At 37.6% G+C, this 72,089-nt stretch overlaps 1 protein-coding gene across 1 annotated transcript; it reads right to left on the reverse strand.

Annotated features, from left to right (window-relative positions):
- Window positions 1-4,911: 4,911 nt before the first annotated feature.
- Window positions 4,912-48,818, reverse strand: LOC139125972 (plasminogen-like). The gene is made up of 9 exons (XM_070692047.1): window positions 48,698-48,818; window positions 34,333-34,470; window positions 30,061-30,321; window positions 24,767-24,904; window positions 23,213-23,476; window positions 20,972-21,076; window positions 10,987-11,247; window positions 5,209-5,472; window positions 4,912-5,012 (listed from the first exon to the last, which is right to left on the reverse strand). Exons 1-9 carry the CDS (start codon window positions 48,816-48,818, stop codon window positions 4,912-4,914), a joined length of 1,653 nt encoding a protein of 550 aa, XP_070548148.1.
- Between the last annotated feature and the right edge of the window lie 23,271 nt (window positions 48,819-72,089).

Here is a 72,089-nt window from a genome sequence, read left to right on the forward strand (position 1 = left end):
GAGAATCAAAATCAACTTCATGGATGTCCGTAAAAAAAATTCCAATTACGATAAGCTAAATTCCCGGTTAGTTTATTATATATCAACATCTTTGCTTTCATCGCCTGTTACGTTTATCTGATCAACAATATTTAGATCAATTATACACATATATTTGGCTTTTCAATAACGCAAAGAGTTGATTTGTTGTGTTTGTTGTTGTGTTGTTAACGCATCGTCGCTCTCTAAATTAATGTCATTTTCCTTTCCAAAAGTACATGTATTTGTTTACTGTAATTATTCAATGTTGAATGTAAACACTTTGCACCGGGAAAATAAGCCAACAAATGAACAAAACAACAACAACAACTTACTACTACTACTACTACTACTACTACTACTACTACTACTACTACTCTCTTTACCAATAGTTAAGGAGAAATCAAACGAAAAATAGCAGTTAACCTCGAGATTGCTTTGCTTCAATTTCTTCAATATTAAATAACTTTTCTAATAATTGAAGTCCAGTTCAGTTTTTACGACGAAGTACAAAAAATATCAAAACAATAAGTATATTCAGACCACATGCCAGTGAAATAATGATGGTTATGACAGTAGCCAGCGACAGATCGTGTCCTCCATCTGAAAGAAAAGAAATTGCCAAAAAGAGAAATATGTAATAATTTGAAGAACAATACAACCAATTATATGATTTATCTTAATGTAACTGGCCATTGCAACAACCTGTGAAAGTTCTGGGGAAATCGATTCTTTATATTGCCAAATTAAAATAGGTTTTACGATCTAAATTATATTTGGGAACGAAATGATAGCGTTTCAGCTTTCTCTTTCCAATACAAGCAAAATTGTTTAATATAAGATGGAGACGCTTGCGTGTGACTTTTAATAATTATATATTATCACATAAACTGGCCCGAATTCCCACCTGTGTGACGTAGAACAGGACGGATAAGAAATCCGAATTACCCCTGTTGTGCGTCATCAACCGGAACTTTTTTCTTGCATGGTACCGTTCATACATGCGGGTAGCGACGTGAACATAGACCGATTTGCCGTGATCGATGTCATGCTCTTATGACATTTTTACAAAAAGGTGACCGATAAATCCACACATGGAAACATAGAAGGCATGTCCAGCGAAATTTCGAGTCGCTAGAACTATAGCTGTTCCCGAGAATCGAATGGGGATACCGCCGATCCAGTCGAGTCGCCTGGTAAGGCTCAATGTGGACGTCGTACCAGGCGATCCCGGTTGGCGATAAACCTGAAATCTTCACCTCAACGGAAGTTCAACTGAATAAATGAGTACAGTATAATCTTCGGGAAAGCGACATGCAGGCACAAGCATAAAGTCATTCGACTAACAACGATAAATTTCCTTCATCATACAAAAAATTCCGTAAATTCTTGCTCGGAATCAAACCTGTAGCGCGGCGTAAGGCTGTAGCGCTATAGCGAAGACATCAACTGTTGATGCATTGCAGCGCTGTGGAATCCGATGTACTTCGAAAGTTGACTCAGACAACACTCAAAACAGAGTTTCTGTCTAGTAAAAATTAGGATGTATCTACGGGTAAGATATATGTCACTGCAAACATCAAAGTCCTTAAGACGAAAACATTGACGACCGAGATTGGGATAAACGAGTTGACACCGGCATGGCAGAGACCGGTGACGTGACGACAGCGTTGTGGGCATAAACATGCAATGAGGTACACTCTGTGTGTCATCGAACGGAATATTTCGCGCTCGCCACGGTCGTAAACTTGTGTGATATTTTGAAAAACCACGGAATCTCTGAGAATGAGAAATACTTTTTCGATCGTGTCGGTGCATTTACTTCATACATCTATTTGTAAATATTCTGAATAACTCTGAATACTAGGGCTATCCGTCGCTAGCACGATGAAAGTTATGTCCATCGTACCGATGGCCGACTTGCCTTGGCATCGGTACAGCGCGAGACAATGACGGACAGGTTCACGTGACCGAATCCGTATGTCTGGTTGGTGGAGATACCATTTCATGTGGCAAATTTCAGCTTTATGGGATTTATGAATGAAAGTATCTCCTGGGTGACGGGCCACTTCACTCTTTAAATGAAAGTAATCCGCGTAAGTAAAACACAAATCGCGACGAAATTCATGCAATTTGTTACGATAATTTTGATCCATCTACGTCAAAAGAAAAATAAGAAGACTGTTCATGTGATAAATTTATAATCTCATGGTATTTTTCGAAGTTGTGCGGCTCCGCGAAAAACATTCGTATACGATGACGTCAAACAGAGAAAAATATCATGGGATTATATATAAGTACAAAACTGCTGCTGAAGCGGGAAATTATGATATTCGACTATGTCTACTTATTAAAACCTGCAAACGGTATTCTTCTTTGCTTGCTAGCCTAAGTGATGATCTAGAGGCAAGCCTCAGTTATGAGAGAGAGAGAGAGAGAGAGAGAGAGAGAGAGAGAGAGAGAGAGAGAGTCTAACAATGACACAATGACTACCATAGATGTATTTATCCTGGTGTTTAACTCTTACACCTCCTAGCCTGTTAACGGTGTTGATAATGTTTTCGTGAGTACGAAGGGTGGAGTCATCTGTAATTGGATAATTAGTCGTAGCCTTGTCTTTCGATGACACTTCAACATTTGTGTTAGCCTTGTCATTCGTTGAAACCTCAAATTTTGTAGTGGCCTTGTTAGTGGCCTTGTCATTAGTTGGCACATCAACATTTCTGACAGTTTCGTCATTTACTGATACTTCATCATTTGTGGTAGCCTTATAATTTGTTGACTCTTCAACTTTCGTAGTAGTCTTTTCATTTCCTGACACATCGACTTTGTTAGTAGCTTTGTCATTTGTTGACACATAAATTGCTGTTGTTGTCTTGTCCTTTGTTGACACTTCAAAATTTGCACTTGTCTGGCCAGTTGAAACACTTGGCAATGTCGATGATCGCTCAATTTTTTGTCCGAGGGTTGTTTGCCTTCTTGGCTGATAATCATTTGGAGGATACGCAGTGCTTACGAACGGTATGGCTGGCGTGTGGATTTTATCTTAAAACAAAGCGCATTATATATATATATATATATATATATATATATATATATATATATATATATATATATATATATATATATATATATATTTATGTGTGTGTGTGTGTGTTTGTGTGTGTGTCTGTGTGTGTCTGTGTCTGTGTGTGTCTGTGTCTGTGTATCGGCTGAATTTCACCAAAACAGACATATTTATTGCAATACAAGCATAACATTAGAAATAGAATATTGAAGCTAAGATTTTGAGAAGCAAATATTTAAAATGCAGGATTACATTAACAAAAATTAAGATGTCAGGATTTTCAAGAGCGATATCAAAACATGTCTTTTTAACAAGCTTTTAAAATCATTTAAAATATCGCAACGACGGATCTTTATAGCCGTTTCACCTTTCTTGTTAGTCCTAAATAGTATGGGGTCGAGTTAACAATATTCGGCAGAATATAGAGCACGTTACGGGATGTGGAGACTGGTCATTTCAATGGGACTGGGAAGACTTGAGGCATGCGAGCATTGAAATGAATTGTGGTGCTTAAAAGGACTATGATGATTTGAGTAGGAGAAATGTTCATGTCTTAGTTTTTTGTAAACCATTTTTATTTACATCTCTCAATTGAGCGAACACAGAGATGGCGGCCATGTTGATTTCAAAATCATGGTAAGTCTCTAGTAATTTGTTTCAGTAGTTCTAAAATTTGCGGGTGATCCCCGATTATTATGTTTGATTTTGAAAGACAGTGATATAATTATTTTAAAACTAGTTGAGTAAGCACGATTGGAACTAATTTGGGATACTTGGATAGTGAAGTGATGTCGGTTCAATATGCAAATATAAGCTCATTTACTTTTTTTTTTAAGTTATGCACTTATTTTTATGAGTAATTTCTAATATTGCAACATTCAGCTGTAGAGCACATAACACTTTTGAGAAATTTGAAAAATATGTATGAAGATCCAATAATCCCAAATTAATTCCGATCGTGTTAGTAAGAAACATTTTCAATGTCTGAAAAAAGTTAACTCAGGGATGACGGCCATTTTGAATTTCAAATATCGGTAAATGTCAGTTAATTTGATTCTGTGGTATTAGCTCGGTGACCCTCGTTTCTACTCTTTGTACAGTAAGGATATGCTTGAAGTTGAGCAAACTTCCGATTGATATTACATGAATTACACGAATTAAGAAAGGGGAAGGAGCGAATAAAGTAGTTTTTCTACCTTGACCTTAGATATATATTTACGAAAACGGTCAATGCGATGAATATGGTACATGGGAGTAGGATAAACCTGACCAACGTGACGCTTCATATTCATTACAAATACGCCGATGCTAACTCACAATGTATGAAACCCGATCGGGGTCAGTTAATATGCTAAGCCGGTCGCACGGCGTGAATTACGTTGAAAACGATAATACCAAATTAAACTACTAGAACAGGATAAGTATACCAATTCTGCTGACATGCAAACAATTTCTTGAAACAAACTCAGATAAATTATCCTTGTCTGTGGTGGGAGAAGCGACTATTTTCCCATACTTATCAGCGATATCAAGACTCTAACATCGCTATTAGGCGATACAAAAATAAATCACATTGTGTGTGTGCCGCACCCTTGGTCTTTGAAAATGCCAATTTTTCAACCAAATTTATTAACGATTGCGGGAAATTTATTAGTTGATTCAAGATGTCACACCATAATGTATCTCAGGGGCTTATCCGCTACAAATTATGTGCTCCTATATTAACTTAAAAACTTGCTACTGTTGTTTAGTGGAAATCTGACCCTGATTCTTTTCATATCGATGCATACCACATAAACTTTCGCCATGTGCATGTCTACCTTCTCTCAGTCTCTTGGCACGATATACGCCAAAAATAGAGATGGATATGGCAACTGGTATTGTGGTTGCACCAGTTTGTTGGCCGGCACAACTATTGCTCTCGATACTATTGCAAATGTTGGATACATGTAATTATTGCAAATACAAGACCGGGCAACTTACAGTGAAGGACAGGTTGCAACAATATCTTAAGCCACATAATTTCACTATAAAAAAACAAATCGCCACAAAACTGTTGATATTTATAATTGAAAGAATTTATTTAGTGCTTTCTGAGAACAAAAACATTTTGACTTGCTCACCACAATTTTCGCCTGGTTGACCAATATCACACAATTCCCAACGAACAGAAGAATTTGTGGTGTAGCACCAAGCACCTCCCTCTCCGTCAGGATTCCGACAGTAGTTGTGCTCTCCGAGGCCCGCGTTTGGATAATTCTCTTGGGTATTTACGTGCTGATGCGGACTCTGTTCTGTCCATTTTTGACATGTATTCTCATTAACAGTCATCGAAACAGTGCCACGATAATCGTTCCCGTCAACAGCATGATAGCATTCATTTGTTGCTAAAACACAAATATTAACAATAATAATTTATAAATGATATTTAATTAATCTGATCACTGTCTATAGATAGTTCAACATTAAAACTGAAAATCCTGTCGGATATTTATATTAGGCTTGATGACAATGCGACATATTTTGGTTATATTTATTTTTATTTGATTTGGCTTCATTTAATGACGGTAGCCTGGCAAACTATAGAGAGAGTTTATATCCCCAGGGCCCTCGACATTACAACAAATAAATACAAAACCACCAAAACAATTTTCAAAAGTGAAAATACAAATAACCAAATATAACAACTGTCACTTTTAACAGGAAAAACAAGAAAAAGTTAAAATTCTGTTAAAATAATTGCTTTTAAAAGAGACAAGTGTCTCAGAAAATTTGACTTCTGTTTTCACCTTATTCCATTCCACAGCTCCCTGTGCTGACCTAGTAACTTATTTTGGGAGCTAGCTATGATCACACGGCTATGACACTGCTTGACATATTGGAGCATTTCAGTCATTTACAATGGGGCTATACTTTTCAAGGATTTAAAAAACTAAACACATGTTTTTGTATAAAATTCTGTCAGGTAAAGGCATAATATGTAATGATCTAAAAAGTCCATTGGCAGGATAATTATATTTAGTGCCCATCATAACACGCACAGCACGTTTCTGTAAATTGAATAACTTGTTTCTATTAGCACTAGTTCTTAATGCGCTACAACAATAGTCCAAATCGGGAAGTATATATGCAATTATATGTTCGTCTATGGTATAAAACCGTATTGTACGTCTAGGTAGAGCTGTACGTGAATTGACCTTTTTATAAAATAAATCAGTATTTGACTTCCAGTTCAAGTGTAGATCTACAACTATTCCCAGAAGTCAATCTTCATTTACAGAATCTAAAATATTCTGACCAAGTTTACAATGAAGAAAATTTCTTGGTAGACATGACAATTTCTGATGTGTGGTCTTCAGCATGGTCTTTGTTTTACTTGTATTTATAACCATTGTATTTTGCATTAATGGAGCCAGTGCGACTAGGGGAAAAAAACTTATGGAAATTATTATTTGTGAGATGTTTTCGATTGGAAAAATTGACAATTCATAGTCGTTGTCAATGGAAATATATCAATGATCGATTAGAACGATATGTTTTGAAATCTGACACTGAGTAATATGTAAGTATAACATATCTCCTGTTATATGCGTCACGATGTACAGGTAGAGATTAAGGCATGATGCCTCACCTGTAAACACTTCCCAATTTTTTATGAAAAAAAGTTGTTACTCTTGGAACTTGACTTAAATACTATGTACTGCATTGTTTGTCCTGAATAGATATACAGTGATGCAGAAAAAACCAACGAACCTCATCAAAATATAGAAATATCTCTCGAACACGATGCAATACCGACAACCAAACGTCCTGCAATAACCCTAAGGGACAGTTAAGTTTCTTCGGCCTGAGTTAGGGAGGGAGCAATATAATTTTTTTGTGGGAAACAAAAGTGGCTGACTCAATTGTTCCAACCTTCGTAATTAGGGTGACGCTTCTATTCTATTCTACCTTTCCAAAACTGGGTGATCCCAAGAGACAAATACAAAATGTGATATATATATATATTATATATATATATATATATATATATATATATATATATATATATATATATATATATATATATATATATATATATATGTGAAATATGTATACAAAAAAAACCCACAAAAAACACACACAGATACACATATATATGTATATATATACATATACATCTATATACATACATACATAATATATATATATATATATATATATATATATATATATATATATATATATATATATATTATATATATATATATATATAATATATATATATATATATATATATATATATGTATGCTCTGTAAAATAATATGTATGTATGTATGTATGTATGTATGTATGTATGTATGTATGTATGTATTCTACATAAAAATGAGTACTCTATATGCATATGTATATGTATGCATACAATTGAGAGTACCTGACACTAACATATGGTTTATATTACAGAACAAAATGTAACAAAGAAGTTGTATTGTCATAAAAAATAGCTTCTCTCCCTCAATGAGAACCAAGTTAAAGACTCTGTTTTCCCGTGATAATTTAGGTATAAAACAGTATTGCCCAGTTCTTTTAAAACCGTGTTCAAACTCTCGGCTTAAACTTTACATTAACATACACAAATATATCTCAGTTATCATCATCTTCTTCTTCAGGGCCTGAGTGTCGATTGGATTCATTTCAGTGTACTACAGTGAATGAGGTTGAGAAGATTATCAGCTCATCGCCCTCGTCTACTTGCTGTCTTGATCCTGTCCCCACCGGGATCTTGAAGGATTAAGTTGTTATTCCAGTTCTGTTACCTCTCATCACCGAAATTTGTAATAATTCACTTAATATGGGGTTGGTACCCACTTCTTTTAAACAAGCTGTTGTTAAACCCTTGCTGAAAAAAACCGCATCAGATCGTAACATCTTAAAAAAATTCCGTCCTGTGTCAAACTTGCCATTTCTATCGAAAGTTTTGAAACGTATTGTTTCCATTAGACTAAAGACGCATATTTCTAGTAATTATTTTGATGAACCTTTACAATCTGCTTATAAACCTGGTCATAGCACTGAGACTGCTCTCTTAAAAGTAACCAGTGACATTTTACTTGCTCTCGACTCAAAGCATGATGTATCTGTCATTTTTCTAGACCTTTCAGCTGCTTTTGACACTGTCAATCACACTGTTTGCTTTAATCGCTTACAGCATCGCCTTGGTATCACTGGTACTGCTTTAAGTTGGTTTAAGTCATATCTTTCAAATCGTAGACAATGTGTAATTTTAGACTCTGCTAAGTCACCTTATTACTCCGTTGATACTGGTGTACCTCAAGGTTCTGCCCTTGGACCTATACTTTTCAATATTTACACATCTCCTCTCGGTGATGTGATTTCTAAACACGGCTGTAAATACCACTTTTATGCAGATGACTCAAGCATGTACATGGTTTTTCAGAGAGCACACTATGATGTTACAATCACAAATCTTGAAGCATGTACTGCATGAAAACCCAATAATACGTACTGTATTAGCATGGATTATTGGCTGTATTTTAGCTGAAGAGTGCATATACAGATGAATACAGTCAATAATCCATTGTTTGTATTCAGCAAGCCTGTATTAATGTGGATTCACATGAATTCACGTGTATTATTCTACAATACAGTCAATTATTAGTGTGAATTTATCTGTATTATTGCGTTTTCATGCAGTGATATATGTATCTCTGATGTCAGAAACTGGATGCTTTCAAACTTCCTGTGTCTAAATGATGACGAAACTGAATTTTAATTTTTGCTTCATGTAATGATCCCACTGATAGTGGAGCAAGGAAAATTCGTATAGGTGATGCATTAATTCCAGCTAAGTGTAATGCAAAGTCCCTGGGTGTTCTTCTTGATTCATGTCTTTCTATGAAAATCCACATCGGCTCGATCTGTCAGTCCACTATGTTTCACATTCGTCGCATTGCCCTCATCTGTAAATATTTGTCTAGGGCAACTTCTGAACAGTTAGTTCATGCTCTAATAACCTCCCGTATCGACATGTGTAATTCTTTGCTGTACGGCATACCTAGATACTCAATTAGTCGTATCCAACACATACAAAACAATGCTGCCAGGATTGTTACCCTTTCAAATCGTCATGCTCACACTACTCCACTTTTACAGGAATTGCACTGGTTGCCAGTTTATCAAAGGATTACTTTTAAAATCTTGATAATCACTTTCAGATATATTCATGGTTCTGCCCCTAAATATCTCACAGAAATGTTAAGTCTTTACACCCCATGGCGTAATCTACGTTCGGCAGAGCATTTCAAGTTGTGTTCGATCAGAGTGAGAACAAAGAAATATGGTGACAGAGCTTTCAGTGCCGCTGCTCCCAAACTGTGGAACGCTCTTCCACTGAACATCCGTGTATGTTCAACTTTAATAATTTTAAGCGTTTGCTAAAAACCTACCTTTTTAGACTTACATTTTTAAATTAGATTTTTAGGTTGTCTTTGATTTTAATTATTTTTTTTTAATATCTGAAATTTCAATCTTGTAGACATTTTCAAAATTGCTTTGTTAATTTACCTTTTTAAAGTGTATTTTAAGCGTCTCTGATCACTGTTTTATGTGGATTTAGACGCTATATAAATAAACTATTATTATTATTATTATTGTTATTATTATTATTATTTATTAGTATTTCACTTACAATGCATTTTTTCCGTTGACATGAGTCATCTGTTCAAAGTTGTCCTTCAACTAGCTTCTAAGCTCTTTAATATCAATTTTGGTTTTCCCTGTTTCCTTGTGAGACTGATCACTCCCAGTAGTATTAACAAAGTACAATCACATGATCGCCCAAGGAATGGAAAGAAGCACAGAAAAAGTGGCATTTTTGCTTGTTAAAACTAAATCTCCTGAGATTGAAGCTCTGGAGGGCAATGTGTCACTAAAATTGAAGCCAAATCTTATATTACCACTTACTTTTACCACTTAAATCATAACACGCAATTGATGATGACACAAACTGCCTTTTGTCCATTACAACTTCGGCAATGTTAACTCTCAAAAACAAATGTAATAATTTAGTAATAATATCAAATCAAACTATTCGAACAAGATTCGCGTACTAATTGTGCTCACATGCAAAGAATGTGTTGGGACACAGGCAAATTCTCCTTCTCAGTGGTGGAAACAACGCCTTTTTCCTATATTTATCGGCGATTCCGGAATTCAAATATCGATATTAGACGAAACAAGACTAACCAGTGTTTTGTCTCGGCACGCCAGGTCTTCGAAATCGACGATATTTGCCCCCCAAATTATCAGCAATTTCGGGAATCTAATATCAATACTTGACGAATCACGATACAAGACAAGAAAGGCCTGAATTGTATCTCACCACACGGGTGTTTGAAAGCGACGATAAATACCTGATATTTTTCGGCCATTTTGGGACTGAATATTAATACTAGACTACACTAGAATGGATTAACTTGCGTTTCTGAAATCGCCAGACTTCCTTAAGCCGACTCTCACTTCGTTACAAGACGATATTCAATTTTCAAACCGTGTGTAAATATCTTCTTTGTATGGGAAATTTCACAACCACGAAGATGCACAAAAACGTCTTTGCTTTGTCTGTCTTCATAAGGCGAGTGTATCTTGTTAAATTCCTACTCTGATCTCTTGGAGATCTGACCTGGCTGGCATAACAATGGCTCACGTTACTATTCCGAAAGTTGAATACTTGAGAGTCATGCCTAGTCTTGATCGGGCAACTTGGAATATCCTTAGCCACATTATTTTGATATAAAAACTAACACAAATCGCTAGTAGACTGTCATGCAAAGAGACTGACGAAAAAGATGTTGCACTTAACTGTTTTTTTTTAATTTTAAATAACGTTTCTACTTGCTTACCACAATTTTCACCTGGTCGTCCAATATGGCACCTTTCCCAAGGAACAAAAGAATCTGTCGTAAAACACCATGTACTGCTGTCTCTGTCAGGGTTACGACAGTAGTTATGTTCTCCAAGGCCATCGTTTGGATAATTCTCTGGGGTGTGAGAATGCAAATGCGGGCTCTGTTCTGTCCATTTTTGACATGTATTCCCAGTAACAGTCATCGAAACAGTGCCACGATAATCGTACCCGTCAACAGCATGATAGCATTCATTAGCTGGTAAAGCAAAAACATTAACAACCTTAATTTTCAAATTAAATTATAATAAGTTTGAGGACTGCTAGAAGCATAGTTCAGCAGTATAATTAAAAATCTTGTTGAGGTATTATAGTGTCATGACTATGCCATATATTTTTGAAACATCTCCGACTGGCGGTAATTTATGAAACTTTGAATTTTTGAGATGTTTTTTGACTGGAAATCTTAAAAATTCAAAATATTTGTCGCTGTAATATATCGAATATCGATGAGAACACTTTTTTGAAATTAGACATGTTGGGAAATATGCAAGCATAGCATATTTCCTGTTATATGTACAAATAAATGGGACCGAATCAAATATATTTGATAATAAGTACCCGAATGTTACACGTTACAGAATATATATATATATATATATATATATATATATATATATATATATATATATATAAATATATTTATATGTATATATATGGTATGTATTGCCGTTAGAGCACTCTGGTGAGTCCATATTTTTCAATTCTCAACAATGTGTAACCGTACTCTCTGTGCCCAAGTTCAGAGGTTGCCATAAAGCCATTATGGTGATTACCGGGAGGGCACATTGTATACATTTTGTGTATTTCGCTCACTGCTTTTATAGTAGTTAGAGCACTCTGAGATTGTTTGGCAGCCTCTTGCGTAATATAAGGGGCGTTCACTGTTGGCACTATGCTTCGCTCATGGTATGTATTGCCGTTAGAGCACTCTGGTGAGTCCATATTTTACATTTTGTGTGTGTGTATGTATATATATATATATATATATATATATATATATATATATATATATATATATATATATATATATATATATATATATATCACTTTGAGACTTCCTAGGAATGGTTGTTGAACATGTTTGATTTTCGTGTGTCAATTATAAATAACACTTCTAATAAAGGTATACTGTCACCTGTAATCTAAATATTTCATATATGGTCAAAGGGGCCTTCCTACAAAATGCCCATGTTGGGGCGCTTTTTAAGAAGCGGCCACCCGCTTAAAATCTGTGATTGGTCAGATTTTTTGCTTCCATGGTAACTGCAGCAATATTTGAACAGGTGACAATATACCTTTAAACAATGATTACATTTCTTAGACTCATTCGATTATATGGTTGTTCTTGATAGAGTCGAACATGAGATCTTGAATGGTTCGTCCTTAGATTTCAAATCATTATGCCATATTCGTTCTTTAATTCCGGTCTTTCAACGTATGCCTTTCTAAGTCACATTGAAGTAACTGCTTGATTGAATGATTTGTCCTTAGATATAAAGTTCAAGTTTCGTTTGATAATTCCGTTCTATTAGCGCATGCCTTGCAACAGAAAGATTGGCAATCGACTTTGAGTCGACTTTGATGTTGACTTTGATTTTTGGAATGACATCTACAATGGTAGATGGACAAAGCACAGTCAGACTTGGCATATGTTGCGACTTACAGCCTAATAAATGATGAAAAAACCTATGAATGAATGAATGAATAAATTGGATTTTGTTGTTTTGTTTTTGATGTTCTCGTTATTGAGAAACCTAAGTCATGCAATAAATCTGACTGCAAATAATAAAATAATAAAAATAATAAAAGTTTCAATGTTATTCATGACAAGTCATTAAGTAATTCCCGTTAAATCTTACATATAGTCGGCTCAAACAACGCAACTGATTTTTAATGGGGTGTTAAATTCTGATGAATGGAAATTAATGTATTAGAAAAAGACACAGAGAACGAATAATTGGGCGGCTACTTTACCTTTGACAGCTGTAGAACAAAGTAACAAAAACAAAGGCCTCAGATAGAACGCCCTAGTCGATCCCGTGAAGCCCGTCATCTTAGTTCTAATGGTCTTGATGGCGTCGAATCCTTTATATCCCTTTTCAGGATTTCGTTACCTCCCATACTGACGGCAATTACTGAAGGAAAATATCCGGTTGGAATAAGTCGGTAAATGACAAAGTGGAACGGAGGGCGTTCAGAGGAGAGAGATGTGGTTAGTATGCTTGGAGAAGAACATACGCGTCACAAGTCATCCCCAGACTCAAATAGTCATAGTAAAAGTACACAGAATATGTCAATGTAAAACTGAGCACTTAACATACTCCTTTGCGCGTTAAATTAAGAAGCGAGTGATATCACGATGGAATGGCACTCCTATGCAAATTTTGCACTTGCAGAGATAATCTGCATGCTATTTGTTTTTAAGATGTGGTATGTTTTCGAGTGTCAAGAAAGAAAGTTTGCAAAAATCATGATATCCACTCGTGCTTTTTTACGTCACGGGATCGAAGCACAACTGTTTTCGCTAAATGGTACGCTTAGGCAAGAACATTTCTCATATTTCTTTCCTTTTATACAAACTTGTATAAAAGGAAACCGAAATACGTTTCTTCGGGCTAGGAAGTGACTCTAGAATATGAAGCCAAGCACTTGGGTTCGGACTGGTTTATTGACAGCAACATATTCGATTTTGTTTTTAGGTCGTATGTTTTCAACAAGAGAAATCTTAAGTTGCGTATGTCTCACTTTCTTTGTTTACAAAGAGCTGTTGAATATACAGTAAATTGGTCGTTCTGGATCCTGCAGAGATTAAGTTTGATGGCAAAATTTTTAATTGGTAAATCCAAGAAAACCTAGCTATTTTTCGATAAAAAACAAGGAAGCTCAGCTCTTGCGATCTTTAAGTTGTTAGACAACACAGCCAAGAGGTGTGAGTGTTTTTTACTGCAATATTAGAATGAATCAATTTGAGAAGTTGACCTGATCAAGAAGCTAGCAAAAATTTGCTGTTTGAACACATTTGAAAATACCTTAATGATATTTCACCATTTAACAATTTATTATCCTTTTTAAAACGAAATGTTGCTATCACCGCCGCAGTATGCACATGGTTCTATTTGACGCATATCTGGAATATGTTTAAACCATATTCGGCACCCTGTCTTTTGAATGCCGAACGAAATCCACAAAGAACCCGGAGGAAGCACTTACGAAGGGTATTTGATGTCCTCAGCTTTACAAATTCAGCATGTGATTCGCTGCTGTTTTAAATTCCTCAGTAAAAGCCATTTAGTGTATGTCATGTTGATGATCTTGGGTTCATAATTTTTTCCTCTTTGCGATTGCGTCATTAGATTGGAGATCGAATCACTGTTTAAATGGATCACGCATTACTTTTCATGTCTCTGAAAACTAGTAAGGAATTGATGTCCCGCAAAAAAGAACTGTTTTAGAAGTATAGAAAATAAAGACAATCATTAATTTTTGGTGACGGCATGGTCTATGGCCATGCAGCATTTTCATATTGTATAACATGTGCATTGTCTTTTACATAAAACTGGACAATGATTCCGATAGGTTTGTCATGGGTTACAAACGGTATTTGATCGCATTTTAGACACGATTGGAGTAGGCAGACCAGGTAGTACACATGACACACCCAGTATGAACATATCTTTGTCAAAACTTATACGATTAAAAACGAGAATCGAAATCAAAATATTAAAGATATTACCCGTCTGTCGTTATATTTGTGTCGCTAGTCGACACATACTTCATGGCAATACCTGTCGCATTGAAAACATTCACCTAAATTGTGACATGAATAGTTGTAAGTTTTAGTTTATCTGGCAGCTCAATGCTATTCTTGACATGACATTAGTGAAGTATCATAATAAGAAAGTCAATACACTTCGTATATGTGAAAACATTGGAAAAACATCTCACAAATGACAGTGACTCTTTTTTCTTGTGTTGTATGTATTTTGGTTTACAGGTCAGATCTGATGCGGCAACATCTGCGCCTTTCGTACCTGTCTCTTTTGAGGCGATATACTTTATTTTGAAGCCGTTTGAGACCACACCGCCACCTAAAGGCAAAAAGCATAGTGATCAACCGCTCTACTTCAAAGCTGGTCTTCCTGAATCTTACAATAATGGGCCAGGTGGTTCACATTCTTAATAGTTGTTAAATTTCAGCAAAGGAAAGGGGTAAACACAACACAAATTTCTTCTAGGAAGACGAGGATATGATATATTCTGCTCACAAGTTTTAAAAACACTTCCAAAGCTGTACACTAAGTTTATCATTCCTTGAGGTAGAACGCACCTCGGGGACAGACATTGGGACTCTCAAACTTTTACAATTCTCTTCTGATATACCACATGTATGGGTTCATTTTAAAACTCTTGGTGAAAGACAACGTTTCACCGGCTTAGTTTTTCGAAATTCAAAAATTTTCATTTTTTCTCCATAGAGTTAACACAGGCATGGCGGCCATTTTGAATTTCTAATATCGGTAAATCTTGGGTAATTTGTTTCTCTAGTACAAAAATTTGCACGGTGACCCCCAATTTTTATTCTTGATTTTGAAAGAGAATGATTGAAAGGTTCCTTGAGGAAAGGTAGAGCAAAAGTTTAAGTCTCTCACTTTCGAGGTGCATATTACCTTAAGGAGACAACGGATTGTCTCACATTCGCAAATCGGCCGTAAAGTCACAAGTTCAACTGCACTTTTTGTTAATTTTGATTTTACTTTAACCATTACTTAGCCAAGGCCCTCTCGTATGTGAATTTTGAATACGCATATATGAACAGACAAAAGTGCAAATGGAAGTACCCACAGGCTGAATTTTGTATCGTATTTACGTGCGTAAAACCAATGTGTGCATTGAGACAATTAGACTGTTAACTAAACTGATACCAAGTGGAAAGCTTGTTCAGATTTGCAAGCCACATACTGGAATTGCAAATGTAGTTGAGTGGATGATACACCAGCCCAATCGATACATCATGAACTTTTAGATTCCTTAATCAAATTTTAAAATGATTTAAAACTGTTGTCTTAAGATAGTGAGCTACGTTGCCAAAATATAGTTTCAATCGATTCTTTAAAACTAATTTGGTTGGAATCGCCACTTCTCATAGGGATCTTCTTCAATTGTTCGCTTAAAATGTCAGATAGACATGGCGTGGAAAATAGCGCGTGATTCGCAGAGCTCTGGCCTGTTCGGTAAATTTGCAGTCTATTACTGATTAAGATTCACATCTCTTCAGAAAATGTACTCAATAGGCGGAAAGACATTACGCAGGTTACAACTATGCATCTGGTCAAGCATACAATGATCATAAATATGCATGATCCCTCTGTGGGCCAATAATTGGATATTGTTTGCCGACGCACTCTGATACAAACTCTTCCTTTTCTTACTTGCAATGTTACACTTTTTGACGATGCGGTATCTACTTTCAGGTGAAGTGGTTAGGTAAACGGGAATTGGAGATATAATGACAATCGTAGATTTACATACAGTGATTGATTCACCGGACATTGTAAGGCAGGACAAACAAAACTGATTAATCATGTTGCCCATGAATAGCAGGGTTTACCCAATCAAATTTTAGGACGCCGTAGGGTGTGATAGAAGTTATTAAAAAACTATCTTGTACTCGTTAGACACTTTATTATAAGCATGAGAATCTTCTTCGTGCTAACGAGACCCTTCTAATGAGTAAGATAAACTGTTTCGTACTCAAGGAATAATTATTTGTATTTACTTTGCATAATGTCCCTCGCAGGTTTTCATAAATACACGTCTTTAAGCGGAAAGACTCAAAGTTTTACTCAAACATTTCTTTATAAAACTTCCAACCATGTGCATCCCTTTCGAAATCAAGAAAGAGTATTGTAAAACTTTGAGAATGCGAATATCTGTACCCGATGAACATTAACAAGTACCTTACAGTTTGAGGTAGAGAGAATAAGAGCATTTAGCTCATCGCATAGTTGTATATCTGTTTGGGAACTTTCTATACGTTGTATCTTCACGTGACCAATATTTGCCAGATATAATGTTTTTAGATAAGGATATCCAGGGTACACGCTCAAGGCTCACTTTTACGAAAACCACACACTTAAAGAAACTGAATGTGCATAAAACAGACACTTTTGTAAAGTTCAGAGCACGAATAATCGGCACATTGGGTTTAAAAAAGATTAGTCCATATTTTATATTCTCTCTCTGTCGTATCAGCATAAGCATTATTTGCGTTGTGTCAGAAACGAGACGAAGTCAAGTGTTTGAAGCAGCGCAAATGTCGCGAATGTCAATACTGCGGGGAAAACTGGCAATAATGGGTATTAAATATAGCTTTGTAATGTAAAATACATAAAATGGTCAATAATATCGATATTTTCGTGTAGGACCACGAGTCGTACTGTGTAATATTTGATTCTTTTATAATGAATGGTATTTTTGTATTTATTGTTCATATTAAAGACAAGGCTACTATTAGAACACAAAATTCGTCACAGCCGGTATAAGCGTGTGTCAGTCACGAAATATATGCATTTGAAATCATAAAAGATTTCAAAAATCCCTCGACCGGTCTTCAATTTCTGTCGTAGGTGAACACAAGCGTCATGCGAGCCCCGTCGCATTGAAACTTCCCCTACTAGTAGGCTTCGGACAGGAATTGCTGGAAGTTTATGTTTGTCTGCCAAGCTAAAGCGCCATTCATCATATTTTTGTGTTATAAAGAAGTCGAGACCTTCAACGCATTGGAAACATTAAAAAAGATTACATCTCTTACAGTTGTAGTTCCATCATTTTTAGTAATCGCGTACAAACAAAATTGGGTGCTTCTTGCTCATTGTACCATGTATATACTATGGTATAAAGGTCAAATAAGATACGCCTGCCATGCCTTCTTTCCTGAGGCAAAATACTTTATTTTGAAAAGCTCTTTGACCACTTCGCCACCAAGAGACAAAACAGCACAAAGACTAGCCTCTCTACATCAACGGCGATCAATTATAGGCCAGTTGGTCCGCGTCCTCAATAGTTGCTAATACTCAGCGAGCAAAAAGGGCAAACATAACATTCATCCAGTCTTCATGCTGATCAAACGTTTCTGATAACATATTGTTCACTTAAAATCAATCACGGCCGATAATGACCGTCGGGTGGATGGACAGAGGGAGCATAGAATTATGAATCAGACAGCGCTTTTAATGTCGCGTGAACGATTTGGATTCCTAGTGCAACATAGTTAAGGAGTCCTTTTATTCCATTTCCACCAACGATGTTAACTTGTAGACCCGCTTGGTTGTCCTTTGGCGGAAATTCACCACAAAGGTTATAAATATATCCACTCAGCGTAACGGATGACGTGGCATTTTCCGACTGAAAAAGATAGGGGCGGTCATTTAAAATAATAGTCACTTTAAGGCTGACCTTTATGCAATTTGCAGAGTGCATATTAAAAAAATATCTAACGATCTATTGGCGTCCTTCGTTCAATAAAATATGTTTCTTAATACTTCAAGATTGTTATTCATAGAGGTGAAAACTGTCAGACCATGTCACTAGTTTGATTACCTTCAGAGATGTTTATAAAAGGACTGAGCCTACTGGGAAAACGTTTATGCACACCCACGTTGTTAAAGTCATACACTTCTGAAGGTACATCCAATTGTAAATCAATTAATAAATACATACCCCGGGCAATGTCGAATTAATTCAATAAGCCCAGTAGTGTAAATAATTGACATTTTTGCTTTCTTATGCAATATCTATAGAATATAGTCATTACCGTCCAATTTTGTACTCCTTGATGCTGATTGATAGCAGGACCCTGTACTGTGCAAACAGTGTTCCGTAACTGGCCGAAATTTCCAAACCAGAAGCAAGACGTAGTCACTCTTTGGAATAATCATGCCTTGCTTTCACGGTTTCAACATCGTATGCGTCGTATCTCTTGTACAGCCGAGCGACCGATGTGAGAAGTACTGGTATATCAGTCTCAATTTTGAGATTGTATTACAATGTAGAACCCCTGTTTCTCTTGGTCAAATTTTCATAACTCATGCAGTCTGAAACATTCTCTTTGTCCGATAGAATATTTTTACCTGCTATTAAGAGTACCAAGGTAAGTCGCTATTTTTGCCCTTTGCCTGAAGTAACGTCATTTGTTATAAATTAATTTGTCGTGTTTGTCGTATCTTCGCCTTTCGTTGACACTGAGTTTTTTGAAATGCAACACGATGCTAAGACGATTCAGCTTGTGTACCACCCTTATTGTTCAAGTTTTTTTTCCATGGCTAGCAACTATTTCATCATCTTAAAATAAATATTATTTTTGTCATGTTCTAGAAACATGTAAGGAACAAATAATCTCTTAGCAGTCACCATTTCCCGACACCTGCACCGCCAAAAGCAGAATATACCAATTGTACGCGTATTGTAATTTATTACGTAGCTTGATTGCAGCGTTTCCCTTGTAATTCCCACATTACCTTAAAATTCCCCAAATAATACAACATTTGCACCAAATATGTTTCAAGTCCATTTATTAATTACACAAACTAGAAAAGAGGCAGTTATTTCTAACTAAAGATACATGACTCCTTTAAACATCTACAGAGCAATAAATAATGATGATATTTTTTTGTTTCCATACAATATTATTCAAATACTTTCTTCTTAACAGATTCCGGATTTATTATTTGTTTAGAACATTAGAGAACGCTTTAAAATGTGAGGTACTGAAAGTAACACAAAACACATTCAAAATGCTGAATAACTTGTCTATTAGCCTAAGGATTAACAGAACCGAAGCACCATTTCGAATTTTCTACACTATGAAGACCAAGCATTTATCCCTTGGCTCATCAAATGGCTGTTTGTTTCCTCTTCATTGAACTGCACCTTTTTAAAATAATGGAGGTCAAAGTGTGATAAATTTTTTGTCCCACTTTGTCAAAGATACACTTGCATAGTGGGCTAATACCTTAAAAGCCAAATTCCAAATCCAACCATTGATTTACGTTTATAGGTCCACCTAAGTTACACTAGTACAATTTTCAGTTCAATTCATTGTAATCACAGAAATATATGTCAACTTCAAGTTGCAATTAAAAGAAAACAGAAAATAATGAAAGTGCCAATTAGAGAGAATCAAAATAACTTCATTGATGTCCACAAAACAATGTCTAATTACGATAAGATACATGCCCGGTTAGTTTATTATAGCTTAGTTAGTTTATTATAGCTTTGTGTGCTGTGTTTGATAACCAGATGAGTATGTCAATGCCCTTGTTACTTCAAGGCTAAACTATTGCTATAGTCTCGTATATGATATATCAGGTGATTTGGTTTCAGTACTACTAAGGTCACAGAATGCAGCAGCAAGATTGATTTTAGGGAGTAGGATCTGATCAGAGCTGATGAAATTGTGAAGTACCGCATTATTTTTAAAATTCTTCTCATTGTGTTCCAATCACGCTGTTGTCAGGCTCCAGCCTACATTACTACATTACTGTTATATCCATATTTACCAGCGAGACCAGGTTTAAGGTCATCTAGTTACTCTTTGCTAGCATTACCGAGTTCAAATTAAGTGACATGTTGTGATCGTAAATTTTTCTGTTGCCGCACCAACTATGTGGAACAATATACCTTATGATATCAAATAATGTCCAAATGTTAATGTCTTTAAACCAAAGCTCAAATCTTACTTATATAGTGAAGCATTTTCAGTGTAATATTTTCAGTGTAATATTTTCAGTGTAATATGACGCTGTTTTCACCTCGTGTAAATATTTTTCTTTATGATGAAGCCAAGTTTTTTTTTTCAGTTGTTTTGTAATGCGGTTTTGATCAGGTTACTGTAAAAAGCGCAATATAAATGAATAAATTACTACTACTACCACTACTACTACTACTACTACTACTACTACTACTACTACTACTACTACTACTACTACTACTTCTTCTTCTTCTTCTACTACTACTACTACTACTATCTTTACGAATAATTAAGGAGAAATCAAACGAAAAAATTGCAGTCAATGAAAACTCGACGAGAAAGCATGTCTTCGATTGAACATCCCAGAAACTTCCCAATAATTGAAGCCGAGTTCATGTTTTACGACGAAGCACAAAAAATATAAAAACAATAAGTATATTCAGACCACATGCCAGTGACGTAATGATGAATATTATAGTAGCCAGCGACAGATCTTGTCCTCCATCTGTAAGAATACAAATCATCAAAAAGAGAAATATGTAATAATGTCACAGAGAAACATTGACAGACTGGCAACACTTGCACGCCTTTTGTTCCATGGTCGTCTCGGTAGACTATTGGCTTTTCATATTGAATTGAGCTTCAAAGGTGTTAAACTTTTTGGAGGCTTTGTTTGTCGTTGATTATTACACGAGATTAAAATATGCGAAAAATACAACGAGATGGCATCGTACTGCCAGTCGCGTAGCAACCATAGTTGCTTTGTGAGCTCTCAGGCCAGAAACACTGCTTCACGCTAATCAAAACATAACACGCCAGCAGTTTCATAAACATGTCATTCCTTGACGCACGTGTAAAAGACGGTATGACTGACCGTAAACCATTGAGTAAAACCAGACAGTATCGATAAAATACTTTCAAAATTTGGTTCAAACACACTCATTATATATTCATAAAAATATGAGAGGAATTTTTAAAACGGTAAAACTCATTTTCCTGAAGCTCAAAACACTCCCGTTTTAGCCAGCACGTCAATTCTGCTCAGCACCACACGACAACAACAACACAAACTTTGCCGAACATACTTTCGCTTAACAATTGGCGAAAATCCGAAGATTACCGAAGGATTCATGGTCGGCATTCTTCGGAAAAGAGAGGCGAGAGCGACCTGAGGCGAGGTGAACATGGATGCGTTACGTAACCGCTTCACGCCTTAAACAATACCCGTTGCCACTCTATCTATCTTTCTCTATGATAATGTGAAGAACAGTACAACTGATAATATGATTTATGTCAGCATTTCAACATTCACTTTCCAATTAAACGAAATCGTTTAATATAAGATGGAGACGCTTGAGTATGACTTTTAACAAGTAAATCGTACAAAACTGTTGCTGAAGCGAGAAATTATAATATTCTAATATGTCTACTTAATAAAAAAAAACTGCAAAGGGTAATCTACTTTGCTCGCTAGGCTCAGTGATTATCTGGAGACAAACCACAGTGATGATGTTGAGAGAGAGAGAGCGAGAGAGAGAGAGAGAGAGAGAGAGAGAGAGAGAGAGAGAGAGAGAGAGAGAGAGATTTAACAATGACACGATACCCACCATAGATGTAGCTATCCCGGTGTTTCACTTTTACACCCCCTTGCCTGTTAAAGATTTTAATAATTTTTCGGTTAGTACGAAGGATGGCGTCATCTGTAATGATATAATTTGTCGTAAACTTGTCTTTCGTTGACACTTCAACTTTCGTGGTAGCCTTGTTATTCGTTGACACTTCAACTTTCGTAGTAGTATTTTCATTTCCTGACACATTGACTTTGTTAGTCGCCTTGTCATTTGTTGACTCATCAACCATTGTTGTAGTCTTGTCATATGTTGACACTTCATAATTTGCGCTTGACTGGCCAGTTGACACACTTGACAATGTCGATGATCGCTCAATTGTTGGTTCGAGGGTAGTTTGATTTCTTGACTGACAATCATTGGCAGGATATGCAGTGCGTACGGACAGTATGTTGGGTGTGTGGATTTTGTCTAAAATGAAAGCACATTATATATATATATATATATATATATATATATATATATATATATATATATATATATATATATATATATATATATATTTTTTTTTTTTTTTTTTTTTTATATTTCTATATCGTCTAAATTTCATCAAGACAGACAAATATACTGCAATACAAGCATAAGAACATAACATTAGAAATTAAATATCCAAGGTAAGATTGGCACATACAAGACCGGGCAACTTGCAATGAAGTACACGTTTCAAGAATATCCTAAGCCACATAATTTCACTGTAAAAAAAAAATCCCTACAAAATTGTTGAGACTGATATTTAATTGAATGTAAGTGTTTTCTGAAAACAGATAACGTTTGAACTTGCTCACCACAATTTTCGCCTGGTTGGCCAATGTCACACAATTCCCAACGAACAGAAGAATTTGTTGTATAGCACCAAGTAGTGTTATCTCCATCAGGGTTCCGACAGTAGTTATGTTCTCCAAGGCCTGTGTTTGGGTGATGCTCTGGGGTTTTTCCGTGCGAATGTGGACTCTGTTCTGTCCATTTTTGACAAGTATTCCCATTAACAGTCACCGAAACAGTGCCACGATAATCGTACCCTTGTTCAGCATGGTAGCATTCATTGGTTGCTAAAAACACAGATATTTAACATAATAATTTATGACAGAATAGAATAATTCCATGGGATTATCTATTTATCACATGAAAAGTCTTCTTATTTTTCTGTTGGTGTAGATAGATCAAGATTAATGTAAAAAATTCCTGATTTTTGTCGCGATTTGTGTTTTACTCACGAGGATTAATTTCATTTTTTAGTACAGTGACTCGTCACCCAGGAGATGTTCCAATGTTTAAAGGTGCTCATTCATTCATAAATCCGATCAAGTTCAAATTTGATACACCGAATGGTATGTCCAACAATCAGACATACGGATCCGGTCATGTGAACGTGTCAATCATTCTCTCGCGCTGGACCGATGCCAAGGCAAGTCGGCCATCGTCGGACATAGCTTTCACGGTGCTAGCGACGGATAACCATAGTATTTTGAGTTATGTATAATATTTGCGAATATATTTATGAAGTAAATACAATGAAACGATCGAAACAGTGGTTCTTATTCTTAGAAATCTCGGTGTTTTTAAAAAAAATATCACGAGTTTACAACTTTTGCGAGCCCGAAAGATTCCATTCGACGACACACAGAGTGTACCCTTGTAATGGGCACAGCGCTGCCCTCTTCGGTCTCCGCCGGTGTCAACTTGTCAATATTCCCATATCCCCAACGTTTTCGCCTTACGGACTTTGATGTTTGCCGTAACACAAATCACGGTCCCTCCACAAAATTTTTGTGGAAGGACCTTGTGGAGGGACCGTGCACAAATATCTAACGTTGATACATACCAATGTTGTTATTTGACGGAAACTTTCTGAATCTACTGTGAGTGTTGTCCGAGTCAACTTTCGAAATACATCGAATTCCACAGCGCTGCACTGCAGAGTTCAGAAGACAGCTCGACAGCTTATGTCTCCGCTACAGCCCTCGACTTCGAGAATTATCGGCATTTTTGCATGATGAATGAAATTTATCGTTGTTTGTCGAATGACTTAATGCTTGTGCCTTCTATGTCTATTTCCTGGAGATTATATATACTCATTTATTTAGTTGAAATTACTTTGAGGTGTATCTTTCGGGCTCACGTTGCTATTGCAACTGTTGGATACATGTTATTGATGCACAGATTAGACCGAGCAACCCGCCTGAAGAGCAGGTTGCAAGAATATCCTAGGCAACGTATTTTAACTGTAAAAAACCCAAATCACTACAAAGTTGTTGATTGTAGAGGCTGACGAACAAGACGTTTTGATAGGTGCTATTAACTGGTTTTTTTGGAAACAAATAACGTTTCGACTTGCTCACCACAATTTTCACTTGGTTGTCCAATATCACACAATTCCCAACGAACACAAGAATCTTTCGTAAAGCACCAAGCACCTTTCTCTCCATCAGGATTGCGACAGTAGTTGTGTTCTCCAAGGCCGGTGTTTGGGTGATTCTCTGGGGTATTTGTATGCCAATGGGGACTCTGTTCTGTCCATTCTTGACATGTATTCCCATTAACAGTCATCGAAACAGTGCCACGATAATCGTTCCCGTCAACAGCATGATAGCATTCATTGTTTGCTAAAACGCAAATATTATTTTATAATGAAACTATAATTAATCTGATGACTGTCTACAGCATAGTTCAACAATATAACTGAACAATCCTGTCTGAAATTAATATAAGGCTTGATGACAATGCCACATGAAGCCAGTCCGACTAGGGGAAAAACTTAATAGAAATTATTATCTTTGAGATGTTTTCGATAGGAAAGTTTGACAATTCATAGTCGTTGTCGGTGTAAATATATCGACGATCGATTACAGCGATATATTTTGAAATCTGACACTCTGGGAATTATGTTAGTATAACATGATACATAGCGGCAGTATCCCTCCGAGCCGGCAGGCGAGGAGGGATACAACTATGTTGGGGAAAACCCGAGTCTTCGATGACTTCACATGAGTAGAAATACTGGGGGATTATATATTTATCACATGCATACACCCACTTTTTTATTTTCACTTTCTCGCGCGATGTAATTCGGACCTTTATTATGTCGGCGTGGCGGATGAAGTGGTACGGCTCCAGCTGATTCCGTTCACATTCGGACACACGTTCCTCTCGATGCGTCAGAGTAGTCTCTCGCTGTGGGATTTTCCGTGCAAAACGTGAATGGATATAGCCGTTATCAGCAAGAACAAGGGACAGGATGATGATATAGTACCTTCAGATGTATTATTTTGTTTGAAGGTAAAGTAATATTGTCAACAATGCAACGAAATTTAGACTTGTCTTGCTGTTCATAGCAGTGTTTACACGTTGTTTACACTGTACGATTCGAACGAACACGCTGTGTAATACTGCAGTCGTCATTTTTACTGCTGTCAGTTCCTGACTTCGGTCATAATATATGAATTAAACCACAATTGAACTGTATCACATCGTTCTTGTTGGTCATTATGCAACCACACTGTACCTAGGAGAGTTATATTGCTCGAAACTGGCGAGGACTGGAGGAGTACGATGCCGTATGAAGATCGTACGTTCGCATATATTCTCAACGCCTTGGACGTTGTTTGAAATTGAGAGGAAAAGTGTATCATCGTTCGTTATAATAATGAATAAAACTAAAATCATAAACAATCACAGCAAACAAAGCGCAAAAAAGAAACTTTTAACATTGGCATGTAATGTTCATTCGATCTCGATTTTACTGGTGTCTTATGAAAACACTTCATTGTGGCCGCGGCTCCTATCGAGCTGTCGACGAAGTGGCACAAGCTTCTGAAAACCGCGTTTGCCGTACGTTACTACAGTAAACATTCTCGCTTTATTACAGCCTACCGCAGAAGTTCAACAGCAATACAACACTTTGCCGATGCTAAAAATTTAACCCGTCACCTGACAGGATGAGATGTTGATTTTGATACATCATATTCTTAATATATATGTTGGATTCTTGTTCGGTGATAAATTGGTCGATTTTGAGCGATGACTCGGCTGTTTACGGCTCGTGACGAGATAGCACAGTACAGTGGTAGTAGCAAACGTAGGGAGCAGACGACAGTGAACGCTCTCGTTTTCCCAGTTGAAAAAAAAAACAAAAAAACTTTCACAATCATCGCTACCAAAAGCCTTGACGTTTTCGCTCTGTATTACCTTTACCGCATTTTTCAGTAAACTCCTTTATGCCTCTCAATTTTCATCTGCACGAGAGTGCTTACAAATAGTTTCAGTAGAAAAAAAAATGCCGACCCCGTATACCCCTACTTCTGACGTCAGAAGTAGGTGTATACGGAAATCCTGTACACCGTTACCTATTGTGTGATGTCACACTATAGGGATAACTGGGTCTATATATATATATATATATATATATATATATATATATATATATATATATATATATATATATATATGTAAGATATTTACCTGATATTTAACAACTCTAAAATAGTCTTGTAGCAAAGAGAGAGACAGGCAAAGCAAAGTCTGGCTTGGCCAGATTTTCACGGTTGTTAAATTTCCAATTTAAACCGGATATAGATAGTCCGTATATTCAGTACTACTGGCACTCGGCCAAACTGTACAGAGGAATAGATATTACATGTAGAGTCGCTAGTACACAGGAGAATAAGCAAACATACAAATCTGTCGAAAAAAAAACCTTCTTTTTTTCAAGAAAGAACATACTGAACTATGTAACTTAATTATCCAACAATTCGTGTCTACGATTTGTCGGATATCTTCTAAGTTTTCGAAGATTGTCTACTTTCTCTGATTAGAGAAGTATTTTAAACTTGAAAAAGACAGGAGGGTTATAGTAATAGTGAGGAATGTGTCTAGCTCTGACTGCACTAGCTATGAGTCCTGCCATTGAGTGCTACCAAGAGGGCAACAACCTTGCCTACATGCAAGAGCCCTCCGTTGTAGTACTCCAAAAATTCAGACTTGTAACATCAAAATAATAAGGAAGTATGTGTGTTGTCAAGTGTTAGTCAGTCTATAGCGTCGGTCATGTGAAGTTGATGGTAATTACAATAAAAGTAATCATCAGGCAATCACTGCCTCAAAACGCGATTTGAACTAAAAAGTGGTAGCCGTGACAGAGTAGCAACCTGCACTGGTCAACCTACAGATATAAATCAAAAGGTGAGATTTATCACCAACACATAGGTAATCGCTGTACCTACACACATGTTAATTGCAGTCGGTGGAGTCCAGACTATAATACGCTCTCAAATTTGTGAACAGAAAGGAAAACAATGATGTATATCTACCAATGAAGGCCTACAGAATGCCAGGGCACATCCCCTGTCTCATGTCAGATTTTTGACAATTTTAAAAGGAAATAAACAGGGACGCCTATCGACACATGTTAATTGCAGTCGGTGTCAATCATTGTTAGACTACAAACAGATTAACACAAGTAACAAGAGCAATTACTTAAACAAGAAAGCTTTGCACAATTCAACAGTCTATCTGTCTATGAGTGTATGTATGTAGAACCATAACTACTACACCCAGAGTCTAATAGCTGAAGCAAACACACAAGACAAATTGTCTAACAGTGGTCTACAATACCACATCACTGGTTCAACCAGTAACGACTCAACTACAAAAGTATCAAGCTAATGCAACCAAAGTTACACCTCAGCCTAGCAAGGCATTTCTAATCATACCAGTAAACCCATAGTACTTAGCAGTTTTCCTCTCCCTCCTAGGGTTACGATTTGTATTCTTGTCATCAGTATTCGCAGCCTGATCGCTCAAATCATCAGTTTTCTCAACACTTGAACTACCCTTCGTACTGTTCTCGGCAACGACCTCTAACTCTGAAGCCGATGGATCACCGTCTCCAGGCAAGGCAGAATGGGAACAATTAGCCTCAGGGTTGGAATTGTGAGACAACTGGTCGTTTTGAACAGTGCTGATATCTTATTCTATTTCTACAGTGGTTTCAACTGGAGACTCAGTAGCATCATGTCCGTCACCCTTAGTCTCCGTACCAGCACTTTCACCTGGCTTACCAATCTGTTGTCTTTGATCTAGAGGTACCAACTTCACCTTTTCTAACCAAGAGTCCAACAGTTTCCCAGAATACCTCTTCAACTTTTCGTAATGAACCACCTAAGGTTTAGAACGATGAGTTTCCTGGATCCTCTACACCACATCTGAAATATTGCTTACAACCAGATATGGACCTTCAAACATCATTTATAATTTAGTGGCATATCCTTTGCTCCGCCGCTCATCCCTGAGCCATACAAAGTCACCAACTTTGAAACCTTTCGTAGCAACCTTACGTTCCTAACTCAACTTTTGTCACCTCGCCGTGACATTAAGCCATTCACATGCATGCTCGTGTGTCTCCTGCGACCCATATCGTAAACTGATTACAGAATCAGTGGAAACACCTCCCATATCATCGGGCACTTCAGCCGCTAACATTGCTGCCGGGGGGGGGGGGGGAGTAAGTCTTTATCCCAAGCATCAGGATATTTTGGCGTCTCCCTTGTAGATTGGTGAGGAGTACGCCGGTAGGCTGCAGTAGTCACACTCAAATTTTCATCCTGATCAGACTGTCCCTCCGTAGTGTCCATATCAGACTGTATGTACGCAACCAAGGAATGATTAAAACGTTCAATCTGTCCGTCATATTGAGGGTGACGAGGCGTGATGAAAGTCTTATGTGTTCCTAAGAAAACACACACTTCCTTAAACACATTAGACACAAAATTGATTGTGACCAGCGACGCTACATCTTGATGCAATGCACTCGAGTCGAATACATGGACAATGTCTCTGTCTTTTTCGTGAGGTGAGGTGAGGCGTTAAGTATACAGCTGCAGCTATGTCATAAGTATTGGCCTAAAGTAGCAGTTATACTTGTATTGTAAAATATGAATTTTAGGAGCATTCAATACTGCCGAGCTATAGAAGTAGAGCAAAGTCTGTAATCCATGGTCATTCCACTCTTTTGTGGAGTGACCGTTCTTACGTCGAACTGGCTTCAGCTCATGTGCAAGGTGTTGCACGCAGCGTCTTTTTTGTTCTGTTGTACCGATATCGCATCACAATTGCCTAGTCGGGTGTCAGACTTTGAAAATACCAATAACCTTCACCAAACTAAAGTCCCTCATGCTGGGACTGTGACTTACTCATGTTCAATCAAACTTCACGGTGGATATAGTCGCTGTTTCGACACACTGCCTTGCATGCAAATGCTGTTCGAATAGTTTGAATTTGGTATATCGATGTGAACGTGATTCACATATTCCGACCGGCTTGGCATATTAACTAACCGAGAAATTTCAGGGTTGCATACAAGGCGAGTTAGCTTCGGCGAAGCTATGATGATGCCTCCCTTCTTTTATTCTCTTTGGACGATGTACACAGAAAAAAGCAATGGATACCACTATCACGGTAGTATTTAAAACGTTGGATACATGTAATTATTGCAAAGACTAGAATGGGCAACTTGCAAAGAATATCCTAGGCCTCATATTTTCACTGTAAAAAAACAAATCACTACAAAATTGTTGAGCATAGAGAATAATACTTTCTTGAATTTAATGAAGTGTTTTCTGAACACAAACTTGCTCACCACAATTTTTGTCTGGTTGTCCTATATCACACAATTCAAAACGAACAGAAGGATTTGTCGTATAGCACCAAGCACTGTTCTCTCCGTCAGGGTTACGACAGTAGTTATGTTCTCCAAGGCCGGCGTTTGGAAAATTCTCTGGGGTTCTTCTATGCAAATGCGGACTCTGTTCTGTCCATTTTTGACATGTATTTCCATTAACAGTCATCGAAACATTGCCACGATAATCGTACCCGTAAACACCACGATAGCATTCACTGGCTGGTAAAAAAACAAAAACATTTACGATATCATTTTTTATAAAATTTAATGTCAATGTAATTAATCTGAAAGTTGCTTATTGCATAGTTCAGCGATAGAACTGAAAAATTATGCTGTCCGTGGTATAAAGTGTATTTTATGCGATGCCCTGTAGGCTTGCATTTCCCAATTTTGCATTAGAACAATGATAGTATTGAAAATTAAAAAAATACGGTTTACTTAGTGCATCATCTAAGGTAGATCTGATTTTGATACATATCAATTATGCATAGAAATAGTGTACGTTATATCGTATGTCTTGTGTCATACGTCCCAAATGCATAAGGTATGGATTTATAAGCCATATCACAGAGTGGTCAAGATATCGATGCATTCGATTGCGTCACCGTATTATATAGCATCAACTGTACCACGCGCGATCATAAACGTTCTTTTCTTGAGTTTATGATGAGGCGTGGCTCTTGAACCTTCGTTCCATCTTCGGTACTATATCACGCAAATAAAGACACCGTCCATTTGCATTTAACTTTAGCATATTATGGTGAAGTTATAAACGGTGCGCTCGGGTATTTGGTTGCGTACATAAAACCTCTGTGGTGAAATTTAGCATATACATATTTCCCGCTAAATGTACTAATTTACACCCCAGAGGTAATACCATCGCTTGCCATTGTAACCTGTAAGTAAATGTCCACTGCGGAGTAAACATAATTTCAATCAACTGCAAGAGTTTTGCACAATTTTGGCATTGGGTGCATTTTATGCAAGGCCCCAAAGGTAAGCACATCCCATTTTTTTTAATTATAAAGCTTATAATATTGAAACTTGAAATACCTATAGTGTACTAAATGCATCATCAAATGTATATCTTATTTTGATACATGTCTTGCAGGAGTAAATATAATCTGTGTCATCTATAGGTTTTTTTTGTGTCAAATGGCGCTAATGCATAAGGTGTAGATTTGTAAGCCATATGTCAGAGTCGAAACATGTCGTGACAAAGTACTGCAATGCTTATGATATTGAAACATCATTGAATTTTTTACAATAAATGTAGAATCCTAAATAGACCTTGCTTTAATAAAGATCCATCATACAGTAGACATTATCTGTGTTAATGATCTTAAGTTTTGTGTTATATGACGTATAAGGTATACGCTTAGCCACGTCTCGTAGGTAAACTTTCTAATTTTTTTTATTGAAAGCTGGTGAAATTTCTTATAAATGTTGTGCAGTAAATTTTTTGTCCTAAAAAGTCTTTCTTTGATTAAGATGTATTATGGGGTAAAAATAAATTGTGTCAAGTATAGCATATTTCCTGTTATATGGGCCCCTGATGTGTAGGTAGAGGCTACGCCATATATCACGGGTAAACATTTCTCACTTTTTACAGGAAGGATGTTACTATGGGATTAAAATTAAATATTATGTACCGCATCGTTTATTTTAAAAACATATTACTTTGATGCAGATCAACCAACCAACCAACCAAAATCATCAATATCATTAATACAGACATATCACTCCAATACGGCGCAAATAGCGACCACATTTCCATCGTCGTAAACCACGCACCTCTTTACGGCAACAGCTGATCGCTACCCGTGATAAGAGGCCGTTGTTGGTTACGCAGAGATTCGCGGATCTATCCCTGGTTTCTAGCGCTGGCTGAACGGAGCCAATCAGAAAGTAGGTCTTATAAAAGCGCACACATTATTGTAATTAGCAATACAAAACAACGTGGCTGATCTTGGTGCTCACCACCGCTCCACGCTCACTAGTACTGTCGACGAAGAACACGCAATGTGTAAATGTGCAATGTTTTGGACTCAGCCGCTTTATTCACACCAAGCAAACGTCATTGATAATTATTTTAAAAGGAATAGACGGGTTTCTTTACACGAGGACCAGCGGTGGCAAGTCTGTATTCTACCAGGCAGGCCGTCCCCATTGTGTTTCAGCAGCGTTATATCGAAGGGTATCGCATAACTTCAGCAGCCGGTGGCCCCACGCCTCTCTGTGCACAGTTGCCGACCCAGTATAGAACAACACCGCTGTGTAAAACCCGTTGGTAAAAACTATTGATCATAAATTTCCTTTACTACAAGTAAGGGACGAATCAGAATTTACTTCCAGGAGGGTTGAGGATTTTCAGGGGGGGGGGCACCCATTTTTCCCAAGAAAATTTAGGGGGCAGACAAAAATATCACAATCTTTTAGGGGGCCAGGAAAAAAATGAACATCAATTCAATATTTGCCCAGAATTTCTGATTTCTACAAAAGAGAACCATAGACGCAACCTGGGTGACAGATAAACTAAACATGTTTAGTTAAACTCTTTTAGCTGCCAGATTCGGTAATATTTACAGTGGTTTGTTTTATGCATTACTGCAGTATCTTGTTCTCCTTCCTGAAATGTCATGAAATGTCCAGTATTTAGCATGTCAACACAATGAACAGTCAGAGTTGTTTTTGTTGAAAAGAGGTCTCGGATCAAGTCCAGACTAGAATTCATTTATCAACAATAACAATGGTCATTTATGTTCACAGTGGAATGTTGCTAAATACAGAATTGGGTGTTCTATGTAGTGATAGAATAACAAACAAATGCTGATACACAGAAATGAACATTGAACAAACGCTACTAATTACAGCAAATGTATTTTTAAAGAGGCACTCCCACTTGGTAACATTTTTAAAACACATTTTTTTTAATGCCAACGGTCGATATTTGACGTGGCGACTGCGCGCGGATCGCGAGATATCGATAAAAACATGTCATTTCCCAAGTGTATTTTTCACATCCCGAAGTTTTACGATCGTTTCTGATTATGACGACAAACCCCCCGAAGGTTTGTTGTCGTGCTAATTGACGATATTCTAGGGAGTCCATAATAAGTTCAAACGACGCAATTTTACCTCCCACTGCGAAGACTTTATATACAGCATTATGCCTTCACTTCAGGTAAGTTTTTTTAAAACTTCTCCTTAGTTTTTGTCGTTTTCATTATTCTCAGTCCGTTCTGTTACATTTTTAACCAATACCGCATAGATATGTTTTTACGTGTAAAATATTGGCCGCCTCTGATGACTACATTTTGTCGTCTGCCACAAAGTTACGCATGGTTTGATACATAGCAGCCGCCGCGTGGTACGCGTGCATACTACGCGGCGGCCACTAAGTATCAACCGCACGTATCTGTGCTAGTCACCTATGCGAATTCTGGTTGAATCAGCAAACTTTGTTTTCCGTTTTTTCTCTGAGTCAGTAAGACTCGGCTTTCCCCCACGGGGCATGAGCGATCACCGACGCGAGTGGTACTGTGGTGTACAGCAGCGTTAGCGTAGACTCGTACTCCATAGATTAGTTGACAATGGCCCCAGTGCCGAACGTTCGATGTTCGGAAGCTGAATTTAGGTGGGCCACCGGAATTCAAATTTTTACTTTTTTGAGGACATATTTTTATCGATATCTCGTGATCCGCGCGCAGTCGCCACGTCAAATATCGACCGTTGGCATTAAAAAAATGTGTTTTGAATAAGACATTTTGAATAAGGCATTTTGAATAAGAGGCATTTAATTTTGCTGATCATGATTTTAATCAATTATTAGAGTGTCAGTCTTTAAACCGCTATAATTTTAAAATGAGGATGGCTAATGCCAAATAAAATAGTTGTTTTTTTTCTACATATACTCTCCTTTCAAGTGAAATATTACATTTCAGAAAATGCTGTCTAGTATTTGACTTAAATTAATTTTTATCATTAATACCAAATTGAGTTTTTTTTTACCCCAAATACACACCCACTTCATTCTTTGAGTAAACCACTGCTACCATACTAAACTTTAGAGTCTCCGCTTTTTGAAAATGTATGGTATGAGGGGGTTTTCTTGTCATCTTTGATGAGAAATATTGCTTTCAATAAAACCTTGTTGGCAAGATGCAGCTACACCTTAATTCAAAACAGAACGACTTGCTACTCTGCCACTTCTTAAAGTAACATGGTCACGTTGGTTCTCTGGGATTTTGTCAGTGTCAGTGTCTGTGTCACTATCATATTCAGAACCAACACCATCATCATCACTCTCAATGACTCCAATGACAGAGGTTTCCAATTCAGAGTCACTGCTATCTGACTCTGACTCATCTGTGACATAAGTTGTTACAATATCTTTCCCTGACAGTTGTCTTAAATTGAATTAAGGTTGTGTATGTATATGTGCGGTCATAATTTGAACTTTTTCAGCTTTCAATTTTTTTTTGTTTTGGTAATTTATGTTTATCAAGGTATTTATGTAATTCTTTTACGTTTAAATTTTGAAGGTTCCCACTCAAGAGCAACTTTAACCAGTCATAGTCCTCGTATTTTTTATCCTCTCTTCTTTTCTGCACCTTTTTTCTATGTTTCATTCCCATCAATCCCTTTCTAATTTTTTTAAATGTTCTACATAACCTTTACAGTGCTTACATCTACCATAAACGTTTTTGAAAAAACATGGCCGTCTCATCTTTAAGTTGCTTTTCAGCGAATAGATTTTTAATGTTGAAAATAAAAATTATATGTATTACTGTCAAAAATATATGGTGAAAAATTTACAAAAGGGTTGATTTTCCAGTAATCCTGTATGTGCATCCAGAAGATCATGTGGCACTGCATCAATGCTATGGTGTCGGATTGTTGAAATATTGTGTACACAAGAAATTTGCTGTAGTCCAAGAAGTTATCTCAATGTGTATGAGGCTAGGAGAAATGTGGATAGGCGTACACATTGTGTATTGATGCTAATACTTTTGTGTCCCATTCATTCTGATATGTATAATCAAAGATTTATCAGTGGCGGCTGGCAGAAAAGGCAAAAATACAAATTAACAGGTATTGTTTCATGTCATCTCAAAACATGCGCATTATGACTATTTTAAAATTAAAGTTTGTTAAGTGAAATTTTAAAATTGAATGCTCTGTCAATTTTGAAAAATACTGCTGACAAAATGTGAAATTTGACGTACACAGAGTTATCTGCATTTTAATATGAACATTGGATTGTGAATGGAATGAGCAGAATAACATGTGAATTCATGTTTTGGATAAGGTGTTTTGTTCAAGAAATGTTCTAAATTATTCCTCAGCATTGTTGCTTTCAGTGGCAGCTACTTGGTTTTATGACAACCAAATTAGAAAAAAAGAGAAAATTAAAAACAAGTTGGCTTTCACCAATTTTAATTCCTACAGTTTAAAAATTCACCGTAAGTCTGCAAATATTCAGCATCATCAAATGAAAATGTATGCTGAACTTGTGCATGTACATGTACATCTCACTTTCCAGATATATCTGGATATCTGCAAATGATGTACCATCAAACTTCAAGATATATATCACTTTGCCAGTTATCTGCTCCTCTGATTTTCTGTTCACCATTTCTAACTTACATCTTTGCTTGTCTTTGTGTGCATCATATGTATCAGAGAGACATAACGAAAAAAAGTATTCATATTTAGTAATTAACGTTTCTTAGAAATGTACAACCAGATATGTTAATTGCTACCCTTTCCAAAAGTGTGCCACTTGCAGTCCCTGCAAATCATTCTTTTTATAGTCACATAACCCTGAAATGATTTTATATATCATCGATTGAATGTCCACTACAGTTCCTGCAACTTGGTAGACTTGATATGTCTATAGCGTATAAGCATGTATGTATATACTAGAGGGGCCATGCAAAAAAAAACCAGGAAAGATGAGGGAGGGGGTATAGATTTTTTCTAAAATTTACAAGGGGGGGGGGGGCATGGAAAAATATCACCCAGAAAATAGAAAATCCTCCACTCTCACCTGGAAGTAAATTCTGAATCGTCCCTTATGTATAAACGTTTATGCATCGATCACTGCATTTACGTTCACACTGAAAGCTTTCTTATCGTGCTGTAGGTATACATGGAGCTAGAAACGTATGCATGGTATATTGGGGCCCTTTCATTCGAGCAAGTGCCACTGCTCTGCTATACAATTGTGCGCTAAGTTTTTAATCGTCTATACAGCCGAAATCACAGTCATCGGCAAATTGCACAGTTGTTCAAGCCCGATCATGTTTCATTAATTCATCACAAAAGTTACGCTAACCACGAAATCAAACCAAGAGGTTAGTTTGTTCCATGGGTTTGCAGTTCAGCCGGGTGCAAACACGTATTCGCGTACGGGAACGCCGTCGAAGTGTGACCGGGCCGGGTTCGCTGCAAGCCGACGTCTCTTGTGTGCGTACCGAAGCCATGGTATTCACATGCTGTCGCCACTGCTCTCGATCAGGACAGAAAAAAACTCAAAATTTTGAAAGCTGTCGGATTTAATGCAACATATATCGAAAGAGATGCAACGGAACCAGAGAATCTCAGAGCCTGAAAGTTCGACACTATACATGCAGACAACAAGGACCTTGTCTGTGGTTTACGACACGACATGGCTTTTGTAAAACAGATTCGTTTTTGCCTAACTCTGATGACATATTCTCATGAATAATTAATTAACCCCAATTGACACTTCCGCAATTTCCTATCGTAATCTGCCTGAGCTTGATTTTTGCGTAGGTCAGCGGAGCGGAAATGATTGCTCTGGCTCGCGAGAATGCCATATTTCGTGTTATAACCCCAGGGGAATGGCCAGTTTCTTCGACCTTGACATGTTGCTGTGAATATTTTTCTGTTCGAAGAGCAAAGTGTGTGTGTGTTTGCATATATATATATATATATATATATATATATATATATATATATATATATATATATATATATATATATATATATATATATATATATATATATATATATATATATATATATATACCCTTCTCTGGCTTTGCATCATTCATAAGATTGATCCTCATTACCAATAACTGATTCCTAAGTTGGTGACTTGTGTGCGAGGCCCTGTAGAATCCCGCGGGATCCTTAGGTTGAAAGGTTAGGTGATGAGTTTAGCTGCCTTACTCACCATCAACGTACAACGAATGAAAAGCCCCATCTAAGAGTCAGGACCGCCCACATTGGACCGACTGATCCATTAGCTCAGTTGGTAGAGCATCCGTAATGTCTACGGGGGTGTGGGTTCGAGTCCGCATGGGAATCTAATATCGACAATTGACGAATCAAGATACATAACAAGAATGGCTTGACTACTTGTGTTTTGGCACGCTGGGTCTGTGAAATCTCCGATATTTACCCGATATTTAATGGTAATTAAGATGCCTTATATCGATACTTAGGGGTTATTACACAAAGTCTGGGCGATACCGCGTCGTATTCGAGTCATGTGTCCGTACGAACACATCACGAGACGCGGTATCGCCCTAACTTCGTGTAATAACCCCTTTATCATACATGCATGCTTTGGTTGTGACTGTTTTCCTTAAGACGCTCCGAAATTAGCGACGAAATCAACTTGAAATCGACCTTGTTCCTCCAGGTTACTCATAAAAAGTTGGTTGCTAAGGAGTGCTGACAAGCGTATCACTTCTTGATATTATTCCGCTGTTGGGCCATTCCACTTCAAAGGGGGTTTATGGAGCACTTTTAAAGCGAACAATTGAAATATTACGATGTCGACGCAGGTTTTCACAATTTGAAGAAGATTTATTTTTAGTTCAAAATGACGATGGACGTGAAATATAAGGGGGGGACTTTGTAGAATCCCTGCAAGAAAATTATGAGGATGCAAAAATCGGGTCAAAATACTAACCAGCGTTCGATTTCAAACTCGATCGAGTATGAACAGCTGAGAGCATGGCGCAAGCAGCTTTGCGACATCTACGAATGCACAGTGGATATAATATCCGTACCAGTCAGTTTGTCTCGAAGAATTATACATGTCCCCAGACGTCAAATATGCATAATTTACCATCCTGGTAAGCGGATTTGGGAAAACGTGAAGTGAGTACTACTGTAGTGTAAGCTTAGTGTCGTAACTCGTTCGTGATTTTGTTGCTGTTCGAATAAAACATTTCAAAGGTATTTCCGTCGTCTGCTCGTATATTTTCGTTCCTGGCTTGCCTAAATAGAACTAAACCCTCTTTTAACAACCCAAGCGAAAGTATCTGAAACCCGCACCGCACCGATGCCACCAGACACGATCACGACCTGTGAATCTCACTGACCGTTAAAAATCGGAAATATTATTTGCACCTTCTACCTTGTCTGTTGCGAGTAATTTCAGCGCGGTTGGATTTTTTGGCTCATTTACGGCTGTAAACGACGAAATTCACCGCCCAGATACTTAAGCTCATCAACAGGAAACTTGCCGTAAAGCGGTTCAATCATGATGCACTGTCAACCGATATCTTCAGCAGCGTAGACGACACGAAAATACCGCACCGCCACGGGACCGGCCTTGAACGATGACAGGTGTCGGCAAATGATACAAGTTTCCGATACGTTTGTTTGTATGTTTTTGGTACAACTGTACTTGTGCCTAAGTGCAATGCCCATGAAGTGACTGCAAACAACATAATTTTGACCAGAATCATAATGACGTTTCGGATTGTCATTTGTCTTATTCGCTCAGCTGTATTATATGTACATATACCAACCAATGCCATGCATACCAGCGAAGGTCACGCGTACGCGTCGCTGTAAGTAGTTCGGTTACAGTGAAAATATAATTCGTATTTCAACTAGAAGAATGGAAATACAGGCAAAGCATGTATGATAGTAGACGATACTGGAATAACTGTACTTGAGTCTGGCCATGCTGGGTCTCTGATATCGCCCAACTTCTACAAACAGACTCCAACGTCGACACCAGACGATATACAATCGTCATATCGTAAGTAAATATCTGCCTTATATTGGAGATTTCACAACCTTGTAGATCTGGCCAATATCGACTTTGGATTGTTTGCCACTTTCTCTGATATAATACCATTTTAGAGTAATCTCGGTAATATCCGATGAATCGGAGCTTTTGCCAACTAACCCATCTGGTAAACTAAGACTGTTCTTTACCTACCTCTAAATTTGATACTAGACGATGATACAACTGTAAAATCGAGGTAAAGATCATATATATATATATATATATATATATATATATATATATATATATATATATATATATATATATATATATATATATATATATATATATATATATATATATATATATATATATATATATCCCCGCAACCGATATCATGCGATGTTAAATTCTAGTGAATGGAATATGTGTGCGAAAATAGGTGTTAGAAAAAGGCACCGATAAACATAATAGGAGTACTACGTTACCGTTAACAGTTGTAGAACAAAGTAATATAAATAATCGCCTAAGATGGAACGCCCTAGTTGATTCCTCAAAGCCCGTCATCTTAGTTCTAATTGTCTTGATGACGTCGAATTCTTTTTATCCCTTTTCAGGATTCGTTACCTCCCATACTGGCGGCAAGTACTGAAGGGAAATGTCCGGTTGCAATAAGTCGGTGCATGACAAAGCGGAGCGGTAGGCGTTGAGACAAGAGATATACGGCAAGTATACTTGGAGAAGAACATACGCGTCACAAGTCATACGCAGAGTCAAATAGTCATAGTAAAAGCATACAGGATATGTCAATTTAAAACTAAGCACCTGATAGACTCGTTTTGGCGTCGAATTAAGAAGCGAGTGATATGAGGAGGTAGAGGTACAAAATATTCCTAGCCTAATTTTGCATTTGCAGAGATGATATGCATTTGTTTTCGATGCGGTACGTTACCGTTGCACAACTGTTGTCAATGAATAGTACGCCGTAAGCAAGAACAGTTCTCACATTTTCTGACACTAAATATAGTTACATAAAAGGAAACCGAAATATATTACTTTGGGGGAGGGAGTGACTCCAAAATATGAGCCCTACTTCCTGTGCTCGGATTGAATTTTGACAGGAACTGATGCGAATTTATTTTCAGATCACATTTTGTCATTTTGTTACGTATGTCTCACTTTACATGTGTACAGACAGTTGTTGAATATGCAGTACATCCGTTGCCCCGGATCCTGCAAATAGTAAGTTTGATGGCAAATTTTTTAAGTGGTAAATCCCAGACAGCCTGGTTATTTTATAAAAAATAAGGAAGCTCAGATATTGCACTCTCTAAGGGTTTACTTAGACAACACGGCCAATCGATTTTAATTTTTTTTTTACCGCTTCATGAAAGTGAACAAGCCTTTTTATAAGTCGACCTTAAAATTATAGTTTGAACACATTTGAAAATACCTTCACGATATTGTAAAATGTATTATCGCCTTCAAAATGTTGCTATCAGCGCAATAGTATGCATTTGGTTCTATTAAAGCGTATATGGAATGTGTTAAAACCATAATCAACACTCTGTAAAAATACAGTGACTGAAAGGCGTGGCCCTGTTACAGTCTTCGCAAGAAAAGTGTCCCCCCCCCCCCCCCCGCCATTTCCTATGCATCGAATTTCAATAACACAAAACTGAATACTAACACATAATTTCTCATTGGAAATCTGACTTCTCAGAATATTTCAAAACTTTATAAAGGAATTGTTGTTTTTTCACAGTATCAATTACTGTGATACCCTAAGAAAGAGACTGCACTGCACAAAAATTTGAGATCCTACTCTTTTCCCTGCTCAGAAACTGTGACCCTTTCCATGTGTGTCACATTGCATAACAGTAAGAGCACAGTGTGCTTGCTGTGGTCATAAAAATTGTCTTTTATGCTGTGGCTGAGCCTCATGCTTTAGGCAGAATAACCTTCTCATCGCAATTGTGCTACAATTATACATATAAACATCGCCGTAGAAGTGTATTATAAAAAGCCCAAATATGCAAGTTAATTGAGCAGGTTAGATTTCGTAAGTACACACCTTGGGGGAAATGTAAACCTTGGATTACGAATAAGCATTACATGTATATCTACACTAAAAAGAAGTATTGCGCATCAAAACTTGTTGCACTTGTATGTGAATGTCGAGCAACGGATGAGAGCAGTACAATGTCCTAGACATGCGTTGCAATTCTCTGCAAATCTTTCACTGACTATTAACTGCGATACCAAAGTAACAAACCTCCAGGAGAATTTTATAATATTTACAATAATAGAACAGCAGAACCTGCAAAGGTAGAAGCTGTGATTATTACTACAATGTTCTTGTGATGAATGACACCTCCTAACAATCAAAAGAAATCACTTACGAAGGGTGTTGTATGTCCTGAGCTTGAAGCTAAATTCAGCTTGTAATTCTTTGCAGCTTTAAATTCCTTGCATGTATTTAGTAAAAGCCATTTACTGCATGTCACGTTGAAGATATTCGGTTGACATTTTTAACCCTTCGGCGATGTGTGTGTCCTTAGAACGGAGCTGGAATCAGTGTTTAAATGGATCTCGCATTACTGATCGTGGCACTGACACCTAAGGAATTGATGTCCCGAGAAAGGAACTGTTTTACAAGTATCTAAAGTAAAGACAATATTTTTTCTTGGTGAAAGAATGGTCTCTGGTGGTACGGCTTGTTCATATCGTATAACATGTGTATGTCTATAAGCTAAAACTAGTCAATAATTCCCATGGGCTTGTCATTGGTTACAAACGGCACTTGGTCATTTTCCATCCATCTGAAAATAATGTTAATTTCGTATTTAAACACGGTTGGTATAGGCTTACCAGGTAACACAAACGTCACAACCGGTATGAGTATGTCTTGGTCAAGAATCATAATAGTTTTAAACGAGAATCATCATCAAAATCTTAAATATATTGCCCGTCTGTCGATAGGTTTGCGTCGCTAGTCGGCACATACTTCATTTAGTACCCGTCGAATTGAAAACTTTCACCTGTGCTTTGGACAAGAATAGCTGTAAGTTCAGTTTGCCAGCCTTCGTTTATGTTGAAGCTCGTTCAACAGCTGCAACATCAGCAACTTTTTATGTGTCTTTTCTGAGGCCGATGCGCTTTATTTTGAAGCCCTTTGTGACCACACCGTCACCTAAAGGCAACAAGCACAGCAATTAACCGCTCTGTACAACGCTGGTCTTCCTGAAACTTCGAATAATAGGCCAGATGGTCGAAATTCTCAATAGTTGCTAATTGTTAACAAACACAAAGCGCAAACATAACATTCACTCATTTATTTTAGCAACTTTTCTGAGCTTCACCAGCAGTACACTTAGTCTATCAGTACGTAAAGACATGACAAGCTGACATTCATTCGCAAATTGGATTCAAAGTTTTAAGTGCGACTACACTTTTTGTTACTTTGATTTTAGCGTAACCATTACTGAGCCCAGGCTATCTGGTGTGTTAATTTGTAACGAGCCTTAAATAATTACTTGCGACAAAAAAAGTGCAAATGGAAGTTACAATGGGCTGAATTCTCTATCCTACCTAAGTGAGCAAAACCAATTTGTTAGTGTATATGAGACGATTAGGCTGTCAACTGCCATCAAGTGGAAATCTTTTAAATATTTACACACCATCTTCTGGAATAGACGCTATGCAATCGAGTGGATGACAACCAGAAAATCGATACATCACAAAATTTCATATTTTCACTCGATCAAATTTAATAATGCTGTAAAAGTGATGTCTCAACACCGAAACACGATAATGAGGTGCATTTCGTGGTTTGAAATATTTAAAAATAAAAATGATGAAATCAAGGCAAATTTTACTTTTATTTTTAACCTTATGTACCTATAATGTCTGTTGAAATCAACCTGTACTGCTGAGGTATTTAGCTTCCAGGTGGCAATATTGTTACACTCTCAACAAAATGTCTATACAATGAGTATGCGCGAGTGCTATTTTTATATTGCTATGTGCTTGGTCAATTCAGGGTCAACTCGCTAAACTTAGGCCACACCCTTAGTTTGGCCATGGTTGGTACACTCTGACGTCACAGCACTGATCATTTACATCAAATAGCGGTCCCCAGGCCACCCTTATCTCTTCCCTGTGTCCGTTAAAGGTATACAGTCACCTGTAATCTAAATATGCCCATATATGGTCAAAGGGTCGTTCCTTGGTATTCAAAATGCCCATGTGAGGGCGTTGTTTTTAAAAAGCGGCCACCCGCTTAAAATCTGTCATTGGTTATATTTTTTCTTTCCATGGTAACTGTGGCAAAATTTGAACACGTGACAGTATACCTTTAACACAACAGTGTGTGATCAGTGCAACCATGGGGCAACCATGGTACCTCCACGGGGCAACCTACGCTGGCCGTACATTTCTCATAAGCAGACTCTCCCACAAGCGCTACGTCTGATGCACAGTCAGCACAGTTACGTGTGGTTCGATGCATAGCAGCTGCGTGGTATGCGTAGAAAAATAGGAAAAAAACTGCGTATTTTTCTATGCATAACACGCGGCGGTCGCTATGGATCGAACCACACGTAACGGTGGTCTGATGGATAATTGCTCTACCGAAAGAATACTACAAACGCCGTCTACTTTGTTACATGTAAACGAAATTCAGTGAAGGTCAATGAAGGTCGGCTTTGCGTTCACGTGAATCGTATCAATAATGAATCTGGATGCAGCACCCAGCGCCTATCAACCGTCTGTAAATTCGTCAACTCTATCATCATCATCACTTTCGCCCTTCTCACCAGCAAGTCAGGAGGAAATCAAGAATATGATAATGTCATCTCCATCGAAATCTTGCAGCCTTGACCCAATCCCCACAAACCTACTCAAAGGAGTCATCGACAAACTTGTGACGGCCATCAACACCATCGTCAACCTTTGACTGAACACTGGGATTGTTCCGAGCTTATTTAAATCAGCAGTTGTTACTCCATTACTGAAAAAACCTTCACTTGATCCAGATATCCTGAAAAATTACAGACCCATCTCTAACCTTCCATTCATCTCAAAAGTTACAGAAAAAGTAGTTGCCAAGAGACTCAATGCCTATCTCAACAGTAATTCACTTCTTGAACCGCTCCAATCTGCCTACAGAAAATTCCACAGTATTGAAACTGCACTTCTAAAGATCCACAATGACATTACTCTCTCCCTCGATGCTGGGCAATATGTTATCCTTGTAATGCTTGATTTATCTGCAGCGTTTGACACCATCGACCACAACGTTCTGCTTTTACGCCTCGCTCATCTGGGTATTCAAGGTGCTGACCTCAAGTTGCTTTCATTATATCTCACCAATCGATACCAGTCCGTCATAATAAATGGTCATTCGTCACAATCAACTCCACTTCAATTCGGTGTTCCACAGGGATCAGTTCTAGGCCCGCTTTTATTCACTCTCTATACTACACCCCTTGGACAGATAATCCGAAACCACAATCTCAAATTTCACCAATATGCAGATGATAACCAACTGTACTTGGCCTTCACGAAAATCAATATTCCAACAGCAATTTTCTCAAATCGAAGACTGTCTGGTTGACATTAAAGATTGGATGACATCAAACAAATTACAACTCAACGATGGCAAAACAGAAATCCTCCTTCTCACCTTCAGATCCTGCTTAAGACTCATTTCTTCAAGAGAGCTTACCTGCGACCTGGTGTAAAGCGCCAGTGAACATTGCTGATGGATACTAGGCGCTATATAAATTGTTTATCCTATCCTATCCTATCTGTACCGGCATGTATATGATGCACACATGCTTAAAAATGTAGGATGGGCAGTCCAAATATGCAACATTACAGCAGTTTTACCCCTTAGGTGTTTCAATGAGTTGTTATTAAATTTGTACTGTATTTGTAGATTATCCTTGTCGTAACGGGGTCGTAACGCTCATCTCACACTAACAATTACGCACCCAATCATTTACCTTCACGACTTACTGGTTTACATAGATTAAATAATAAAGACTTTGACTTTGTTCTGCATTGGTTCAAATATTAACCACATATTCTGCAGAATTATTTACCACCAACATAAGAAATATTAATAGTATTTTATCGACGGAAATTACGAGTAACGTACATTTTGACCTAGGGACAGCCATTTTTTTGGCTAATGGCAAACATTGCTATTGTTCGTCGGCATAATGGGTAGTGCTTGTCGCCTACCAACAGCTTAGGTTAGGGTCCTGATGTAGGAGGGCATAGTCACATTTTGATTAAAAAAATCACTGTATTGAGTAGAAATCTTGTAAGTTCCTGATCCATTTGATTTTCAGCCAAAAGAAATTATAAAACATTCTATGTATGATATAGATTGATTTCCACTCGTCTTGGTGTATATGCAAACATCCATTTGAGCATTGGTCATGTAGATAGGTATAAACAGGAATGCAAAGGTAGCATAAATAATGTATGGACTGCAGAAAAAATGTAATATTGATCTTTGTTGAAATGAAACAGACGGTAAAATTTGCTTCATGTTCCAATAACAATCCTACTACAGACACTTGAAACCGTTATTGAAAATTCCTCCGAGTCTATCACAGCACTGCTTTTTGTCACGCGGAAATTGTACTGTTGAGTTGTCGTCTTTTTTGATGTGCTGCCGGTAATTATGACCTCTTACATGGTTGGCATGTCAACTAATTATCTTGATTTTCAAAGAAATAGTACCCCGACTAGATGAAACTTTAAGACAAACTATACTACTTGCCCTCCGCACTGGTCCATGTACGACCAATGATGATTTATTGCATAGGTGGCTGCAATATTTACTTCCTTTGCACAGCCCAATTTTAAGAAATTTTCTGAAATATAACACACATATCCGAAATTTTGATTTCTGTATATCAAAAACTTCGGGTAGAATGCGCCATGGGGCAGATATGCGGACTTTCAAACTTTTTCCCATTTTTTCTGATCTACCACTTGTACGGGTTCATTTTAAAGCTCTACTTAGTGTAAGAAAAATGTTAATCATCTTAGTTTTTCGAAAATCGAAAATGTCACTCTTCTTTATACCGTTAACATAAAGATGGCGGCCATTTTGAATTTCAACTATCGGTAAATCTAGAGTGATTTGTTTGTCGGTATTCCACAAATAAAAAATCGGGGAATACCGACAAACAAATCACTCAAAGTTTTTGCTCAAAGGGATTTGTTGAAAGGTTTTTTGAGGAAAATTTGAGCAAAAAATTAAGAAAAAGGGTAAGTCTTTCATTTTCAATAAGCACACTACTCAATCAATGTTAAGTGTGTCGCACTATCAAAAATGAAAACTTTGTGCCAGGCCTCTTACATTAGATATTTAATCCAACTGAAGTGAATTTATCGTGATATTAAAACAGTGATTTCTTTACAGATGGGGAAAACCATATTATTTATTCTTATCCATGTACGATCAAGGGTACACTTTCTGACAAACATGCCACAATAACACAGTTGTCTTACGATTAATTACACCAATGTTTATTTACATTTTCTGCAGATGTACAAAACATAGTTCAAATAATCAATAATCAGAGTACACACTGCAGCCACATTTAAGAAACAAACTGACTATCAATATTAAGAAAAACAAATACATGGCAGTTAAAACTTGCCGCAGAAATGTGAACATCGATGTGAGTTTAGAAATTGATGATCGGTCATACATTGCACCGGGCCGGGTTTCTTCTGCATCATACTTTGGTGTTGATCTTTACCTCAACATTAACTTGAAAGCCCATATCCAAAGAGTCGTCAAAACCGTTGCCCCTAAAGTTGGTATCATTTCATAACTTCGCCACTATGTTCTCGAGTCCATCTTGCTACTTTTAACATATTGCTATCTATCATATTGCATTGGGATCTGTGGCAGTACTTTAAAGACTTTCCTCAAGCAAAATCTATTGTTACAGAAGAAAATTACCCGTCTGATTACTTTTTTCAGATTTCCGTTCCCTTACTGCCCTTTTATTGAGAAAACTTGACATATAAGCTGTTAACAAGCTATAAAAATATCACACCTGCCCTTTTGTTTTTGATTTCCTAATAACCAATATGCCGATGAAAAAAACTCGGTACCGTTGCACAACGCCAAATGACCATCCCGGTCGTTTTTAGACTGGGGATAACTTCTATGTCACTAAAATATTACATTTATCACAAAGCAAACGTCACATAAAATATTCAGCAACTAATAATTGGAATTTTCTCGTAATTAAAATAAAAACAAATACATTTAAGAACACATTAAAAATTTGATTAATATATGAATAGTGTTATTGTTCACATTTCTCAAGTATTTTGTTTGTCGTGTATAACTTTATTGAAATACTCCATATTGTACTTTCTATTTATAAGATAAAAATGTGTCTTTCAATATGTTATACCTATTTACTGAATGGAGTAGATAATATACTCTTACGCATTGTTTATATAGATATTTGTCACCAAAGTCTAAGCTTTTGTATATTTTCTTCGACTATTACGTGGTTTCCATGTACTCATTTGGCATTCCCTGTACTGTGAACATCAATATCTTACACAGTATTTCAGTTACACTATGATGTACTATTTTCCCGAGCCACGGACTAGACTAGTTCAGATAGAACTATTTTCCGAGACCCGATCAGATTGTAGACTTTTTTAACTTTGATTTGGTATTAATTGCTATGTTTGTCATCTGACGAAAATAAATTTACGATATAATACAATACAATACATTGATTACTAGTGTTGATTTACTCGACTTCTAACAATGCCACCTCACTGCTTGAATTCAACATTTATATATTACTAAACCGTTCAAGAACCACCAAAGAGAATATTGATGCAGGTATGGATGCGCACATGATGCATGATATCAATTACCAAGTCAACATTATTTTCAAGGATAACTCCAAGAAACATATTTTCCATGGTCATTAAACACGTCCTCCCTTCGCGATAATTTCTTGCGCCGTGAAAGGAATGTTATTATCATTCGGACAACTAGGAAAAACATCAGTGAACAAGAAATGGCCAATATGATGTGCACCGCGAGATCGTTTCCGACACCTGAAAATATGAGAATGTTAAAAAAGAAAAAGAACATATGAGTGCTAAATGGCAATGATTAGTCAATATTTCAAGGTACTTTGCCGTAGCTGCCAACAGCCACAGCTGAGATCAATATTGATGTTGCATAGATGTTCTGCAAGAGTGTGTACATTCACGCACCGCATCAAAATGCAACAATACAGGCAAATTCACACTTATGATATGCCTGTATTATATAATAATACACGTAAATTCACATGTGTCCACATGAATACATGCTTGCTGAATACAAGCAATGGGTTCTTGACTGTATTCATCTGTATATGCACTTTTCATCTAAAATACAGGAAATAATCCATGCTAATGCTGTAAGTATTATAGGGTTTTCATGCAGTGACGATCATATCATAAATATTGACCGACTGCGATGCGATGATGCCTTTAGTATAGAGGTCTATATCGACTTTGAAAATGTATTGTGTACTTTACCGTTGTAAGTCTTGATCAAATTTCCATAGGTTGTGCTGTCCAGTACACTCTTTTCTTCCAGTGGGAACTGTTTTTGACTCGTCTTCAAGGGTAACGATGTCTGTTGACTCCGACGTTGCATGTTTAGGCAACATTCGTGGGTGACGTCATTTAGGAATAGGTCATTTGTCATTGCCTTGCCACTGCTCGATGCTTCAAAGTTTGTACTAGCTCCCTTCGTCGCAGTCTTTTCAGTCGATGATACCTCATCAGATGAAAGATATGTCGTTGGTGGCTCTATAGTTTGTTGGTAAGTTGTTTCTTTTGTGGGTTGGCAACCATCTTGGCAATGTGTAGATCTCAACGATGGAATGATGGGTGTGGAACTTATATCTAGAGCGAAAGACTAACACTACTAATTATTGCAACTCACGAATTATTCAGATACTGTGAGTAGCTGAGCCAAACTCACTTAGCACAAAACTGGGTTGGTGACAACTCTGTCACTAGCGCTCAAACACACCTTTGGCTATATGTAACCTGATATAGCCTGCTGCCCTTTTTGCTCACTGCGCTTGCTTTTTGCGCATTACAAATGTCGTCTACATCCAACTGTTTTTACCAACAACTATTGCTTGCAAGTCACAAGCAGACAAGACACCAACTTTTCCCAGCAAACGCAGACTAGAATTGTGATAAACAGAGTGGTTTCGATTTTCCATAAATACTTGCATGGCGACATGCTCTGTAGGTTATATGCGACTGTCATCTGTGAAAAGTTTCATGAAAGTTTTTGCAGTATTTCTTGATATATGCCGACACTGCCATTACTATCTCCAAAGGGAAATCATTTTATGAAAAAAATGATGTGTTATAACTTCTTTAATATGCAAACCACACTAACCAAAATCTAATCAGTTCTTGCAATTAGCATATGGGATCTGTCTATCAAATCTGATTAGATTGTGTTTAGGCGTTTTGAGTCATCGTGTAAAAAAGACAGACAGACAAAACACACCCCACATCACATACACTCACACACACACCACACTAGGATAGACAGACAGACGTCGCTATTGCATTATCTCGCGTGTGTGAACACGTGCGCTAACAAGAAGGGACTACAGGAAGCAAGAATCAAGATGTAAGGATTTTAAAGAACAATATTTTCAGCAAACTTTTAAAAACATAGAAAATACCCTGACGATAAACCTTGAGAGGAAGGGCACGTATCAAGACTCGGGAAGCAACACTAATAGCCGTTTTACATTGCTTGTCAGTCCTAAATATTACGTACTGAATTAAAAATATTAGGAGAATGTAGAGTACGTCACGGGGTGTGGAGACTGGCCATTTCAATGGGATAGAGAGGACTGAGGCAATGGGCATTTACATGAATTGTGATGATAAAATGAATTGTACTTATTTGAGTAAAAAAAAATCCATAGTCTTAGTCTTTTGAAAATTGAAAATTTTATTTTCTCTACAGAGCTAACACAGGGATAGTTACCATTTTGAATTTAAAATTACGGTATGTCTCTGGTTATGTGTTTCTGTCGTTCCAATCTTCCAAGGTGACCTCCGATTGTTATTTTTATTTTGAAAGACAATGATAGAAGATTTATAAGGAAAGCTTGTAAAAAGTACACACACTATCTTTATTGACTTTCGAGGCGCATACTACCTGAACTCTTTATAGCGAGTGTTCCTTTATTGGGGACACTTATATCGATATAAGACAATGAAAGAATAATCTGCCTTGTGTTCGGCACGCCGGGTCTTTGAAATAGCCGAAATTTACCCGAATGTATAAGTTATTTCATGAATATAATATCGATATTAGACGATGCCAGAATCACTGTGACTTGTGTCTTGGCATGCCGGGCTATGAAATCGCCAGTATGTATAACCCTATCCGTTATTTTTCGGCCATTGGCCTGACTTGTGTATTGGCACATTGGGCCTGGATTAAATCGATAATTAACTGTTGCGAATGTTGATTCACTATACAGTCTATGAGAAGACTATGTAATACTTTACCAATAAAACAAACTAGCAATGTCTATGCATTAATGGACTTTGGTACTTTTGTTGTTACATGTGGTATGTGTACAAACAAATTTGACTTTGGAATATCACTGAAGATGTTCAACCACTATACATGGAAATCTAAGATAAAACCGAATATATTTTCCCATTAAAAAACTTCCTATTCTTGTGAATATACAGACGTAATTAGAATATAATGGGTACAGGTGCATATGATGTGTACAAGAAATTCGATTTTGGAATTTCACTGAAAATGTTCATCCACCATGCGTGGAGTCTATAAGGAATCTATGAATATTGTTCCGTATGCAAAACATGCTAAATCTGTGTATTCATAGACGTTTGATAATTCCTTTTAATGTATATCTTTGGACTAGGGTGGTTGCAAGTTGATGTGTGTGCAAGAAATTTGATTTGGAATTTCACTGAAATGTAGATTCACTGTACATGGTAGTCTGTGAGGAAGCTACTAATATTTTTTTCCAATCAAAAAATAGCTTAATCTGTGTATTTAAAGACATTTTATTATTTATCTTAATGTACTTTATTAGACTAGGATGGTTGCAGATGGATGTCTGGACAAGAAATGGGATTTTAGAATTTCATCGAAATGCAGGTTCACTGTACCAGGTAGTCTATGTGGAAAATATGTTGTTTTTTTCAATACAAAACCAATTAAATCTGTGTATTTATAGACATTTGGCAATTTATGATAATGTACTTGTGAGACTAGTGTAGTTACTAAGGGATGTGTGTGCTAAAAAGTGGATTTTGAATTTCACCGGAATGTAGATTAAACTGAAGATTGTAGACTAAGAGAAAACTATGAATATTTTTTCCAAAACAAAACTTACTAAATCTGTGTAAGAATATCCTAAGCCTCATAACTTCAATGTAAAAAATGCCTGTTAATTCTTGATCACAGAGACTAGCGAATAAGATATTTTATCGAATGTAACAAACTTGCTCACCACAATTTTCACCCGGTCGTCCAATATCACACAATTCCCAACGAACATACCAATCTGTAGTATAGCACCAAGTACTGTTCTCTCCGTCAGGGTTACGGCAGTAGTTATGTTCTCCAAGGCCAGCGTTCGGATAATTCTCTGGGGTTGTTGAATGAGGATGCGGATTCTGTTCAGTCCATCTTGACATGTATTCCCAGTAACAGTCATCGAAACAGTGCCAAGATAATCGTTCCGTCAATAGCACGATAGCATTCATTGGTTTCTAAAAAACATTAACACTATTAATTTATAATTGAAATGTAATTAATCTCAGCAATATAACTGACTTGAAATCAGAGACATTGTACTGTAATTTTAAGGTAGAACTTAATGTTGCTACACAGGTTTTTTTTCAAGGCAATATTTCTCATCAAAGATGACAAGGAAACCCCTTCATACTGTAAATTTTCAAAAAGCAGAGATTCTAAAGCGATGAATTCGTTTCTTCGCTTTGATAAACTTTGTATGTGTGCGATGTGTGATAGTAAGCATGCGTGCGTGAGTGCTTCACGAACTCTACAACGTGTGGAGCGGTCTCTGTCATAAAATGTAACAACTAAGCCGGCTATTGAACCACTCTTTTTTGGAAGTGGAGATTTAGGCTTATAGGTAATACTATTGAATTAAAGGCACAGTAACTCCTACTCTTAAAATCCTTTTGTTCGGTGTAGCAACATAACATACTCATTTTGACCCCCCCCCATAGTATGCATATATATGAAACATGCCGACCATTAAGAATCTCAACATAGCCTGTTTATGACTAATGACCGTTGTTATGCTGAAAACATTAATTTAAGTGAGGAATAGAATTTATGGCAATAATATTGTACACATGACAGCTTTCGACTCGCTCACCACAATTTTCACCTGGTAGTCCAATATCACACAATCCCCAAAAAGCGGAAAAATCTGTCGTGTAGCACCAGCACTGGACATGCCGTCCGGGTTACGACAGTAGTTATGTTCTCCAAGACCGGCGTTTGGATGATCCTCTAGAGTTCTTGAATGCAGATGCGGACTCTGTTCTGTCCATTCTTGACATGTGTTCCCATTAACAGTCATCGAAACAGTGCCACAATAATCGTTCCCGTCAATAGCATGATAGCATTCACTGGCTGATAAAAACACAAGCATTAACAATATTTAAGCAGCAATGATCCTCCTTCCGGCCGATAATGGACAAAAGTAAACTTTTCATGACATAATGAACGAGGCGAAGCCGAGTACATTACATTGTGCAAAGTTTGCTCGAGTCAATTTGGGGCCGGAAGAAATACATTATTGCTAATATTCAATAGTTTTTGCACTGCCAGTGAATTTGTAGATGTAGAAAACGAATAAAAGAGGATTGTAAACTAAGTTTGACGCTGGTGAGGATAGTCCGGCATGATCGGCCCTGAGTCTGTATACTGTATACATTTACACACACCCCACACTGAACCGTACACATACGTTCAACACACATACAAAAGTGAGAAGCACGTTCATGGTACGATATGGAAACAAAACAATGTATTTCGAAGGCACTGCAAGAAGTATCATCCCCACTGTCTATATCTAACTTAAAAACATCAACTGTCAATATCATAAAGAAACTTAAAACTCGTGATGTCCCAGCTGTAGTTTAATGTTATGGAGATAGTACGGACACAAGTACGATAATTAGTACGGGTCGATTCTAATGCGTTTGTATGGGATGTTAAACGGGACGATTCGATTTTCATTGCTAAAAGTTATCAAAAAAGTTAGATGCCCTATTGCTGAAAGCTGCAACATACAAATAACCCATAAAAACAAGTGTATTGCAGAAAAAAAGAAAAGCAGAGTAGATTACATTTGCAGATTAAACCAACATTACTGCCCTATCCATTATCCCAAATTAGTTTCTATCGTGTTACTATAAAACAGACTGAGTGTAAATAATTAGTTCCAGAGACCAGCTCTGGAACTGTTAGTTTTTGCTCACTTTCTTTCTTTCTTTCTTTCTTTCTTTCTTTCTTTCTTTCTTTCTTTCTTTCTTTCTTTCTTTCTTTCTCTATTTCGAGTATTACTACAATAGAACATGCTATACACAAATTTTACCTTAATTACCCAGAATGCATTGAGACACGCCTATGACGTCATTGCTTAGCTCGGGCGGGTTTTACGGCATTTCTTGTTTGTTTATTTATTTATTTTTTATTTTGCATTGCTCAACTATCATATTGCGTTCAGCTATTAATAATTCTAGCTTTCTTTCGCTTTGTTTTTTGTTGCTTTTTGATTTTACTTTTCTCTAAATACTCGCCGTACGTGGCGCTATACTGTTATGTCATACGCTTCCATGTGATACCCAGGCCTGGTTTAGACCGCTGGTTTTCGCCCGAGTGCTCATGGGTTGAATGAGATTAATAATGGCGGCAGATACAAACGCTTCCCTCGCATAGAGAGAGAAAAGTAGGCTTTGCGTAAGTTTATAAGCGCGGCTGGGCACATCGTGTACCTGGGCGAGGTGGATGTGCTCGAAAACGAAGATCAATGCAAGTTTTGGATTCAAAATCGGCTGTTTTGGCGGAGAAACCTGCCCGCCGTATTTCTGAGGAGCCACCAGCGGCTTTTTCTATATCAGTCTGCAGGGCTGTGGAGGGAGGCCGTTTAATGCCGGTAACACACAGCCCTGCCATTCAGCATAGCATAGTGAACTGTCTGTCACTACACCAGCATGCGTTGGCTGCACGTAAAGCAACTCAACTTTCCAAGATCAAACGGTCAGTATATTGTGAAAACAGTAACATAGCAATGATAATTGTTTTAGTCCGTGCTTTTAATCAAATGGAAATGCATGTGGCCTCGGTTTTCAATTTCAACGGCCAAGGTGCGATGTTTCCTCTCGTCTGATCATCGTCGTAAACCACGCGCCTCTTTACGGCAACAACTCGGCGCTACCCGTCAAAAGATTGATTTTGCGTAGGTCAGCTGAAATTATTGCTCTGGCTCGCGATAATGTCGTCTGATATACATTTCCGTGCGTTGTCGCCCCCGTATGTATCTGTTGCGTTTTTACCGTACATGTAGGCATTTGTAATCTGTGTACTGTAATTCCCCGGACTGTCTTGCTTTTAGTTGTATTCTTTTTTTTACTGCTATCAGCCCTAACTATAGGTACGTGCTTGAATATTAAAATCCAAAGCACTCATCATTCTGCACCTATCTTTGTCACACATTCTCTTGTTTCTTCCGCTGCTCTGGTCTCTGGAACTCCGCTTTTGCTTGCAAATGCTTTCTAGATATCTCTGTTTCTCACCTTTAATTTTTGCAATGACAGGCCTTAATTTCGCACAATCACAAAACCGTGGATTACGTATTCACCTACGCCATGATATACATGTATGCGACGTAGTAGTCCTTGCAGAAGACGCCGCAGATGTGTCTGTCCTATACTTTACTTTTTTGCTGATGATAGCTTAATAGAAATGATTTAGAGCACGTTTTCATCGTTCTTGAACCGTCAATATCCTTGAAATGCTGTTTCAAGAAATTGCTCGACATTTGGTCGTATTATTTAGGCAATTGATCGAACATTTCGCTTAGGGGATAGGGTACACTACGCAACCAACTGCCGTCCGTTGGATTCGAAGTTACGGGCTAAATCTCAGCTCCTGCCAAACAACTGACACACCAACACGTAAAAATAGTATAAATACAAATAACCTATCTTCATTTTTAAGTTTCTCCTCCAAAGAAAATCAAGCGTTATAAGAAGGTGGAAATTTGATCATGATAGTAATAATGTCAAGAGATTAGTTGAAAAGTGAGTGATGATTTTGTCACGTGGTCGTTGCTAAGAGCGATTGTGTATAGTCAAACCCTTGCACTAGCAGAAAACTTTACGAAATACTTATCGCATGCACTTTATCGTCTTCGCATACCTATTTCAAAGCTTATAATAAATAATATATCTAAGCCATTTCCGGGACGCTGGTGGGCAAAGGTATGGTGGAAGCAGAACGAGCGTTTGCGTTATCGCTGACCAACACTCTAGGCATCACACCGACGTTCGAATCAAACCTTTGAAATGCAGTGCGGTGTTCTCTCAAGATAATTGCAGGAATACGATTTGGTAAAGATGCCAAGGTTATGTGCAGAGTAAATGTCCTTCTACTGTAGTACTGTTCAATGCGAACCATCGCTAGTGCACTTAGAGTGGCAATCTTAAAAGTTATGCCACAGTACATGCCGTTAATGCAATATACACGTCAAGGCTCACATGTCAAGTGTCAATGTACTCTTTATATCGATCTATTAACTGTGACAGTCCTTCAACCAATCAAGATTCTGTGGTGCCTCTCAGGCGACAGCGAGAGAATGTCGCGTACGCATAAGAAGACGTCGCCGTACTCTACATCTGATTTTAATCAGATTGCATATGATGTAGCATATTGCCATAATGACAGCTGGAAATACAGCGTAAATTATCCCTCAATACCTAATACAGAGACCAAATCATTTCATTTACACTTCAACACGAATACATACAGGTTGCACTTTTCGCAACTGATTGATAGGCGTTAATAGACGTACATGATAGCATCGGCGAAGTTGTAATGATGTGTCCTAAGCATTATTAGTTTGCACTAGACGATGACCACGTTTGTGTCACATGTATGTCACACGGACAAAATGGGATCTGTCACTGTTGAAGAAGATTTATGGCTTTACCACAGGGAAAACGATAGTAAAGCGATCTTGATGCTACCTTTCCTTTGGGTAGCTTCACAGATGAAAAGTTTTCCTTTTACCTGTATTTAAGTGACTTGTTTCATGATTTTTCTAATTTAAGTAGCTCGAAGTCACTTCAATAGTTGTTGATGAACATCTAGAACTTCTGAAAATTACATCTTTTTAGCAAAAGAATGATGTTTAACGCAGGAACTGGAATTGTTAATTATTATCAAGATGGTGCGTTGTGCAAGGGTGTTCCTTTCCAGTACTTTGCCACAGTCTGTGAATATTAATCAAGATATTATTATCTTTTTTTTTGAAGATTTATCATACGCGTACAGACCAAACAATACTTTCTTGAAATTGGATAATTTAAAGTGGGATTTTATATCCATTTCAAGTACATATAAATGGAAACGCACCATATATTTAGACTACCTCAGAACAGTTGCTGAATAAGTTTGATTTACGTGTGTTTAGTATAAATTACTTTCAATGTTAAACGGTGATTGCGTTTCTAAGACACATTTTAGTATCCGGTTGTTCTTGATAGAGTCGAACATGATAGCTTGAATGGTCGTCCTTAGATTTTAAATCATTATGCAAGACTGATTCGATAATTCCAGGTTATCAACGTATGACTTCCTTAGAGTAATTGCTTGAATGATTTGTTCTTACATTTCAAATGCAAGGCAGATTCGACCATACGGTGGTATTAGCGTATGCCTTTCTACGGAAAAAATTGGCACGTTGGCAATCGGCTTGAGTCAATTTTTCCCAAATTGTGTCGGCATGGCAGATATAACGGTAGACGGACAAAGTACAGGCAGACTTGGCGTATGTCGCTTCTTACAACGTAATAAAAGATGACAAAAAATTAAAATGGAAGAATGAATGATATGATGTTGTTGTTTCGTCTTGTTTTGTTTTTGACTTCTCGTGTTTGAGAAACCCAGGCCATGCAATAAATCTGACAGCAAATACTACAAAGTTTCAATCATTCCATGTGCAGACAAAAACCATATTAATGACATGCCATGAAGTACTTCCCTTTAAACGCTACATACAGTCGGCTCAAACCCCGCAACTAATTTCATGGAGTGTTAAATTCTAGTTAATTGACACTGGCAATCAATAAAGGGAAGACATTTACTTTACCGTTAACAGCTGTAGACCAAAGTAACAGAAACAACGGCCTAAGATGGAACACCTTAGTTGATTCCTCAAAGCCCGTCATCCTAGCTATAATGAGCTTGGTGACGCCGAATTCTTTTTATCCCTTTTCAGGATTTCGTTACCTCCCATAACTGACGGCAAGTACTGAAGGAAAATGTCCGGTTGCATTAAGTCGGTGTATGACAAAGCGGAACGGTAGGCGTTCAGAGAAGAGATATATTTCAAGTATGCTTGGAGAAGAACATACGCGTCACAAGTCATCCACAGACTCAAATAGTCATAGTAAAAGTACACAGAATATGTCAATGTAAAACTGAGCACACGATAGACTCATTCGGGCGTCGAATGATAACATGAAATGAAGGTACACAAATATTCGTAGCCATATTATGCATTATGCACTTGCAGAGATGATATGCATGCTATTCGTTTTAAGATGCGGTACGTTGTCGGCTATCAAGAAAGAAGGTTCACGAAAATCTTACGTCGTAATTCAGTACCGTTGCATACCCGCTGCCAATAAACAGAACCGGTAAGCAAGAGCATTTCTCAAATTTCCTGACACTAAACACACTTTTATAAAAGGAAACCGACATATATGTATTTTCAGGGGAAGGAGTAACTCTAGTCCTTATGATCTGACGAATTTCTGACAGCGGTTTATTTATTTTGTTTTAGATGCACGTGTTGTTAATGGCAGAAATCTTAAGTTGCATATATCTCACTTTCTTTTTAACAAACAGTTGTTGAATACTCAGTACATTGGTTGTTTCAGGATCCTGCACAGAGTAACTTTGATGGCAATATTTTCATCGGTAAATACCAGACAACCTGGTTATTTTTCGATAACAATTTAAGAAAACTCAGCTGTTGCAATGTTTAAGGGTTTTTATTAGACAACACAGCCAAGAGGTGTTAATTTTTGTTGTTGCTTCATGAAAGTGAATCCATTGTAGAAGTCGGCTGATGATGAAGCTAAAAAACATTTACAGTTTAAACGCATTTGAATATACCTTCACGACATTTTAAGGAGTGTTTTCTCTCGTAACACGGAATGTTGCAATCAGCGCCACAGTATGCACATGGTTCTCTGAACGCATATCTGGATTGTGTTCAAACCATATTCAACGTCATACAAAGTTACAGTGACTCAAGGACTGCAGAGTGTTCGGTAGGATTTAGAGAAGACTGCGTGTGAAAAAGCGTAACAATGTTCAAATCTAAACATTGACCATGACGTAATGTATCAGGACCGCAACGAATAACTTCTATCACACCCCTAAGGTGTCCTTAAACTTGATTGGATAAACCCTGCTATTCATGGAGAACATGGTTTATCACTTTTGTTTGTCCTACATAAAGGTAATGATGACTCAATCACTGAATACAAATATACAATGGCCATTATATCTATTTTGCTATATCTCTAACCATTCCGCCTGAGACCTGATACAGCGTCGTCAATAAGTGTGACATTGCATATTACAAAAGGCAAAGTTTGCATCAGGGTGTGTTGTCAAAGCATATCCGCTTATCAGCCCACAGTAGGACCATGCATATGTGTGATCATTATATACTTGACAGATGCAGCGTGTTAACATTCGTATTTTCGTCATGTTGTATTCCTGTTTTGAACATTGGCTCAGGAGACGTGAATTGTCAAAGTTTAATTAGTTATACATCGCTAATTCAAACTGAACAAGCCAGAGTCTCCGAATAACACGCTTTTTATATGCCCTGTCTATTATACATTTTAAGTGAATAATTGAAAAAGATCTCAATGGCTAGTGGCGATTCCAATTAAATTAGATTTAAAGAAATGGATTGAATGTGTATTTTTGCACCATAGTTCACATATATTTCGACAAAAATTTTACAGATTATTAAATTTGAACAAGGAATCTGAAATTTTGTGATGTATCGATTTGGCTCGTGTGTCGATCGACTCCTGTACATAGTGTCCATTCCAGTAGATAGTTTGTAAATATGTACAAGCTTTCAACTTGATAGCAGTTATAGCCTAATTGTCTCAATACACTCATTGGTTTTGTGCACTTAAATTAGATAGGATATTCAGCCTACTGTTACTTCCTTTGCACTTTTGTTCGGTCGTAAGTAATTGCAGGTTCGTTACAAATTCACATACCAGAGGGCCTTTGCTCAATAATGGTCACGGTAAATTAAACGTAACAAAAGATGGTCACATTAATTTTGCTCCCGATTGCGAATGTAAGACAATCTGTTGTGTAGTTCTAGGTAACTTGAAAGTGTATCAAACTTGTGAGAAGAATATGTCATTTCCTCGTCTTGCAAGTACAAATGAATGCTGTGTTTGCGCTGCTTGCTGCTGAAAAGTAGCAGTTTTAGAGGACGTTGGACCATCTGTCCTATATTCGTAGGTTCGGGAAGACCCGCGTTGAGGCACATTGGTTAATCATCGTGCCTTTGCCTTTAGGTGGCGGTGTGCTCACAAAGGGCTTCATAATAAAGCGCTTAGCCTCAGAAAAGACAGGTACAAAAAGCGCAGATGTTGCCTCATCACATCTGACCTGTGAACCAGAATACATGCAAACAATACATGTAACAGTCACTTTCATATGTAAGAGAGTTTTTCAATGTTTCAACACACATAAGGAGTCTTGACTTCCTAAAATTATTTTTAGTGAAAATCCTAATTTAGTATTTGGTAAGTTCCAAAACCATTGAATGAATGTTCAGCCAAAGATAATGATAAAATTTATGTGTATGACATAGATTACATACCACTCTGTTGCAACTATGTTGCCACTATGTGCAAACATCCATGTGATGGCGTAGAAATGTTTAAACAGGTATGCAAAAGTTACAAATGTATGTATGGACTACAGAGTAGAGTACTTTTGATCTCTGTTAAAAGGAAACACGATGCCAGACGGCATAATTCGCTTCGTAGTCCACATAATCCTACGAAGATCACTGGAAACTGTTATTCAAGATTCCTCTATCACAGTCCTGTTATTTGCCACGCGGTTAACTGTACTGTTGAGTTGCCGTCTTTTCTTCTGTTCCGCCGGTAATTATTTGTTACCCACGTAATTTTAAATGACCTCTTACATGTTTAAGTTGCCAAAGAAGTGTCTACATGTTCAAACTTATGGTACCGCGACTAGATGCAAAATAAACCATCTTATTTGCCCTCTGCACTAATACACATACGACTACTGACAATTTATTACACAGCTGACTGCAATATTTACTTTTTCCTTTGGACAGCCAAAATTTCGGAAATTTTCTCTAGTATAAGACTCGTATCCGAACTTTTTCGTCTCTTTACTCATTAAGGTTGGGTAGAATACGCCAGGGTACAGATATCCAGATTCTGAAACTTATCAAATTGTTTTCTGATCTACCACTTAAGTTTTGTGGAGTTCATTTTAAAGCTCTTGGTGTTTTCAAAAAAAACCATATTTTTCTCAGGAGCACTAGTAAAGGGATGACGGTCATTTTGAATTTCAAATATCGGTAAATCTTGAGTAATCTGACACCCAAGTTTTATTCTTGATTTTGAAAATGAATTTGTTGAAAGATTTTTGAGGAATGTTTTAGCAAAAGTTTACGTCTGTCATGTTCGAGGCACATACTACCTTAAGATTACAACTTGATCAATGTCAAGGGAACCACACAATCAAACATGAAAACTTCGTGCCAGGCCTCTTAAAATAGATTATTTGAATCTAACTGACGTGACGTTAACACAGCAAAACAGTGATTGTGGTAAAGGTCATTTCAAGGTCGTTTACTTTATTCCATGTATGGCTAATTGTACACTGTCTGACAAATTACCATAATAATAAAATTGTCTTTACGAGTAATTGCACCAATGTTAATCCACATCTTCTTTAATTTTACAATACAAAGTCCACGCAAATTTCATAACCAGAGTACAACTGCAAGCCACATTTAGACAATTGAACATTAAATACAATATTGATTTTCTCTACTTTCAACAAGGGTATCTTACTGACTCGAAATCAGCATTTATGTATAACCAAAAGTTTCTGAACCACAAAAGAGGACATCGGTGCAGGTATTGATGCGCACATGATGCATGAAAACAATTATACCGAGCCAACATTATGTTCAAGGATCACTTAAAGAAACTCCTGTCTGCGGTCAACATTATACATGTTCCTCCTGTCGAGTCAATTTCTTGCGCCGTGCAATCAATGTTACAGCAGTTCTGACAATTGAAAAAACGTCAGTGAACAAAAAATGGCTATTAAGATATGCATCGCCAGATCGTTTCCTGAAAAAATATGATATTGTAAAAAGAAGAACACATGAGTGCGCAATGACCATAATTAGTCACTAAGGTACTTTGCAGTAGGTGTCACGTGCCGCTGTCTAAATCGTTGTTTATGTTGCATAAGTGTTCAGCAAGAGTTTAAACATTCACAATTATATTATTTAATAAATTAACCTGTACTTTGAGTACTGTGCTTTGGAACAGAGCATTTCATATGTCCTTGACTGAGAGAGAGAGAGAGAGAGAGAGAGAGAGAGAGAGAGAGAGAGAGAGAGAGAGAGAGGAGAGAGAGAGGAGAGAGAGAGAGAGAGGAGGGTACAAGCAAACATCCGACTATTGCACAATTGAGCGTCCGCCATGTGATTATACCTAGTACAGATAGGTCTCTCTCGATTTTGAAAATGTATGTGTACTCTACCATTGTAAGCTTGGTCAAAATTTCATCGGTTGTGCTGTCCAATACACTAGTTTCTTCCAGCGGAAATGTTCTTGACTCGTCTTCAAGGGTGCCGATGTCTGTGGACTCAGAGGTGCGTGTTTAGGCAATTTTCGTGGGGTGACGTCCTTCAGGAATAGGTCGTTGGTCGTAGCCTTGTCATTGGTTGATGCTTCAAAGTTTGTGTTAGCGTCCGTCGCGGTAGTCTTGTCAGGGGACGGTACCTCATCAGATGAAAGATATGTCGTTGGTAGCTCTGTTGTTGTTGGTATGTTGTTTCTATTGTGGTTTGGCAACCATCTGGGAATATGTCGAACTCAACGATGGAATGATGGGTGTGTAGTTTATATCTGAATGGAAAGACAGACATTACTTATTATTACAACTCACTTATTATTCAGAAACTGTAACTAGCTGAGCAAAACTCAGCCTAAAACAGAGTTTTGGTGACAACCCTGTCGCTTGCACTCAGCAGACATTTGGCTATGTGTCACTTGAGCTAATATAGCCCGCTGCCTTCTTTTCGCTCACCGCGCTTGCTGTTGACGCGTAACAAATTGTTGTCCTCACCCATCTGTATGTATGTATGTATGTATGTATGTATGTATGTATGTATGTATGTATGTATGTATGTATGTATGTATTGTATGTATGTATGTATTTATGTATGTGATGATAGATAGATAGATAGATAGATAGATAGATAGATAGATAGATAGATAGATAGATAGATAGATAGATAGATAGATAGATAGGTAGGTAGGTAGTAGGTAGATGCATGTATTAGGGTTAGTATGTCGTGCCTTTGATCGCTTGTTGTACATGCAGATACTTACCATATTGACAAACAAATCTCCTGAATTCCCTGTCAGCGTACATCCTTAGCCCAGGAGGAATATCTATATTAAAGTATGTGAAACTAAAAGATTTGAGCGAAGAGATACCATAGTGCTACTGAAGGAAAACTGTATTGCAGTTAATCTAAGCAACTCGTTGTGCCTGCTAAAGTACCCTGCACTGCGCTTTGGCAATGATGGTAATAACGGTAAATTCAATCAATCAATCAATCATTTGGCTCGCAAATGGGTTAACCATTATTTAGTCATTCTATCAATCCATTTATCACTAAATTCAACAAATGATAATATGCCTAATGACCCGATTGCTTATTTATCATAGTTGTGAATTATTTATCCATCGTTTACTTATTACGAACAAATATTAAAACTTCGTTTTATCAATGGATCAATGAATACACCTAGAATTGATAGCCGATACTCACATATCAAACTCTAGGCAACGTTCACCATCGAGAATGGCATCTTGATTCACTGTTATCCCAATTCAAGTGTTGCACTGGTGTCCCATCAGAGTAAGTCCATTCCCCATCAACATAAATAGCATCAACCCATACAGATGTGTCTTCGTTTTAGGATACAGACAGTGTGTTTTGCACCAGCGTGGTGTGTGATGTATGTGAGAGAGCGAGAGGCGCAGACAGACACAGACCATATGAGATATGAAATTAAATTATTTATATCATGCGTCCTTTCATTAGCATGTTTTCGAGAGTATGTTACAATGGCTGATACGAGTTGCGTTTGTTATCATAATATTGCATACTATGACAGAACCCCATGGCGAGAGAGTGCAAGCTTGCCGCACCAGCGGTATTTGCACGAGTGTTTGCGGGGGATCCGGCGGTCGTGCTTTCACGAGCGCAGCGAGATGAAAGGACAGCCGGATTCAACGCAAACACTATGAGGTTATCCCTCGATATCAACTCTTGGTGGGGTCGTATTTCTGCGAGTGCGGTTGTGGGCCGCATCACACGAGTCGAAGACGAGTGTGATGCGGCCCACAACCGCACGAGCAGCAATACGACCCTACCAAGAGGTGATATCGAGGGATAACCTCTTTATCATATACCTATGCCCACGTTATTGAATGAATAAATCTCGTATATTAAAATATGATACGTTTCACTGTGGTTTTTCTTGATGAGACTACATCTGTTTGCGTCATCTTGCTAAGGCGGATTGATATACTAGCGTCTGACGTAATCTATCAGCTGGCTCATTGCCAATTATTTTACGGTTGAGCAGAGAAATGCTTGAACTCTGTCATCAAACATGTAGGATATCTACCGAATCGGTACGGTACTGCAAGTGTTGTGTTTGGTATTATTTTCCAGAATCGCATTTACCATGAATACACGATATTTTGAAAGTTGTGCTTTTGAATTTGCCGGTCCTCCGACATGTCCGATTTGCTTGTCGTCTGCGCGTCTGTGCTTATGCACGGACGGAACAGCTGGTCTGTCATCGATCTGTCAGTGCCCGTACGGTGATGATGCTCTGCTCTTTAATTTGTTCAAATTGGTAGCACTACTAGCAGGTTAATCCGATATCGACACATGTGTTTTATTTAGTTACCCCGCATTTCCCTATGCTTCAAAACCCTGCTACTTTTGGAGATCGGACATGATATCGTAGTCAAAGTCAAAATCATAGACGGGCACCATAGTTTGTTTTGATTAGGGCGCCACCATGTAAGTAGTCCGGTATGCAAATCAACAGGCCGTATCAGGCTTTGTTATGTAAATCAACAGGTCGTATCACTTTTCATATGCAAATATTCAATTGAATGAAAGAAAGACGCGCTGATCATTCCTTTCATATGCAAATCAACAAGGCGTATCACTTTATTGACATGCAAATCAACATGATAAATCATGTCACTGAACTCAGTACAGACACAATACAGGGCATAGGTATATGATAAGATGCAAATACCCCAGGTACGGCAAGCTTGCTCGCTCGCCATGGGGAGTTCTGTTATTATTACATATGTTTCCCTTGTTTATTTATCGAGGAAAACAAAGGAACTAAAAACACAAGCGAACACATTTTAAATAGTTTACGCGACACACATTGAAAGACAAGGATCACGCGCTGTTCTATTCATTTGCATGCAGGTATGAAATAATGTTTTTGGTATTTGCACTACAGTGCAAATACCGGTCGTACGCGCGCGCTTCGATGCGAGTAAACTGTGGTACATATGTAATAATATCAGTTCGTTTTTGTCAATATAGTATATGGTGAAAGATCTCCATCATAATTGTAAAATAACTGTAAACACGATATTTAAAAATGGTGAGGGCTGTCTGTGTTGACTCTGCGCAAGCCAGGAGATACACGGATACAGAGACAGAGAAAGAAAATACCTACAGAAACTTAAGTGAGGAGGACCAACCAGACGGATGCAAGCTGCTTACAAATCCTCCCTGTACTACACGGTCTGGTATTCGCCAGAGAGCACCGCCATCCTGCGCACAGTACTCAAAGGCATACTGCGCAGGGGCGACATGTCTGGACAACTTCAAGCCACCACCGACATAAAACATTGAATCTGTTCAGTGAAACACAGAAAATGTGCGAAACAAGGTACACTCTACGCCGTTTTACCAAATAATGTGATTGGAGCGATGTTTGTGCAGATACCCTACGAAAGAAAGGTTCCTTTCTGAATTAAGTGTTTCCAGCATAACCGCACTTTGTATACTGACTTCGGATTTTTTTCAAGAAACGTACGATTATCATACAGCGCAATCATCATAAATATTACGTTGAATACTTCATCTTTATCAATTGCCATATATACAAGTGCCTGTCTGCCACATTACTTCGAATTTGCAGCTCTCCGCATAATATACTTTGATGGCAACCGTTAAATGACTTTGCCCATTTGTTTTCAAACCAGATGGAACAACATGCAACAAAGTATATTGTAAATGAGAGTAATTATTAAGACATAATCATACTTGTTACATTTGATGTGGTCCACATTGACACAGAAACTGTGATCGGATCATTCGCAATCACTTGCCTGCCACATACGAGATGTCCTTTATTAAAGAATAGGAAAGATTGTACATTTTGACCAGAAAAGCAAAAGGTTTCACAGAGCACGCATAAGCGTCAGAGTTTTTAATGCTATTTCACATACACACAGTCACGCAAACACACACACACACATATATATATATATATATATATATATATATATATTATATATATATATATATATATATACCACACAAAATATTGGCCTGACCATTTCTCAGCATATTATGCATGTATGTCTTCACTTAATATTCAATTGTGCTGCCGTCAAAATAAACGCATAGTCACTGTCCTAGCCTGTGCTCGTCACATAATGTCATTTGTGTCATGCTTAATTCAGGTGGCGGAATATTATAAATTAAGTACAAAAAGTTAGTTTACCAGGACTGGTTTATGCTGCCATGAAAATGTCTATTAGGCTAAGTGTATTTCTATATACCCTATTATAACACAATCTTCATTGCCATTGAGGTTTCTTGGTTCTCCTATATCCCATGCTGATATGCATATTGGTGAACCATCCGAATGAGTGAACACGCCTTCCTCTTCTCTATCATTGGCGTCAATCCAAATATCATACTCTTTATAATTTACATTCAGAAAGAAAATTAGCGTTTAAAACAAACTCCATAAATATCGAAAACCAAATACATAGAGCAAATATTTTTTTATACTGATGGCACATTGGTTACCCCAAGCCGAGACCAATTTTATGTTACTGCAGCTGTTGCTACAAACAAAACAAAGTTATTGTGCAGCCGCTAGTGTTTCTGTCGCCAGTCAAGTGACTGCACAGCCGCGTGATTCTCACGAAGTCTGATCAGCTATCCCAGGATGTATGATCATCATGTTACGTTGTGTAGCCACACAGTAGTGCGTAACCACAGCTGTTCAAAACCTTTGATATCCCAGCTACTAATAGGTTAAGTAGGTACTCGATTGAAAATTAATTACTTAGAAACGGTGTTTTTATAATTATCACGTGATTATCATCCGACATTCACATGATTATTATATTGGATCCTAGGTGGAGATATTGATAAAAGTGTATAGCATATCACTGAAATGGAGAAATCCTGGCAAAGTACACAGAAACGGTTATTATATACCACTATATTGCCATTAAACAAGTACAGGTCTTTTAACGGGTTGTACTTTTACTTACCATTCGGAATTCTATCTAAAATGTATGACAGTACAACATTCATTGTTTCTACATCGGGAAATCTTGGCAAATGTCCACCCATACTTTCACACATTACTTTGGCCTCTGTCCAGGTTCTAGGATAATAAATGTGTTCGAACGGATATCCCTTGTACTCTTCAACCATCGCTGAAAGATTAACAAACATGACGCATATGTTACACTTCGTGTCAATATTGCTTGGCAATTGTTATACATACACCCCCCCCACACACAACACACAACAGATAATGTGTGTATAAGTCAATATGTGAGGAGATCATCGATATGCGACTTATCTTCATTTTGACCAAGGTTGATGGTCTCACCTGCAGAATATTTGCCTGATTCGCTGTTTTGATCATGATCTTGTCGTTTGGATATAATAGATTGAAGAAAGGGTTAAAGCCGGAAAGAAATATGCTTTCTTCATGCACAAAGAGTCAATGAGTGTGCGTGTCGACAAAATTTTAACCATGACATGATATGATAGGCGACGTATACGTGCATGGTTCAACAACAATTACTGCCCTGTTTCAGTTCTACCCAACGGAAAATCGTGTGAACGAACAGAATTTAGTGTGAATATTAAGAGATAGAATTACATTGATTAGACATTCATATTACCGTAAACAGCTACACACAGCAGAAATAGCGGTACTAGAGTGGACGACCTCGCTGTCTCCGCAAACCACGGCATCTTCGTTCTAATGGTCTTGAATTTTACTAGGTGATTTTATCTTTTCTTACACTTTGGAAACCACCCACCGCTACAGGCAAATACTAACTGAAATGGTCCATTGTCATGTGGCGGCAAGTTTAAAGAACGTCATGTGTTCCGAAAATTGCCACAGGGAAGTTATGCTAATTTTTCTCTGACACAAATTTCATGGTGAGCCCTGGTTTTATCTTTTGTGTCAAAAGTGAATACCTTCGAGTTCCCTTGAAACGTTTGGGCAAATGTTTGAATTTTTCACTGTACATGGCCCAATTAAGTCTTGCTCAAGAGATAGTCAGGTAGATTTCTCCTCACGAAATCGATATTCGATGCATGCTTTCCTGCGTAAACATCCCAAAAAGTTTAGCTTGTGTAATATCAAATGAATTGGCGCCAGAAAACACAGACATTTAGGTGTGTGTATTTGTAATCTTTCACGAAAGTGAGAAGCTATGTAAGATATTAATATTGCTCGGATTAAATGGTGAACACTGCAGTAGGGAAGGGGGTACTTCGCATTCTGCTCGTTCATGAAAACAGCATGGAGACATTTTTTCTCCGCATCAAGTCCCGTGGCATGAACTCTTAGCGTCGTTCGGCATCGCAGTATGCAAATGACTGACTGGGCTCAAATCTTGCACCTGTTTAAGCGCTGTTCAATATTTTTCCTCAAACTATTCATTTTACCATAGAATTATTTACAACAATATTTAATTATCATTACTGAATATCATTTCAACTCTTATTTTAATTTATTCGGTTTTAAAGAGGCACTCCAATTTGGTAACATTTTTATGTCTATGCATACCACGCGGTGGCCGCTATGTATCAACCGCACGTAACTGGGCTAGTCACCTATGCGAATTCTGGTGGAATCAGCAAAAATTGATTTTGGTTTTATCACCAAGTCAGTAAGACTCAGCTTTCTCCCACGGGGCATGACCGATCACCGAGGCAAGTGGTACTGCGGCGTACAGCAGCGTCAGTGTAGACTCGTACTCCATAGCTTAGTTGAAAATGGCCCCAGTGCCGAACGTTCGATGTTCGGAAGCTGATTTAGGTGGGCCACCGGAATTCAAACTTTTACTTTTTTGAAGACACGTTTTTATCGATATCTCGCGATCCGCGCGCACTCGCCACGTCAAATATCGACCGTTTGCACTAAAAACAAATGTGCTTAAAAAATGTTACCAAATGCGAGTGCCACTTTAAGTTGTTTGATTTTATCATTTCGTAGGTAATATATGTCTTCCTTTCCATTTCTAATGGCTCGCTTCATGTGTTATTGACTGTTAATTCTTCCTTGGTTAAACATACTTCTAATTAATCTATAGGTAGGCTAATATTCTGTATGAATGATAGGTGTTCGAACTGGCTAAACTTCTAGATTTTTGGCGCACTCGATTTCTAGCCAAAGATGTGCTTATTATTATGAGACAAAAATCGGCGCCATATTTGACGTTGTGCCCGCAAGTGATATCGGCATTGACAAATCGACGTCAAAATGTAATCGTGCAAAACCAACTTAAGTTTCACATGTCAAATATTTGAATTCAGTTCTTAAGATTGTAATATCAAACCGTACCTCTTACACATTTACAATCGCGGCAACAGTAGCTGTTGTTCTGACTGAATTTGATCATTTTGCGATCAGATACCATAAGCTTATTTGAGTCAAGTCATGGTGAGTCACGGCAAATTCTACGGAGGAGCGCTGCAGTATGAAGCAAAACCGAAGACTGTATGTCGAAAATCAATGAAAATAAAATCAGCAATTTCTTACCCTGTTGTTTAAATTTGTGAAAACAAAAACTGTATTTGAAAGTTACCGGGCCATATTTGAAGTAGGAGGACAAAGAATTGACCCCTAAACTAGCGAACATCGGCAAAATCTTTGTTGCAGTGTGAATGTACAAAAGCGAATCGAAAGTAAAGCCATTAAAAAGTAATGAATATTACACCATTAAAGTCGAACTCTGGCTTTTCTCAGGTCGATATCAGTAAGAAATTTACGATCACGGCGACTGTATAGCTGTAACCTTGTGTCACCCACGGGCGCCATCTTTGAAATTAGGTGGCTAACAAAACAGAGAATAAGGGCAAATTCCTTGCCATACTATAATCATAAAACATTATTTGAGATCAAAATGTCCCAAACCAATGCTTACAATATCCTTATAATCTAAATCAATTTAAAAAAAAAACTAACTGGCTTGTTCAATTTGTAGTAGTAAATCACGCTTTGGACAATTTACGATTGCGGCAACCGGCTGTGTGCTTGCATTGATCATGCACATCGCACTGCATATGCCGCCCAACTGCGAGCTGCCCGCCCGCCCGTGCACTCAATCCGACTCTAATAGACCTTTATATAAACTGAATACTATTACGATTTTTAAAAACCCGAGCTATTATTATAAGGGATTATGTCTGTTAATGGCGTGAGTATGGTGAAATCAATTTAAAAGGATCGCAATAAGGTCTACAATAAATGTTTCCATCTCACTGACCACGGGTACGCGTAGCCGGGCTCAACGGGACGTAATGTGCCGGTTAGCCACCATCTGCAGCTGTAGATATTCCGTTGTCCGTCAAGATTTTAAAGATGTGCATTAGTAAGATTTTACGGTCTGTTGCACAATAGTACATATTGCTCATTTCATAAAATGGTAAATAGCAGTTTTTAAATGACAAATTTGGAACTTTGCCTTGTTTCAAAGTTTATTGTGCCTCGAGCTCATGCATCGCCTATGGAATGAAAAGCAGCCATAATGGAGCTATAATTGTAAGTTTGAATTTCGTTCCTACAATTATTTTCCACTCCATAACACATATGAGCACGATACAGAGAGGGATGATAAGTTTTCTAGACTATCTTCTGAATCAGGATCGAAGCGTCAAGGTAGAAGCTGTTAAGATCGTTATTTCTACAGTGTTCGCTTTTGGTGGACGATATCTTCTCGCCAAGTGGCAGCATTTCAGTAGGACGTTTTGATGCCATAGCTTTAAACCGTGTTCTGTTTACTCGCCGTTGCTGGTTTAATTCTCTATTGACGGCAATTTGTTGTATTTCATGTTGAAGAAGATGACACCAATTTATTCAAGTGTGATCTGTATCCTTGACTACAGATGCTTCCTGTATCTTAGAATGCAATAGCGTGTCCCTGCCACAATGCCGTGTAAAACGAGAAATGAAACCAAAAGGAATTAAAAATATTCCATCATCATTCAATGTATGTTGGACATTTACACATATTTCTTGAACATTGACTGTTGCAGAGAAAGCTTTCGACTCAATAGTGGACAGGAATGGCGGGTAGAGTGCAGTTTGTGTTGCAGTATCAAGTTATTCAAAATTTGTATACGAAGGCGGGTGTACTTTTGCTGCTCCTATGACAAAGATAGTGACGACTCATTAATAGGGAATCCTTGTAAAATGTTGTCTTTCAGTTGTAATATCATTCCCGCCATTCTACATGTCCAACAACAGTGAGTGATACATGCTTCTGAATTAGGTGGCGCTTATTAGGTCCGATATAACGCTGTCACGCATGCGCCTTAACTGCCTGTCTTTCCTTGGGCAAGGCGTTTTCTGAAACCCTTTATGAGCGTTCCGAGACCGAAGGCAAATCAAAACACCAGTACAAAGACTAACCGCTCTACATTGACGGTTCTCTTTCTTAGCCTGCCATCTGCATACCAGATGGGTCAAGTCACGGATAGATGTTCATCATTAGCGTAGGCAAGCAAATATAGCGACTATAGTCAGACTAGTGAATGACTAGACGATTAATTATATGCTCATCGCCCGTTTCTCATTCGAAATTGCAAACTACACCTAAAACCAATACTGATTACGGTCAACCCATGTTCCCGTGGTGGAGGGATTGTGGGTCATCCAATCAATGTTATCCCTACTCAGGTCTCCTGCCTCCTTTCTACCT

The sequence above is a fragment of the Ptychodera flava genome (genome assembly GCF_041260155.1).
Source record: "Ptychodera flava strain L36383 chromosome 3 unlocalized genomic scaffold, AS_Pfla_20210202 Scaffold_26__1_contigs__length_13983176_pilon, whole genome shotgun sequence".
Lineage (NCBI taxonomy): Eukaryota > Metazoa > Hemichordata > Enteropneusta > Ptychoderidae > Ptychodera > Ptychodera flava.

Coding starts and splice junctions, on each gene's coding strand:
- LOC139125972 (XM_070692047.1), bottom strand. CDS start 48,818: ATGCAACGTCGGAGTCAACAGACATCGTTACCCTTGAAGACGAGTCAA. Junction 34,471..48,697: donor TTTGATCAAGACTTACAACG/GTAAAGTACACA, acceptor CTTATGTCACAG/ATGAGTCAGAGTCAGATAGC. Junction 5,013..5,208: donor TCAACCAGGCGAAAATTGTG/GTGAGCAAGTCA, acceptor CATTTGCAATAG/TATCGAGAGCAATAGTTGTG.